We start from the raw sequence: 72,089 nt of genomic DNA, 5'->3' as shown, positions 1-72,089 counted from the left end.
GCAGGACATTCTCGCAGCGCGCCTCCTGACCATCCTGAGACTCAGCCTGGACAACCACGGAACGGCCAGTGTGTCCAAGTGCCAGAACTTTCCTCTGTTCTAAGAGTCGAGATCGGAGGTTGACAGAGAGTAACCAAAGGATCCACCCGAGGTTAGCATCAGCAGCAAGCCTCGTGAACAGGTCGGAACTGTGGACAGCTGAATCACTATTCAGAACTAGCGCTTCATGACTTGCTGGGACCCACAGTCATCTCTTCTCCTGTGCACAAACTTTGCTAGTTAAGGCCAACACTAACTAGCCGGTCAGTGAGCATCAGCAGCGCACCGTCGCAAGCAGCACAGCACAGCCTGGCACGGAGCCAGAGAGCCCGCAGGAGATCTGAATCCCCAAAGATTGGATGAGTATTCAACTTCAATGCATTACAGCTCAAGAATTCAATTGTTATCCCAACCAGTTGATATGAATTTAATTCCTAAGAGTTATGTACTTGTTTTGAGTATCTAATGTAGAAGTTGTAACCAAGTTCAATTACGAAACGGTCTAAATGAATGATATACTGAACGTATGTCCTCTTGATATATGTAACTCTTTGTAACTGAATGAATATATATCTTTTGTATTCTGAAAACCATCACGATAAGATCTGTTAGGTTTACATGCATATTTTATGTATTAATAAATGTATCCTCGTGTATTAGTACCTGTGTGTGTGCGTTGTTTGAGTTATATCGCATGGTTGGATTCTGCCATTAAAAGAATCAATTTCGTGATTTACGGCTACAATTAATAATTGTCCCCTTAAATGCCCAAATTCTACATTAGTATAGTGGCAAGTATCCCTGCCTGTCACGCGGGAGACTGGGGTTTGATTCCCCGCCTCTCTCGGCTCCTCGGTTGTCATTTCTGCTCTGTAAAGGAATCACAGCACGCGTTGGCTTCCAGCACGGTGGGTCGGGACACAATGCAGGGGGTCGGAGAGAGCGATGTCTTCCTCGTTAGTATAGTGGTGAGTATCCCCACCTGTCACGCGGGAGACCGGGGTACATCAGGACGCGCAATGAGATGAAAGCAGGAAGCGCTGCGACATGCATTGTGCAGATCCCGCCACACTAAGAGGTGAGTGGGTCTGTTCGATCACAGCGCTAGGCGAATCCCCAAACAGTGTGCGTGGAGACAAAAGGCGCTGGTCTGTTTTCTCCCGGTTTCGAACCGGGGACCTTTCATGTGTGAGGCGAATGTGATAATCACTACACTATGGAAACGGTGGGAAATCATGCCCAGCGGCCCAGTGCTGAGCTTCGCCAATGCGATTCAGCTGCTTCCAGTGCCTTTATGGGAGTGCGCTGATGGACCGTGATCTCTCTCCAGAGACCAGCACGCCTGTCATGGACGGAGCAGGAAAGGCGGCGCCACATTCTACAGCCCTCTCCACGCAATTGACGAAATCGGGCTACTGAAGTGGAGAAAATCTCCTCTCCAGAAAGTGCAAATATCATCTTGGAGAGTATAAATCCTATTGCCGAAGGTCAGCCCTCCCACCTCCTGCAGCTTTCCGAGATGCAGCAATGATCAGTTCGTCTCACACGCGAGAAGTCTTCGGTTGGAAACAAGCGCCCCCTCTTCTCGCACGTTTTGCACATTCGAGTGGTTTTAATGCGGCTCCTTCGTACACGTGCTGATCTTTTGGAAAGCAGAAGGCAAAACTGACACGCTCCCATACCGGGAATCGAACCAGGGCCGCCGGGGTGAAAACCAGGAATCCTGCTTTTCAGGGCATCATGCAAGCAAACTACATAAATATGAGAAAACACGCAAGAGAGTTGTCACTCAGTGTCGAAGGGTCGATGTATACTGGGGCTCAGTTGAAATGCAACGTCAGGACTTTTCCGAATTATGTCACACGAAGAGAGCAGAGCCTTTTCCGCCCTGCCACGTGTGTCTCGGTAACTCGCCGTGATCGTATAGTGGTCAGTACTTTGCGTTGTGGCCGCAACCGGGTCACGGCAGAATAGGGGCATCTGCTTTTACTACTTGCACGAATGAAGGCAAAAAAAAGCTAATCGATGTGAACGAACGGCACTTTACAGAGGAGTACTGCCTGACTGGATCGTTGATGAACGACAGAGGCCACTCCGACCTCTTCTCGGTTTTCTTCAATGACTTACTAAGGATCTTCTTCACATTCGCCCATGCAGGGGAAGCCAGTTACACCAAAGCAAACGCAGGAAAGTGCATTTCAAGCAGAGACCAGGAGGGACTTGTTTACACCGAGAGTGGTCGGAGAATGGAACAATGCGCCCAGCCCTGTTGCTGGAGCCGATTCTTGATGAGATTTTCGGCTCACTAAGAGGCCCCCGCTGGATGCTAATCTTTCTGTTGTTCTCGCAGGTGCTGCGCTGCTTTTGAGCCGACAGAGCTTGTCTTGGTCTGTCGGCACAGCCCAATTGCAAATGATCGGCTCCGCGTACAGAAGGAACGCGCGTTTGGTACAAGAGTGCATGAAGGCACTGGAAATACATTGACCAGTGGCTCAAAACCTCTGTGAAGTACAGAAGCGTGCAAGAAGAGGCAAACGTGATAACCGCTACACTACGGAAACCTGCACGGTCTGCTGCTGGTGTCTCGCTTGTGTTTTGGGCTGAGAAAGGGAAGCGTCACTTTAGGCAGGGGACGCTGGAGAGAGGAACAAAGGGCGCGATGAAACAAAATGCCGAAACCCGAGATCTCCTCCCTCCTTTGCAGTGAGCACTATTTTTTTCATTTTCTTCCCTTGTATTTTCCTTGCTCTTTTACTGTCCCTTTCTCCCACGCAGAGACGGAAAACATGCCGAAACCCTGTTTCACCCTGTGTTTGTGCAATGTCAGTTTGTGCAGGCAAAGTCAATCGTGCAGCTTCAGTGGCGCAATCAGTCAGCGTGTGGTATATATACAGCAGCGCACAGTGGAGTCATGCTGAGGTTGTGAGTTTGAGTTTTACCTGGAGCAGTGTAGCCTGTTTCTTTAGCTACTGAAAGCAACTTTTTAGTTTAGGTGCTCTTAGGTATTTGCTGGAGATCAGGTCTAAATTAACATGAATGAAACAAGTAAAGGTTTACTCTGTACCACACCCAAAGAAGACTCCACTGCCAAAACGTTGTTCAGCATGGAATAAACCTTTACTCGTTCCTTTGCAGCCCATGCATGCTGACACAGCTACTTACTTAAATTACCATCAGCTGTGGACCCCCAGCTGGCCTGTACACAGATAGATGAGAGATATCTTCTTAGACGGGAGGAGCACGATGGAGTACCGAAAACGTGAAAAGGCTCTCGCAGTTAGATTCTGTGTTTTTGTTGTTCCCCAGATATGCTTTTAATGTTCTTTTACTTTTTGTTTTGCAGTGAGCACTGTTTTTTCATTTTCTTCCCTTGTGTTTTCCTTGCTATTTTACTGTCCCTTCCCTCCCAGGGGGAGACAGAAAACATGCCGAAACCCTGTTTCACCCTGTGTTTGTGCAACGTCAGCCTGCGCTGGTCTTTAGCTTCTGAAAGCAACCAGTTTAGATGCTGCTATGTATAGGTTGTCCTTAACACCTTATGCAGTGGGATTGTAGTCTGAGGTATTTGCTGGAGATCTGGTCTAAATTAACATCAAAGGAACAAGTAAAGGGTTTATTCCATGTCACACTTGAAGAAGAGTCCACATCATGTTTCTTTCTCTTTTCAGCATGGAATAAACTTTTCTATACTTCCTGTACTTTTTCCTTTGCAGCTCATGCATGCTGACGCAGGTCACTACTTAATTTCCCAACAGCTGTGGACCCCCTGCTGATCTGTACACAGATAGATGAGAGATATCTTCTTATACGAGAGGTCTACTGGAACTAAGGGAGCACGATGGGGTACCTGGGGTACCGAAGACGTGAAAAAGTTCTCGCATAAGATTCTGTGTTTATGTTCAAATCAAATCAAAGTTTATTAATCAAATGCACAACAATACAGCGTGTAGCAGTGGTTTCTGGCAATAAAATGTCTTTTTCTGCGAGCTCACAAAAATCACAAGAATCACAAGAATCACAAAAACACAAAAATCACAAAATTGAGGTTACATTTTTGAAATTGAATAAAACTCAATATGAGTAGAGCTGTTATGTGTCCATGGTGTATGCAATATATACATGTATTGCAGTTATGCTGAATACAGTGAAAACTGTGTGTCCATGTAGCCATTACAGGTGATTTGCTGAAGGAGCTGCAGGTTGGCTATTTAGCAGTCTTACAGATGCAGCCATTCAAAGTGCGCGGCACAGAGACGTACCGGAGGTAATTGGCTACGGCCTCGCGCTTTGTGACGCGCGATGACGCAAAATACCGCGGTACGTGATTGGTTGACCGACAGGGGCACTCGTGGTGTGTTGGTCGGTCGTAGAAAGATTAAAATGTCTTTACTGTGCACGTTTTAGTATTGAATATTTATATGGAATTTTACCACTGAAGGGAAATCTTAGTAGCTTAGCATATAAAGAATGGAAGCATACTTTAACGCGTGTGAAGGCCATAAACGATATTAATTTTGGAACATAAACATACAGTATATGGCTGGTCTCGGTACTTTAAAGAAAACATACACACCAGTATTCCATTTCTCCCTAAACATTTTAAGCATTGAAGTCTTTAACTAATGTGATACCGGAGTCAACAAGCATACTTTTAGAATTTGATTAAAAGGGAATATAGTATGGAATCGCGTATCTAAAGAAATTAATAACGATATAATTATATTCATGTACCGCAACACAAGAATTGTACACGCTGTATGATGTCTGTTGATATTGTTTGTAGGGCTTTTGCAACACTCCTTACGTGGCACTGTGGTTTAGACTCCTGACTCCCACCTCACACGTTGGGTGTTTGAATCTAGCTGGAGCCATGACTTTTTTTTAAACAAACATTTCTTTGAAAAAATAAAAAGTTTCCCTGGGTCAGAGATTAAATAAAACTTCACTCGCACCAAACAAATTTATATTTCTAAATATCACAACATGATCGAATTTAAGTCATTTTAATAACAATGAATAGTCACCTATGCATTACAATATAAACATTTATATTGATTTAAATCGCGTTTAAATCGCCTTTATTTAAAACACATAAATAAAGCTGATACTGTTTAGACTTTTAAGTATTTAAAACTGTATTACAGCAGCACAATGCACAATGCAACGTAAATCGCTATCTTTGTCTTCTGCGTAATAATGTTCACCTCTCTGTCCAGCAAATTAACAATAGTAATAATAATGAACTTTATTGTATATGGCGCCTTTAAAGGTGGCTCCTCAAAGTGCTTTACAGGATAAAAACAATAACAACAATACTGTTAGGCTGGGCAAACGATTTTTTTTTTTTAAAGAAATACAAAATGAGATATAATGATGTGTTCCGGCTTAGACATTAACAAAGAGCATAACACGGGGGCGGCGTAGCGGTCGGCTCTGGCTTTCCCATCTATACCGATGCACTGCAAATACAACCTCCCCTCTCTGCGGGAGTGCTGGCTATGACGAATTAAACCGGTTTCACAGGTATTTTCAGAGTAGAAGGGGGCAAGATTTCCAGTGAAAGACACCTCCCCCCTCCAAAACCCAGTAAGTACAGTACTTACTACTTAAGAAAGCTAGGCTCCTCAATGAAATCGCTTTAACATGCTAATGCTTGGTGTAACAGCAAGCTTCTAATGTCTCCCGACTACGGCGAAAGGAACCCTTCTTTCATTGGAAGACAATGAACATATTCTAGCCCTAAATGAATTAATAGCAAACATGGTTTACATAAAATACATTTTTCCAAGAAAGTTTAGCCTTTGTCACTAATGAAACCACTAAATAAATACATACATTTTTTTTTCTTATAAAATATACTTTAATCAGAAAAAAACATCTCAAAAGAAAACATCTCACACATTAACACTCCATGTAATAAAAACAACGGCGGAACGGCGGTGATTGTCCGTTATCAATCATTGCAAGTGTGGGAGGATTTGCGCTATTATGAGAGTCCCTCCAAACCCTATCACTTGCTGTTGTCCATTAATCCCTGTACAGGGTCCATAGTCATTTCCAGCGCTCCTTTGCCGTGGGGAAACTCCATTTGGCAACGTCGCGCTTCATCCTCCTTCTGAGGTCCGCCAGGATCCTCTCCTCCAGCTCCCTCGCTCCCCACTCGATGTTGTGCCGGATGAGATTGTTCCTCGCGTCCCACAGGCCTTTCTTTGTGAGGGACAGCAGCAGCCACATCAGGAACTGCGTCCCCTTGTCCAATCCGGTAGGTGCCAGCCCCAGCAGGATGTACTGGTAACTGTGCACCGCACCTGTCTCCAGGAGTTGCATGGTGTTGTCCATTCTGCCCCACACCGCCTTGGCGAAGGGGCAGCTCCAGAACACGTGCTCCTGAGTCTCCTCGATGAAACACGTGTCCCGGGGGCAATGCGGGTTCCTGGTGAGCGAGTGTCTGTAGAGGACCTCTCTGGTGGCCAGTCTCTTGTGTACGGCCATCCAGTTGAGGTCCTTCAGTTGATTGTCCAGTTCTTTAGGCTGCGTCCTTTCCCAGACTTGTCTGGGAACTTGCAGCCTTTCGTCGGCGACCAGATGCCCCCTCACCTCTTCGTACAGAGCTCTGTGGTTGGTGCAGAGCTCTGGCTGTCTCGTGGCCTCGTACCTCCTGCTCCACTTGACAGCGTGGGTGTAGAACTTCGGTTGTCTCTCTGCCTTGGGCCCAGTGTTTGACCACTGGACCAAGTGCCTCATCGGGACGGAGAGCCACAGCCTGACAAAGTACTGGTACTTGTGGCCGATGGGCTCCCGCAGCGCCCGACAGAGGTTGCAGAAAAAGATGCAGTTGAGTTTCAGGGGGAAATGTGGGACATCTCGACCCCCTTCCTCGACCGGCTGACACATCCGGTTTCTCGTGATGTACTCGTACTTGCCGCCCCAGACGAAGCCGAAGATCATCCCTTGCAGCGCTCGTCTGAGTCTGGCCGGCAGCGGGTACACCACCGCCAGGTAAACCAAAGCCGGCAGGACGTCTGCTTTCAACACCATCACTTTCCCTGTGTAGGACAGCGACCGCATTTTCCACAGACCCAGCTTCGCGTTCACCTTGGCGATCCTCTCGGTCCAGTTGTTGGTCTCGTTGTCCTGGCTCTGGAAGGAAACCCCCAGTATTCTGAGGGGCTCCGTGCAGAGCTCGAGACCCTCCGGCGCCGTCGTCCTGTGCTTCCAGGGCCCGAAGAACTTCAGTTTGCTCTTTCGGTGGTTGAGCTTTGACCCCGAGACTCTGGAGTATTGCTCCATGACCTGCAGGGCCCTCCTCAACCCCCTGTCCGACCTCAGGAACAGCGTCGTGTCGTCGGCGTACTGGGAGATCTTCAGGGTTTCCCCCGCGCCTCCCGGTATCTCCAGGCCGTCGATGACAGTTTCCCGTCTCACCGCCTCTGCTAAGGGCTCTGTGAAGAGAACATAGAGAAGGGGTGAAAGGGGGCAGCCCTGTCGTACTCCGGATTCCTGGGGAATGAAATCCCCCAGGTTTCCGTTCACGTTCACTCTGCTGCCCACGTCAGAGTACAGAATCTGAATCCAGCGGCTGAAACTCTCTCCGAAACCGAAGCGTTCCAGCACCCTGAACAGATAGCTGTGGTTCACTCTGTCGAAGGCTTTCTCCTGGTCCAGGCTGACCACCATCATGGACATGTTCCGGTCCTCGGCCCAGGCGATGGCGTCTCTGGTCAGCTGGAGGTTCCAGCTGACGGATCGCCCCTCCACCCCGCACGTCTGGTCGCTGTGGATGATGTGGGGGAGGGCGGTTCTCAGTCTGCCGGTCAGGAGCTTGGACAGGATCTTTACATCCACGCAGAGCATCGTGATCGGCCTCCAGTTTTTGAGGTCGGCGGCGTCTCCTCCCTTGAAGAGCAGGGAGATGACGCCCTCCCTCATGGTGTCTCCGAGTTTCCCCCGGCGGAAGATCTCCTGCGCCACTTCCACCAGATCTGCCGCCAGAGTGTCCCAGAAGCAGGTGTAGAATTCCTTGGGGAGTCCGTCCGGCCCCGGCACCTTGCCATTCTCCATGGACAAGAGCGCCGCCTTCAGCTCCTCGGCCGTGATCGGACCCTCCAAGTCCTCCCTCACCTCCTCCGGTACTCGTGCCTTCAGCCCCTCCAGAAAAGCATCGCCTGCCTCCACCTCCGTCTGCTTTTCTGAAAAGAGCTCTGTGTAGAAAGCTGTGGCCTCTTCTACTTTGTCGCTCTCGTCCAGCACTTCCTCTCCGTCTCCCCGTCTCATGCTGTGGATCACCCTCTTTTTCTGGGCTCCTCGGACCTGATTGAAGAAATAGGAGGAACAGGTTTCATTATTTTTATAATGCTCCCTTTGTGCCTTGACCAGGAAAGCCTTGGCTTTCTCGGTGTGCAGTTTGCGGAGCCTCTCCTTCAGGTCCCGTGCCCGGGCTTAATTGAAGGCTCCTCCCCCGTTAGCCGAGCTGTACTCCTCCTCGAGTTGCCTCTGGAGTCGTGCAGCTTCCTTCCTCTCAATGGCCGCCTTCCGTCTGCAGTAGGTCTGCGCCAGGGTTCGGGTCCTGTCCTTCACCGACTCCCACCATTCCACCACGGAGCTGTAGCCGTGCAGATCGACCCAGCTCACGTAGTCTTTCCGGAACAGTGCCCTGAAGTCGTCTTCCTCCAGTATCTCCCGGTTCAGCTTCCAGTACCCACGACCGAATGCCGGCAGGCTGGTGTTAGCCACCACCGTCAAACGCTCGTGGTCGGAATACCACGCCGGGGACACCGTCGCCGACTCCAGGGAGCAGGTCGTGTGCAGGAAGATGTAGTCCAGGCGGGAGTTTTTCCAAGTCGTTCCGGCGTCGTTAGGGCGGCACCGTCTGAAGCCATCTACCAGGGAGAACTGCTTGAGTAGCGACTCCAGCTCTGCCGAGCTAGCGTCGCTCCCCTTCTCCCGGTCGACGTTGAAGTCCCCGCCGAGCACCACCTGTCTGTTCGTGGTGCAGCAGCTGGCCAGGTCAGCAAACACTTCATTCCGGATAGAGGGTTCGGTAGGAGCATAGACCTTAATTGCTCTCAACTTCTGCCCCCTCCAGTCGATGTCTGCGACCAGGACCCGGCCCTGTACCACCGAAAAGGAGGAAACCAGCGTCATCTCTGGGTTTCCGAGGAGGATTCCCACTCCGGAAGAGTGGACCCCTCCTACGCTCCAGCATGATTCTCCCTTCGTCCATTCCCTGGTGAATGTCAGCTTGTCGCTTTCATCCTTCAGGTGGACCTCCTGTAAGAAACAAACTGAGAAAGACTTTGAGGCCAGATCATGAAAGACTCCCCGTCTTTTCACCGGGTCTCTCAGCCCTCTCACGTTAGTTGTTAGGAAGGTTAGTTTCACAGTCATGATTAAACTAGTGAAAGTTAAACCTCCTCTCTGTGCTTACAGTTGGAACTTGGGAGTCTACATCTGGGCACTGTTTAGCCTAGATGTAACTCCTCTCGTTCGGGTCCTGGGGGGAATATGCTGGGCTCCCTCCAGGTCTCGCTGGGGACTGAAAAGTAAACATGCTGGACAGGTCCAGCCCTTCCATCAGTCCGGGCTCCAGGGCGGCTTCGAAGTAATCCTCGTCTTCCTCGAGGATACTCTCCGCCACCGCTTCGGGAAGACTCCTTTCTTCCCTTTCTCCGGGAGTTTCGGGGACCTCCAGTTGCTCCTGGGCCTCGGGGGAGGGGGGCTCCAATTCCTGGGCTGCCTCTTCCTGTTGTTCCTGGGCCTCGGGGGAGGGGGTTCCGACTTCCTGTGCTGCCTCTTCCTGTTGCCCCTGGGCCTCGGGGGAGGGGGTTACCTCTTCCTGGGCTGCCTCCTCCTGTTGTCCGTGGGACTCGGGGGAGGGAGGTTCCGTTTCCTGGGTTGTTACTTCCTGTCGTCCTTGGGCCTCGGGGGGGAGGGTTTCCATTTCCTGGGCCGCCTCCTCCGGTTGTTCCTGGGCCTCGAGGGAAGAAAGTTCCGTTTCCTCTAGGACGAGGAAACGGTTCTCCCTTACCACTCTTTTTTTTCTGTCCTTCCGAAGGTGGATCCGCCCTGGCTCTCTTCTCCCGCTTTCGCTTCCCCTTCTTGCTGGGAGTTATCCAGGGCTCTTCCTCTGGACGGTCATTTTGTCCTTCTTCCTGGCGGCCATCTTGTGGCACCGGTGCGGCTGGGGGTGTGGCCTCGGCAGTTTTGGGTCTCTGCGGGGGAGGTGCGGGTTCTTTGTTCTCACCTCTCTCCCTTTGTCTGGAGACCGGTTTCTGCTGGCCGGCTTCCACCACCTGCGCAAACGAAGGTTTGTTTACCTTGCATTGGCGAAGGAGGTGTCCCTCGGCGCCGCATCCGTCGCACTTTTTGGCTGCCCGGCAGGTTTTTGCCAGGTGCCCGTCTTCGTTGCAGTTGTGACATCTGACGATGTCACACGTGTTTGCTTTGTGGCCGGACTGTCTGCACTTGTTGCAGAAATCCGGCATCCTGGGGTAGAAAAGGTACCCCCTGTCGGCTCCGATGTTGAAGCGAGCCGGGGGTGCTGGAAACCGTCAACGCCCTCTGGGTCCTCTTTCAGGAGGACTCGGTACTGGCGTTTGCTGTACCAGACGCTGTCGTCCCTGATCTCTGTCGGTTTTCCCACCACAGTTACATACCTCCCTAGGTACGCTGTTACCCATTCCGTTGGTACGTAGGGGTTGTATGTGTGAACTGTGATGGTCCTCTGATTCGTCTTCCTCATAGGCTCCGGCCCGAAATCAGAGAAACCGAGGTGCTTACCTTTTTCCCTGATCAGTCTTGTTGCCTTTTCATACGAGGCGTCCGTGGCCATGTAGGCCTCCATGTATCTCTCTGTCTTGTTGTCCTGGAGGCAGTAGAGATCTCCGGCCACCAACTGCAAGATCCCTTGCAGGAAGGTCATGAAAAAGGATTTTGCAGTCGGCATCGTCTCTGTTTTCTTGGTCCAGTGGAACCGGATCAGTGTCCTCTTGTCTGCCATCTGTAGAGGAGAAAAGGGGAAAAACGGAGGGAAAGAGAGAGAGCAAAGGAGCAGCGAGGGAGCCCTGGCCTTTGTCCTTGTGGGCTGAGCTCAGCTAGGTGCAGGCGCAGGAGGAGAGAGAGAGAGAAGGAGCGGATAGCACTTCCGAGTCTCGATGTGGAAAGCAATCACCGTGGGCAGGCCACGTGTACCTGCTCCCAGCCAAGAGGCCAAGGAGGCAGAGAGAGAGAGAGAAGGAGCGGATAGCGCTTCCGAGTCTCGAGGTGGAAAGCAAGCACCGCGGGCAGGCCACGTGTACCTGCTCCCAGCCAAGAGGCCAAGGAGGCAGAGAGAGAGCGAGAGAGAGAGAGAGAGAGGGAGCGGATAGTGCTTCCGAGTCTCGAGGTGGAAAGCAAGCACCGCGGGCAGGCCACGTGTACCTACTCCCAGCCAAGAGGCCAAGGAGGCAGAGAGAGAGGGAGAGAGAGAGAGAGAGCGAGAGAGAGAGGGAGCGGATAGCGCTTCCGAGTCTCGAGGAAGAAAGCAGGCACCGCGGGCAGGCCACGTATACCTATTCCCAGCCAAGAGGCCAAGGAGGCAGAGCAAGAGAAAGGGGGAGGGGAGAGGAGAGGAGAGAGCAGAGAGAGAGAACGTTGCTGCCGGATCCCACCCAGCTCAGCTGCTGCTTGGCCTTAACCCCCTAGGCTCAACCTAGAGCGATACCAGCTCAAGCACTCTTCAGGATCTTCGATCGCCTTCTAGACCTTTGGAAAGACAAGAACTGCGGGCATGCCACTTGAACTTGATCTTAGCCAAAAGGCCGAGAAGCGAATAAATACATAAATATAGAAATCTTAAGATTTTAAAAATACATGACTTTACTAAAATTTATTTAAAAATAAAAACTATTACAAACGCCAACGGAGACAGAGGGCTATGGAAATGAGGTCTATTTGGGAATGTGGAGTTACATGTTCTGGCTGTTTGTGAATTATCGTTGTTGAGTATGGAGTGTTGAGGTATTGATTTTGTGTAATGCTTTATGTTGAAAATTGAGATGGATTTTGTTTATGATAAAGAGGATAAACTGGGATGGGAGGAGGGTTTGGTTTTGCATAAGGGGTGGGATTATGATAATTGGAAGAATTTGAGAGAGTTTGCGGGCTGTTTTTGGTTTGTATTTCGAATAATTTGTACAAGATATTGAGATTTGTTGATAATTGGAGGACGGTTTTGCTTTAATGGTTTGATATATTTGATTTTGTATTGTGGTTGTTATCTATGTTTTTGGTTGGTATTATGTTTATATGGTTGTTTTTGTTGGTTGGTCATCATTATGGTTATTATGTTTATTGTGTCATTTTTTATTATTGGATGTAATAATCAAAAGAGAGAGAGAGAGAGAACGAGCAAGCGCCTTCTTTTTACTTTTGTATCCAAAGGGCCTTGCAGATCAGATTCCCTTCCCCCTACGGAAAGACAGACACATGTTTTCACAGTTTAGAAGTCGCTATTCAGACGCAGGCGAGCAGCCCCTAGATAAAACATCAACTTTATTTAAACTCCAACGAAAGTATTAATGGTTTTTAATTACCATACTCTTATGGAACATGCCACCAGCCATCTGCATTGAATGATTAAAAATAAAAACGATTACTGAGGTTCCAGCAATATTTTTTCTCCCATCTTTAAAATGTTTCCCAGGTGAAAATGTGAAAAGTCCTCACCCCACCGTTTTTTGTCTGTACAAACACAAGGGGATTGTATTTTAATTCTGTAGCTCCTGTAGCTCCTGTAGCTTTTTCACGAAACCTCCTTTTTCACGAAACTTCCAACAGAGCTGTTCAACCGGTTTTTATCGGGCACCTCTTATGTCAGGCGTAAGCGATAAATATACAGTATTTAGCTGAAAAGCTGTACAACGCAAGACATTTCGTTACTCTCGGAGGTTTCGTGGAAAAGCACATTGTGCTGCTGTAATAGTTTAAAAAAAAGTCTAAACAGTATCAGCTTATTTATGGGTTGTAATTTTAAAAAAAAAGTCCAGAACCGCACTCAAAATGCAATTTAGTGCTTTCTGGCAAGAGGAGACCCCCAAATTAATAATGTAACATGCTACTGTTTGTGCATGAACATAGTTACTGTATACTGTTATTTCTTTAGATACGCGATTCCATGTTATTTTTTAATCCCTGGCGGGACCGGGAGTCCATAAGAATCGAGTAATAGGTTTCATTGCGCTTTGACAGATCGTCTTTAAATCAATTGTTGATTTAAAGGTTGACAGTAAATGTTTATATTGTAACGCATACTGTACAGCCTCTATTTCTCTATAAAAATCTAAAAGATCGTTTGCGCAGCCTAAGAGGGGGGCGAATGCACTACAATAGATTAGCATACTGTAGAGGAAAACAGTATAGGCATCGTTGATATGAGGACTTTTGAAACCAAATTTCCCAAATTTAATATGTGCTTTTCTATATTTATTGTCAATTGATTGTCCATAATATTGCTATTCTAAGCGAGGAGTGCTTCACCCTGCCTGCTGTGGGAAGAGTTGGCTTATTCCTTCCCTGCCTCACCGAGGGCAGACCCTGCCAGGCCCTCGTCGACACCGATTCGACCATCACCCTGCTGTGGCCTGGTGTCCTGCCGGGCACCGAGGCAGCCGGACCCCCAGGGCGCTCACCGTGCACTTTGGAGCTGCGAGGGTGAAACACCGCTTCTACCTTGCTCCAGTCCGTGAGGACTGTATCCTGGGGTTGCAGCAGGTGGGTGGTTGCCTTGACTTGGGCGTGAGGGACAGGGTGCTGCGCCGGGGGTGGCGGGTGCCCTCCAGCGGCGAGGTCAGGTGGCAGTTTGTGATGTCGCGGTCGCTCCGTGGGGCAGTTCTCCATGCAGTGCACGGCCGGCCGGAGGCCGCCAAGCAGTGACCTCGCTGTTGGAGGGCACCTGCCACCCCCAGCGCAGCACCCCATCCCTCACCTCCAAGGCCTCCCACAGTGGACAGAGTGCCTTACAGACCGGGTAGGGGCAAGCTTATCTCACCGTACTGGGAGTCAGCTCTGGCACGCTCGCCCCGACACCCACAGCTCCGACAAGCCAAAGCGACGCCCGCTGCTGCCACCTCTGCTTCCCACTCCGGTCAACCCACACACCCCGGACACCTCCCGCCCCGCCCACCGCGAGACTGATTCATTCCCCCTGCCCCACCAGCTCTCGCCGGCCCAAGTCAAGGCAACCACCCACCTGCTGCAACCAGTCCAACCCCAGGATACAGTCCTCGCGGACTGGGGCAAGGTAGAAGGGGTGTTTCACCCTCGCAGCCCCAAAGTGCACAGTGAGCTCCCTGGGGGTCTGGCTGCCTTGGTGCCCGGCAGGATACCAGGCCGCAGCAGTTTGATGGTCAAACTGGTGTCAACGAGGGTCTGGCAGGGCCTGCCCTTGATGAGGCAGGGAAGAAATAAGCCCCGGCTGTGGCCAACCCTTCCCACAGCAGGCGGGGTGAAGCGCTCCTTCTGGCTTTCCGGTTGCTCAAGGGCGGCCTTCCCCCCTTTAGGCCGTCCCGCTCCCGTTTCCCGACGGCCTTCAGAGTCCCCAGGGCTCCGGCGCCTGGCACTCCCGGGCGATGTGCCCCCTCTCCCCACAGCGGTGGCAGATGACCCACCGTCGTCGCTCCCCCGGAGTCGCCGCGCTGACGGTCTCCTCCTCCCCATCTGATTCCCCGTGTGCCCCTCTGTTGGTGCCCACCAGTCTCCTCGAATACAGCGTCAGCCTGCTCAGACAGAACCAGGGCCTGCTCCAAGAGGACCGACGCGGCCAGCATCATGTGGCGCTGCACCTCAGTCGGCGCCAGGGCCCAGAGGAACTCCTGGAGCGCTATCTCCTGGTGGGCCTCCTCCGGGAGAGTAGGGTAATCCTGGCGGGCTAAGTAGGCCACATCTGCGGCGCCTGGACCCAGCGGCTCTCCCGCTAGGCAGCAGCGTTGGGCCAACCTTGCCCACAGCAGTCCCAGTGCCTCCCCTCTCCTGCCAAAACGCCTCCGGATGGCCGACGCCAACGCCGCGTAGTTGTACCGCTGGTCACCGGGTACATCCAGCAACGCCTAGCAGGCCTTCCAGTCCAGGACGGCGGCGAGGTGGCCCACCATCTTCACCTGAGACCAGCCGTTTGCCCAGTCTGCCATCTGGAACTGGGCCTCAAACATCAGCCATGGGATCTCCCCATTATAACGGTTCGGTCTCACTGGCGCAGGCTGGAGCAGGGGTGGCGGGCTGGACCCCGCTGGTCTGGCGTCTCCTTCCTGTCACAGGAATTGCCTGAGGTGACCCGTGAAAGGGCCCCCCTTCCGCTGAGTAGGTCACCGTGGGGTAGCCCTGATAAGGGCTGTGGCCACTGGCGGTGCTGAGGGGTCGTCCCGGCCCCTGGCGGCTGCTGCTCACCCCCAAAAGGCGCTTTAGGGGGTCACTTGGCTGCTGGGGGAACCGGCGCTTCTCTGAGTCCGACATCATCAGCCGTTCACTGTCCATCCTCCTGCTTCTGACACCAATGTAATGAATTTGAGTTCGTTGAGGACGAACACAGAGACTCAAACCTGTGGAGTTAAAAACTGCGCTTTATTTCTTCTCCGTCACCACCTGCCAGCAGCACTCCTGCACCCAGATGAGAGAGAGACACAAGACAAGCCTGCCAAGAGCGCGGGCCCGAGAGAGAGACAGAGAGAGGGACAGAGAGAGAGACACCAAGGGGTGCGGAACCAGGGAACTATTTACATGGAAAACGGGCAATCTCCCCAGACTGTACGCCCGTTTCACTGTTACCTGGATACCTCTTGGGGGATATCCTCTATATCCTCTTGGGGGGAATATCCTCTTGGGGGATATTCTAACAACAAGTGATTATAAGACGATCTGTCAAAGTGCAATGAAATACAATATGCTGGACAGTATGCTTCTCAAAGTGCTTTACGGGATAACAACAATAACAACAACAATTTTACAAGTCCTGGGAGGAAGAATATCATCAATATTAATAATAATAAACTTTATTTTATATAGTGCCTTTAAAGGTGGCTTTTTAAAAAAAACGTTTTTTAAATGCATTTGCATTTGCACGCAGAGCAGTGTTTACTTGAACATGGAGATGCCATACTGAATAATTCCTGCACACAACCATTGCAGTGGAATTTGCATCGTTTGGCAGGGCTATGATTCATACAAGTGGTGGTGGATTTGGAGACAAAATGTATTTACATTGGGTTGCTGTAAGTGGAGCACTAACAAGCCCAAAGCTCTACTTATTATTTTACAAGAGAATGCACCTGACAAGCTGGACAGTATGCTTCTCAAAGCGCTTTACAGGATAACAACAATAATAACAACAACAATTTACAAGTTCTGGCAGGAAAAATATGATCAATATTAATAATAATAATAAACTTTATTTTATATAGCGCCTTTAAAGGTGGCTCCTCAAAGTGCTTTACAGGATAACAACCAATGAAACAACAGTGGCTGGGGGTTGAAAATACCTGGGAAACTGGTTTGTTTACAATGTACTGTAGACACAGAGTGTTACACCAACGTATTAGCATGTTAAAGCGATTCCATTGAGGAGCTGGGCGCGATAAGTGTTTTGTTCCTTGATATCTGATCTGCAAGGCCATTTTGCTGCAGCGAATGTGAATTCTGTCTGAAAAAATAAAAGTATTTTAATCAAGATTCCTTTATAAAATTAACGTGAAACAAAACAAAAACTAAAAATAAGATACAATCTACAGACATTCACAACAAACATATCTTAAAACATTTACATATATTGTTAAATTATTACTTTAAATATATACTTTAAGTTACTGAAACAGCCAGTTAATAAAATCGTTGCAATTTTGTTCTTGTTTGGAGGTGGGGATATTCTGACAACAATTGATTTAAAGACAATCTGTCAAAGTGCAATGAAATACAATATTACGGGGGTACCTTTAAAGCGGAGACGACGAAAATAAAGTTTATTATTAATTTGCTGGACAGAGAGGTGAACATTATTATGCAGAAGACAAAGATAACGATTTACGTTGCATCACCAGATTGTGAATCAATAAAAATATTTAATTAAACACGGGTTTGCGATTTAAATGGAAATGGGGGTGACGGGAACTCTTAATCTAAATAAAAATAAAATAAATAAAACAGATTTCGATAGTTAATAACCACTTTGTATGCGCGAAACATTTTTCTTCCTCCTGATCAGCTTAGAAATCTGTGTACGCTGTAAGGTTTTTACTTCCTAATTAAACTTTTAAAATACGCATTTCGAATAGAAGCAGCATATGCTCACGTCTTCCTGTTATGTAGAACAGATCAGCAAGTTTTTTTTCCCCCAGTCAGAGGGGTGTCAGATGGTGTCAGCCAATCACCATTCTGAAGCCTACCGTAATCTCTGGTATAGGGACACCCCAGAATTCTGTCGCATTTTCATTTTAATGAAAAGGCCCGTCCGTGCCTTCTTAATTCATCCCCACCTTCCTTTATCTGGGTCTACATGGAAACCTACATGTCTACATGTCTTCTTGTTACTCTTTCTGTGAAAGCGCACAGTTGTCTGTTAAAGCCTAAATGGATTGCGGAAATTTAATATATGGAATTTGTTAAGAACTTAATTGTCTTTTCACAAATAAATACAGAATGATACAAAGAAGACATTTTATAGTCATAAACTGGAACCAGTAACAGTATCTACGCAAACATTCAGAAGAGATTACAATGCCAATAGAAAAAGGCATTTGCTCCGTTAAATTAGATCACTTATCATTTTAAACCATTTTTTAACGCAACATTTGCTGGTGCTAGTTTCCGCGATGAACTCAAACACATTTTTTTCTCTTACAGGATTTCTCGTTTACTTATCAACGAGTATAGAAAGAATGGGGAATAAAGAAGTTTCGCAAATAACCCAAAGGTCTGTCACCCTTTGGGAGATGTCAAGCACATTGAGCTCCTTGGACATAAAAAGTGCCATAAAAAAGCCGAAACACGACTGTGGAACTGACTTAAGGACGTGCAGAAACTCCCTGCACACAAGCTATCCACCACAATCAAAGAACGCCCGCAGTTCCTCACTCTTGCGATTTCTTTACTACAGAGTTAATTCGTGGGAATGAAGAAATAAGGATTGTGTTTCTGCACCATTTCGTGCACAGTACACAATTTTTATCTAACAATAAAACAACAGACACAGCAAGGGCTTTACACGCAGTATGGGTAATTTCCCCCTTTTATATTTCTGCCACTTTATATCGAACCTGTTATACTCCTAAAAGTGCGCAGTAGCTTGCACTTAACAAAACTGATAAGTTCACCGCTGGTATAAACATACAGTATGTGTGGCTTGTTTGCCTTTGTAAGCATTTGTTTAAAAAATAAGTTCACAATACGTTAAAACACAAAAAGCACAAACTTAATAATACATCGATACAAAATCAAAACCAAATCCAAAAGCCAATTAAGTACCTGTCCTTTGAAAACAGAGAACACCTTTATATCTACAATAAAAACGTGACATTTGTATCTACGTTTGAATTACTGTACAAAGCAGACAGAGCAGTCCCTGAATTCAAAGATCAGATATTGGCGAAAACAAGACAATCAGACGTGAGCTAAATTCGGAACAAGAGCCTCTGCTTCGTCGTTTATTGAACTCTTTGATCAAAATACACAAAAAGCCCCTTCCTTCAAGCTGGAGTCGAACCAGCAACCTAAGGATTCCCCACTGTTTCCACTACAGTCCGCAGCGCTACCCACTGAGCTATCGAAGGGAGATCGGCTGTTGCTTTCTGGCACATACTGCCCAATGTAGTGAAATGTTCCGGGTGATTTAAATTCCAGTTCGACATCAAGTTTCCAACTCGTTTCCTTAGTCTTGTTTACCTTGAACTTAAGCCACGAACCAGTATTCTACTGTATAAACTTCCAGGGATATTACAAAATGTTTGATGGGGCATCAATCATTCCAGGCGGAAATTGACTTTTTTTCTCGAGGGATCATATTAAACATTTCATTAGGATGGAGAGGAGGATCACCATGAGACACAAAACAAACAGCTTCTTTCTGTCTTTATTAGAAAGTAGCATTTGTGCTACATTAATAATATTTTTGTAGAAATATTGATTGTTGTAAATTTTAAAATTTATATTTGAATCGAAGTGTGGGTTTGAGTTAAATATTAGCGTGTTCATGAAATTAGTTTGTGTTTGTCATTACTATATATATATATTGCCATGTTACTAGAATTTGTAACTGAAGTTTACTAGTTGTGTTTTTTATGATGATTAAATTTGTTTATTACAATATTGTATATAATGTATAATTTGAACTACATATTTTTAAGGTGTGAATAATTGTATATTTTCAGAATAAATTTATAAAACAAATCAATGGTTTGATTCTTTCGTTTCTACACCTATAACATCTATCTTTGATGTATAATAGAGCTTTAACCATATATGTATAATAGTCCTCTAAAGTTATCCGTATAAAAGAACTCCAACCATATATGTATAATGAACATATAATCATAGATCTAATTGACGTATAATGATATACGCATATTAGAATTTCATTCTAGACGAATTACGGACCACATTTATATGTCTAATATATGAGTTTAATAGACGTATATTCTACATCTTTTGCCCACTGGGATGTCCCGATTTTAATTGAACAAAGCTAGATACACATTTTCTAATGCAGCCTTAATTACAAGACAGTTTATTTCTCGAAAGCTTGCTATGTAAAAAAGAGAAAAACGAAAATATATTAATGACAATCCTTCAAAGCTGAAGATTTTAATTTTGAAAAATTGACATTTTATGTATGCAGTGGCATTCACTGGTTTTAGACCTTTGCTGTGCTTTCTGAATCATTTTCAGTGTTATAAACTGGGTGTAGAAGGAGCGATCTCTTCGTAAAGCAGTTGATAGGCTGGAGCTGTTCAGACTACTCTTGTTATTTCTTAAATGCTTCCATCATTTTTCTGTCATGCTACGATGCGAGTGTGTACATGTGTTTGGTTTTCATTTCACTGATTCTCATTGAAGATTTGGGAATTAATGACGAAAGAATCAGTTGCCTCGGAAAGCAGAAGCTTTGGTTCACAATGATCTTGAAGACACGCCCATGTAGAGCAGCATGTGATATTTGTACTATAAAAAACCAAGTGCTCAAAGTTACGTCTGCGGTTACCGTTGAGACTTTTCATCTCGGGCGCACTTTTTTGCTGAATCACTCCACATCATCTGTTAGCATCTGTTAGCAGAGTGGCACAGCGGAAGCGTGCTGGGCCCATAACCCAAAGGTTGATGGAGCGAAACCATCCTTTGCTATGCACGTTTTACACACGATTGTTCAGCACACCATCAGTTTAATGAAGTGAATTAAAACTGATTTTTTCTCTTGTGTGTGTGCAAGCTTCACACTTACTGTATTCGTTAATCTTTACCAATAGCAGATGCCCAAATGTATCTTTGGTTGTTCTGAGATCCTTGATAGTTTCCTCAAATCCTTCAAATGAACATCCATATCAAAGCAATTATGTTTATATTTATTACAATTAAGGTACATATACAAAATATCAACACACATTTGTATAATGCTCATTTAATAATGATTGTCAAGGATTGTCAAGTTCTCCAACAAATCTGTGTTCTAATTTTAAAATATTTTTGCCAAGGATACAACGAGTGTATAAATGAATTCTCCCGACAGCCAGTTGAAGATAAAATTCCACACGTGAAAATGGTTTTCTTGGACATTGACTTAGGTACTTAATTGTTTACTTGTAGTTCCACACGAGTAAAATGCAAATTTCCTGCAAAGTTCAAGAGGAAATCTCATCAAGTTTTAGCAGAGATTATGGTTACAGCGGAACAATCTGAAGCTCATCCCTGAGTGGGTTTGAACCACCAGCCCTATGTTTAACAGCTGCACAGAGACACACTCCCGTTGCTTTTCACCATTCACACGTTTGTAGTTGAAGAAAATAAAATACTGACATTTTCCTGCCAGCCGGCAGTATTTCTCCTGCACTAACCATGAATATCCAATAACTTTATTTAATCTTTCGCAGGCTGTAATCTACAGAAAAGGGAGTGAATACATGTATTAAGCTAAATCAAGCCGATGGAAATGCACTGCCGTTGTTTTTCTCAGCTTTTCGTTAAAAGGAGAAAAATCACTGGCATTTTCTTGCGGTATTTCTTCTGTCCTGATAAGCAAGATTTGTATTTTATCTTTCAGAAGTTGTATGAATTTCTTGAAGTTCAGAAACAACTTGTTCAAGAAAGGAAATTAACACTTGCTTCAAAGTAAATCAAGACGTATATCTCTCTCGCTGCGTGTGCTCTAATCTGTCCATCTCTCTCTCCTCTTCTCTCTAGCAGTCTGTGCAGAGTATCTGAAGGGGATGTAACACCACTTGGCAAAGAAGAAAAATTTTGAGGCAGAATAAAAAAAAAACATTATTCTCTTCTCAGTCAGATTCACAGCTCAGACTCACACTCAGACAGAAGCTCAACGCCGTACTGCTCTCTATCCTCACAATCCAGAACCAGAAGATATTCAAACAATCAGTGCTGCTACATGAACAATATCAGACAGAACAGCCTGGACTCAAGTCACATTTCCCCCTTTTATCCTTTCTCCCAGCCCTCTTAGAGACATAAAAGAGCTCCTGGTTCTCCTCTCTGTGAACTGGGCTCAGGGGTCTCTGATCTGGCAGCTGTGGGCTTTGTTCCAGTTTGGAAGCAAGAAGGTTCTATTAACCCTTTCCAGGACTTCCAGCCCTTCAGTATTACTTTCTTTACTGTATATCAGGCTCAAACATGTTTTGTAAGTGTTTTATAACACAAGTGAGTGTGGAATTATCTTTGTATTTATGTAATAAACACCAGTATTGACACTCTGATCAGTATATTGATTATTAGTAGCCAAAGGCCGATGGTCGTGACTACAATAGTGACCAGTTGACCAGTCTGTAGCTCTGAGCAGTGGGACTCAGATCACACAGAAGAAGACCTGTCTGTGTGTGATTCTACACCAGCCCTGGGATTCAGCTGCTCTCAGAAGTGTCTCACAGGCAGTCTTATAAATGTACAATTAGATAAAGTCTTGTAACAGTTATACAGTTAATTTAAATCATCAGACTACCTATAGAGCTGAGAGCTGGGTGGAAATAAAACCAGGATACACGTTTTAACCTCCAGGAACATGAGTCTGATCCTCCTGGCTTCTATACTCTGATGATTCGTGTAAAACCCTTGAAAGTGCTTATTTCAGGGACTCATGCTCGTTCTCTACTGCTCCACACGGGTACACTTTGTAACACATTAATCTGTGAAGTAAACGCTTTTCTTTTTGCAACATTTCGAATACCTCTGGCATTCATGAAAAAGACACTCAAAAGCAGCAGAGACGCGCTCTGCTCTGTCAGAATAAGCGCTGTGACGTCACAGACACCAGCCAGAGCGCCGGGATCAGAGAGAGAGAGAGACCGCGGGAGGCGCACGGAGCGCACGGAGAAGAGTTATTGATCACTTATCTATCGACAACCAATTATTTCAACTGAAGAACCGTAGAAAAATCGATTAACTTCACCGATTGGTGAGTACTGATTCATTTCTTGACCCTGTTTAAGTATCTAGAAAACAGTTAATTAAGACTGTATCGACCAATTACCATAGTGCGTTTAGGGTTAATAATGTTCAATCCGAAATTAAACAATGATTATTCATATTATTATTTAGGTAACTGTATCCTAGAGCTAGAAAATGATATTTCAAGTTCATAAATGTATGTAAGTAACAGTTTAAATGCATTTTTCCAGTGTTTATAAATCATAAGAATGGTAATCACGGCAACAGGCGCCCCGTCACTTCGCGTATAAGTGTCTCGCATTTGTCACAGAGAGCGGTGTGACGTCACGGGTAGCAACTAATACTAATATCAGTGTCTTTATGTTAATATTAGTGAGATTACAACTGGTAGTTTTAATGCTAGTGTTCATGTGAGTATTAATGACAGTGGCACTACTGATTGTTTTAGTTTTAATGTTCATATTCATGTTAATATTAATTATAATTATAGTGTTACTGTTGAAGTATTAGTAGTATTTATATTTGTGTTAGTTATCGTGTATCTGTAGATAAGTGTGTTTGTGGTATCTGTGCGTGTGTGGGTGCGTGTCTGGAAGTGTGTGGTGTCTGTGTGTGTGTGGGGTGTGTGTCTGTGAGTGTGTGGGTATGTGTCTGTTAGTATGTGAGCGTGTGGGGTCTCTGAGTGTTTGGTGTCTATGAGTATGCGTAGTGTCTCTTTGTTTCTGTGAATGCATGACTGAGAATGTGTGTGTATGGTTTGTGTCCGTGAGTGTGTGGTGTCTGTCAGTGTGTAGTTTTATATTTGTAAGTGTATGTGTGGGCATGTCTGTCAGTGTGTGTAGTGTCTATGTGAATATTAATGATGATAGCATTATTGATAGTTTTAGTTTTAATGCTAGTATTTATGTAATATTAGTGATACTTATAGTGTTAGTGTCAGAGTATTAACACTCATCATCATCATGTTAGTTTTCATGAGAGTATTACTGTTATTATAAGTATTATTAGTCTAGTAGTAGTTTTTGTCAGTGTTAGTAACAATGATAGTGTAAGTTTTGGTGATAGTGTTACTGTTGTAATATTAGCAGTATCTGCATTAGTGTTAGTTATAGTGTATCTGTACCTAAGAGTGTATGCGGTGTCTATGTGCGTATATAGTGTCTATTTGTGTATTTGTGAGTCTGTGAGTGTATATATGTGAGTGTGTGAGTGTCTTATTGTGTGTATAATTGTGTGATGTGTCTGTGAGTGTAAATGTGTGTGAGAGTGTAGGTGTACAGTATATCTATCAGTGTGTGTGAATGTGTGTGTAGGTGGGCTTGGGTTCCACTGATGTGTCTGACAGAAGTGACCCATCAACAGGTGTTGAGTTCCAGAGCCGCTTGCAAATAAAAAGACATTCTAGAGTCCAGGCCAATGTCCAGAGAGCTGTGAGGTCTCTGTTTTTATCAGTATTAGTAATAATGACAGAAGTAATTCCCACGCAAATGATTATTAACCAAAACAGACATCAGAAAATATCGCCTTTGCAATGATGTCACTCCTCTTCTTAATGAATTTTCTTTAATGACATTTCTCTGTCTGAGTGCCTGCTGCGAATAGTGTGACAAGCCATTTCTTTCCAATATTTTCTAGTTCAGTTATTTATCGCATACAAAATATTATTTTACCTGCAAAGTCACAGTGAAACTACTACGGCGAATGAACTTTTTATGGGTGGAAAATGTTCAAAAGACTTAATGCTCCAGGGAAGGCTTGAACACACAACCTCATTATAACTTCACTGTGCACAGCTACATGCATACCACACACTGACCAACTGTGCCACTGGACCTCTGTAAGGCAGGCTCCTACACCAACCGTAAAACTGGCACAAACGTAGGGCGAAACACGGGGTTTTGGCTGTGGATACATCTCCACATGGGGGAAAGGGACAGTCAAATAGTAAGGAAAATAAAAGAGAAGGAACTGAAATATACAGTATGTGCTCACTGTAATGTAGGAAGAGGTGGTCAACAAGCAAAACAGCTTTGCGGATAATGTGAAGCGACATTGTTTTGTGTCAATTAGCCCATGGATTTCGCTTCATGTGCCTTAAGCTGTGCAATTTGTATGATTGTTGAATGAGATTGGTTTCTTTACAAGCCCGGTCAATTGCCAGTGGAGAGCTTGACGACGCACACCTTCATGAAGACTCTCTTTAAGATTTCATTGTCACGTCGCCTCCTTTGCATACAATAGTAGCACCAACACTAAGAGAAAGGATGAGAAATGGCTTTTATCAAGTGATTGCAGTGTTTGTTTGACTGAGGATCCTTGTGTGCTGAACTGTGTAGTGCAGTAAAAGAGAAGGTTTGTGTCACTCAAGACTGTAACGGAACAGAACAATACAATTACAATACTTTTATGAAAGTAAATAATACTGGTGCATCACAGTTCTTATAATGGTGAAAATAGGAGCACCTTCTCTACATTTTTGACTGACGTATTTAAACGGCAAGAAATACTATCACTATGCAATTAATTAATGCAGTTGAGCTCCTCTAAATGTTCTAGTCTGATGAAACAATGTATAGAATTAGGTGACAATATCGGAATTCATTCAAATGCACAAGATTAATTTTCAGCAGCAAAAATACGCTCGAAAATATTTTACAAGAAAGAAACCTTACATTCACCCTCTACATTAGCAGAGAACAGTAGGACAGTTAGTGTCACTGGACACTGCATCACAGAGGCTGATCTTTGCGGACTTCAGTGAGTCTTCCGACTTGTCGTAGCTGTTGAAGAAGCACCTGTTGAATCTCAACCGAGATTTCCTGAGAGATCGTTCAGCGAGCGAGTCCTCCCTCTGGACTCCGCACTGAGCTGAAAGCTGCGCGAATTCCTCACTGTATGTCCTGTACTGTTACATCCGTTCTTGTGTACGTGTTATCTTGTGTTATCTACGTGTAGAAATGTGACAAGAACACATCGAACTTTTTCCATGTGTGAAGGAAAATGCTAAAGAGCCTGAAAACTTTGAACATTTAAGTTTGCGTGCTTTATATACTGTATATTTTTTACTTTACTTTATATGCTTGGGGTGGCTAAGGATCTGTGCCTGTGGCTGGAAGGTTGCTTGTTCAAATCCCTCTGCCGGCAGAGGAATCCTACTCTGTTGGGCTCCTGAGCAAGGCCCTTAACCCCAACTGCTCCAGGGCACCATACAATGGCAGACCCTGTGCTCTGACCCCAGGCTCTCTCCTTATCTGTGTGTCTCATGGAGAGCAAGCTGGGGTATGCAAAAAGATAATTCCTAATGCAATAAATTGTAAAGGGTTAATAAAGTGATGTTATTATTATTCCTTACAGCAGAGCAAGCAAATTGTTACAAAAAACACCAGCTAATGTCCACCAGCGGAATTAACATTAATATACTGTAAGGTGCTGTTACTTGGGAGTGTTAATCTACAGATAAATTAAACAAATGGCATTTATAGCTCTAAAGAGGTTAACATAGATGTCTGTAACAGATCTTTTCAGTTCATTGCTGTTCCTCTGACTTGGTGAGCCTTTGGAATTTTAAAAGCGTTTTGCTTGCCTCTCGTGTGGTCTGTGTACCAGTCCATTAAGAGCCCCACTATCACTGTGTCGTGTGTGGTCCTACACAACTATCTACTGGAGTCGTCTTCTGTCCGTTGGTAGTTGAGAACAGATTTAATACGGAGCTGCGCAGAAATTTCTGTGGCAAATATTGCTGCAGAGCTAGCCCGTGCACAACAACGAAGAGAAAAAGAAAATCCACAGGGTTGCCCATAAGAGGGAAAAATAGAAATCAATTGTTCAAACAATTACAACACTCTTCCTCTTACAGTGGTCTCATGTTATTTTTCTTGCCATAAGAACAGTGGGATTGTTCAATTGTATTGTTCCCCAAATGGTTGAATAATAATAATAATGATAATAATAGTGGTGGTAGCTGATCGTTCTTGTCCGTGGCAGAGTGACCTGTGCGAATAAAGTATGTTGATTTATTCTCCACAAGGCATCACTTTAGCGTGGGTTTTAACCCATTCAGTGCTTATTTCAACTAACGCCACGTTCCTTTTTCTAGGTCTTCAAATAGTTTACAATGTAGAGGTATCTTTAGTAATAAGAAAAAAGCTGCACCTCGGAGATCCATCTCACAAAAGCAAAGACTTCTTAAAGTGCACTTATGAGCTGTAGAACCTGAAGGAGTTCTCTCTCCTAGATATTAAATGTACAGATAATGAAATCAGTGATTTACGATTTCCGCAACCTTCCAATAAGTACATCTAAGACATGTAACAAACACATTGTGCAGCTGCAGTGGTGCATTTGGTCAGCGTGCAGTACATAGTGGAGGTTGTGAGTTCAAGCCTCACCAGTGGCAGTTTTGCCTGTGATTTTAGCTGCAGAAACTTGCTGTTGGATTTAGGTTGGTTCTTCTGTTACTTTTTCTGCTCGATGGAGCTTTATTAATGCAGGCACACCTGCTTCCTCGGCATTTTATTTTATCGCTGCTCACAAACCAACATACTGCAGACACCTCTGATACTGTTAATGCTTGTGGGCCACGTGTTCCTGCTGTCAGCCTATTATACCATGTTCATGCGCGTCTAGAAACATTACTGCTCTAGTACAGGAACGAAAGACTAAACGAAATCACACCCACTTTGAAAAAATCACGTTTGACAAACCATAGGATGACGAGAATGGGATTCTTTGGTTGTTTGAGTACATAAATCAAAGACACTGCGTTCAGCATATTCACATCAGGCTCTTGGACAGAGATAAACCCAGAGAAACTCTTCTCATGTTTTAATCTGTAACTGCAGGAATCAACAAATTGTTAATTATCTCAACTTCACTTACAATTTTTAAACAATTTACAAAGCCCACAGTTGATGACATTTGGCTCCGGCACACATCAGTTGCTTGGAATATCATTGTAATATTTAATTTGCTTTCCTGTCACACCACTTTTATTAATAATGAAGTTTATCAATAAACGTTTATTTAAAACATGTCATTTATTATTGATACAGTTTCATTCTGTCTTTATTAGGAGCTGTATCACAGCTAATGCATGTAAAGCCTTCAGAATGCGATGGTGAGAGTTCAGTTATCCCAGGGAGTGAAGAGAACTGAAATTTAGTAAATACATATTTTAATAGAGTGAAAATCTTCAAAGTGTTCTGTCACTTCAAAAGCAAATTACAGGAGCAGGGATTGAACCCACATAGACATTTGCTCAGTGGGCTGTAAATTCGACACCTTAACCACTCAGCCATCCTGATCAACAGTTACAGCTGCTCAATTGCTCAGCCATCCTGATTTCACCTTTCCCGCTCTGTGTTACACAGTTCATTGAATATATAAATTTAATAAATTTGTTATATTTTTGAATGGAATGAGACGGTACACTGGTGGTTCCCAGGGGAAAACAGGGTTATTGAGCCATTTGGTATTCTGAGAATAAATTGGGTGGGTGAATGTAACCGTGCGGTAAAGTAAAACAGTCCTCTTAGATGAAGCGCTACAGATGCAGCCCCTGAAAGTGTATAAGACTTACATTTATAGTACTGCTGACACAAATGGAGCCTCTACATCAGACCGAAATAGCTATGTGTTCGCTTAATTGTGCTTAGGATCTCCTCATGAATCTGTCTCATTCATCAGTGGAAATAGAAGCCATTACAATACGATACATGTTCACCTTCAACCCCGCAGCTGTTGGACGTGCTTGTTTCTGGAATATTTGCAATGAGTACCGAATTAAGAGTTACAGGTAGGTGTCTTTACTGTTATCTTTTAAACTGTGAGGGACATTCGGTTATATACAAACGGGACAGAGACACAGTAATAATCCTATATTAATGTGTCCTGCATTTTAATTTACTGATCAGATAAATTGAAATGTTCTGATTCAGAGCCCGTGCAGTTTGTGCTAATTATAACCACAACAATACCCCTGTGTCCTGAGCACCACACTGAGCACACGTTAAGCTGGGCTCTGACTTTGCTCAGCACGACTGCTTGTTGCAGTTGAGCTCAGAGCTGGAGGTGATCTCCATATTCTACTGCACTAACTAGTCCGAAACTTAGTACACAGTACACACTTTCTAAATGAAGTCAGGTTGTTAAAAAATTTAACCAGCGCCCTGTCACAGAAACGTAACCCGGTCTCTCGCCCGACAAGCGAGGTTACTCAGCACTGTACTAACGAGGAGCGCTTGTCCGCAGCTAAGGGTGAGCTCAGTTTACTGTCAGCAGACATTTCCTCTTTTCCAAAGACGTTTTCGACTTCTCTCAGCTTTTTAAAGACGGTCATAAACGTTCATGAAGTAATTAATGTCAGTTTGAAGTCTGTCTCTGTTGCCTCGGCTCTTGATGAAGAAAAGCCGTGCGTGGGAGACTCCCTCTCTAAAGAAGTTTGCCGTCACCCTGCAAGAGAGAAGAGCCATCAATCACCGAGGCAACCACTGAGACAATTAACATTAAACACGTGAAATGCGAGATGTTGTGATTTTTTCCCACTTAAGGCTTCTATCGTTTCTACTCTAACGAGAAAAAGAGTACTTATTAGAAGTACGATTTGAACAAACGTCTCCAGAGGAAACTGCGACCTGAACGCCTTAGACCACCAGCCATCTTGCCTTTAGTTCTTATAATGAATTATGTATTTTATTTCTTTCTCCTCGTTGATCATGGAATCATGTAATTAGAGAATTTTTTCATGAGGAAAACCAGCACAAGCAAATGTAAAGTTTAGAGCAGCGCTCAATAAAAACGATCAGAAACGAAAGCGCTTATTTTGCGGATCAGTATATTCCGATACCGCTGGTTCTGCAGAAGAAATAAGAAAAGCCGGACTCCTAACACTGTGTTGCCATTAAGGCTACTTAGTTAAAATAAAAATGTATCGTCACCTTTTTGAACGTGATTATTAGAGACCTGTTGAATCTCCACCGGGGTTTCTTGAGAGATCGTTCAGCGAGCCAGTAATAAAAAACTACTTCTCTCAATCTCTGCTGTCACTGTAAACTCGGACGTGATGTTCCGCAGATGTGCAGTGTGTGTTGTACTCTTGTTGTATTCTTGTTGTATTCAAGAGTACTCGCTGTGTGAGCTCCTCACTGCGTTTCCTTTACTTTTCCTGTGATTATCTACGTGGAGTGCGGTGACAAAATAGTCTTGAACATTTTCGGTTTGTGAAAGGAAACACTAAAGAAAATACAAGTGATGAACTTTTAAAATATCAACAGTAGAGATAGAAGAGTGGAAGACAAAATACGATTTATAATGAAATCCACAATACACTTAAGGAAAACACAAACGCCCGAACAGGGACTTGAACCCTGGACCCTCAGATTAAAAGTCTGATGCTCTACCGACTGAGCTATCCGGGCTCTGGAAAACAAACGACCCTGTCGGGATCCTCGTAAGTCACATGTCTCTTCTTGTGCCGAAGCGCAGTCATACCTGACCCGTCTGGAATGACCACTGACAGACTTTATCCAGAAGCGACGGCACCTCACCCAGTAGAATGAGTGAGAAATACAGCATGACATGGGGAGGTAATGGGCTCCCACAATTAATCTTTCCTCACATTACTGATTTTTTCAATAGCATTTTGACCTTTTTTCACATTCAGATTTTTTCGCATTTAATAAGATCTTTTAATCAACAACATTAAGAACGAAAACAAATGGAAAATTTTTTGGAACAACAATTAAAAAAAAACTTTCAATGCCTTGGTTCTATAAGTGTGCACACCCTTTATAAAGGGAGTTGTAACCTGCCTTTTAGAGATTCTATCTCTAAACACTTTGCGCAGCCTCTCGAGAGACTAACAAATATTGTTTTGAGAAATTGGCTCACACACCGGAAGGCACTAACGTTTCTCTTCGTTAGAGTATGTGAATAACTGTTTAACCCAAGATGTTTGTAATTGTGATTTTGTTCAAATTCAATAAATCGTCTATCAGCAGCAAGAAATTACTATGAAAGTAAGATTTTTTTTATATCATAAACTGTAAGACATGAAGAGAGTTTACAGGTCGTATCCTTCGCTTTGTCTTTTAAATTAAGCGTTCAGGATTCAAACCTGTGTTCGGACTGTTGTGTTTCTTGAATTTCTTATAATCATCAAATGTCGTTGTTTAGTCCATCAGTTTTTTTCTCAGTTGTACAATGGAATTCGCGCAGCTTTCAGCTCAGTGCGGAGTCCAGAGGGAGGACTCGCTCGCTGAATGATCTCTCAAGAAATCCTGGGTGAGATTTAAAAGGTGTCTTCTTCAACAGCCACGACACGTCTGAAGACCTCTGGATTTCCTGAATATAACATAAAATTAGTTCAAATAATTTGGTAGTTAACAGAGCTAAATGCTTTAGAGGTACATTTAAAACAGCAGAGCAACACCATAGCACTTCGAGTGTGCCTGAATTTAATTGTGTAAATCTGGCTCTCTATGAACACGAGCAAAGAGTTCACATTCAACAGAAGATTGCGATGTGAGCACAGTAATATAAAGCACCTAAAGATACCGGGACCTCATACATGCAAAGCATGCCTTCTATCACTGAGCTAAATCCCCAACAGACCTATCAATGGAACTGACTTAGAGATGTGCTGATGCTCTCTGAACACAATCCACCACTCACGAAGAATGCCTACAGTTTCCCGCTTTCGCGTTTCCTTTACTACAGAGTAAATTCATAGGAATGAAGAAATAAGGAAGGAAAAATAATCGCATCGAAACTTCCAGAGACTGGGTAAAAATGAATCAGTTATTTTTATATCCAGTCACACGGGCGACGATGATTGATTTATCGACGGGGGAGTGCTTTTTTACCTCCTCACTCGACTACCTTGATTAAACTACGCATAGAACAACAGCAGTACTGATGATTTTCATGGACCGACTTGTTTTGTACAACTCGAGTGATAAAGCCCTGTCTGCAAATATTGTAGAAGAACGAAAAAGGGCGAAACAACGCTCCAACCACAGGAATGGTAACAGGAAGGATCATGTTATTTAATATGTCCTTTGGAGATGCCTTGTCAACGCACACAGGTGTTAGAGCTGGACAAATAATTGATAGTGGTGTTTGTAAACAATCATGGAACATTATTTCTAAACCAGGAAGAAAGGAGCAGACTTAAACTTTAAGAGACAGAAACGACACCTTATCACAGCTAACATTAATTAAAATGACATCACAATAAAAGAGCGGAGCCTTGAGTGAATCAAATTAGTTTTCATTGGACGTCTGTCTCTTCATAACTTTGTAGGTGAGAGGGAGGATTGCGGAAATGTGGCGGTGTTTCTCAGAAGTGCGTTGGTGCTATAGGTGCCTTCTAAATAATTGAGCCGGGTTTGAATCCCGGTAAGTGCATCCCCAAATCATTTCAAGAAAATCTGTGATCTGGTAACATATCTTTTGAAACTAACATTCAAGGTAGGATACGTGTTCTTAAACACCAAAACACTCAATAAGGAAAAAGCAGATCTCTGTACACAAGACGGCAGTGCGATCTTAGAATTCCTGTGTTGTTGACGGATTCAGACTCCTTCTCAGGGGTCTTTGCTAGCCAAATAACTTTGCAGCTGAGGAAGAGCACCACGGAAAATACCAAACACAACCAGCGAGCGTGCTCTTAATGCAAGGAGCTGTTTTTTTTTCCTCGCAATAATCATTATTAACCAAAAACAGCAGCACAGGTAGGTCGCATTTGTGATTATGTCACTTCTCTGCTTCAGGAGGTCAATAAAAGACTCTGAAAGTAGTAAAGCAAAACTGAACTCAAAATCATATTAGGAATTCTGAGCGATATATCCATACAGGTAATCCAATAAGAATGTTGAAATATTTGAATATCATCTCTCTATATATTTCGCTGCTTTTTACCCGGAGTAAAACTATTGGATTGAAGGAATGCTAACCGCTGGGTTAAAATGTATAGTTGTTATTTGGAGAAATCTGTAAACTCGTGATCTTATATGTTTTAAAAGACAGCACAGGAAAAAACGACAGTGCTGATTATTTTCCGGAGACGGAGCACTGATGACCTATCCGAGCTGATTGATAAAGCCCACCCAGTGGATACTCTAGTAGAACGTCAAAGAACATTCACCTTTGTATCCAAAGAAACCACAGGAACAACATCAGGAAGCACAATCAATTCCCCTTTTAAATCTTTCCTGTAAGGTATGCTATGTAAATTTATGAAGTTAATCCTCTGATCTCTTTTGACCACGAACAAAGTATTTCTGATGGAGCGCTATGTTCGAAGATTTAATAAGCTTTACCCCTGCCAATGATTCGGCGTGAAGAATTAAAAGTTTCACAGACAAAAGCAGCTCACCACCACAGCCAATATTAAATGTACTTGCCGGTACACTATCATGTGCACTGCCTCAAAAGTGATCTCGGCAGATGTTGTTCCCTACATAAAGCTGAACATGCCAAAGAGAATTTATGTTGAGAAAACAAAATATTTTTTCTGCCTTGATGTTAAGCCTGTATTTTAGAAAGTCTATCTCTAAACACCTCCCGCAGCCTGACAAAAAGCGCTTTTACTGATCGTATTGCAGGTCTTAAAACACTAACATTTGGCAGCGGTGGGATTCGAACCCACGCCCCCAGGGAGACTAGAGCCTAAATCCAGCGCCTTAGACCGCTCGGTCACGCTACCTTCCTCCATGCCCATCTTCCTCACATTCCTGGCTTTGAAAATGCCGAGGGCTTCAGCTCTTGTCGTCGGATCTAATGATATCATGACATGTGGAAGTGACTGCACCTTTATCTTCCGAGATGCTTTCAATACCACAAACACTACTTTCACCGGCACAAACAGCAATAATGAAGGAGGTGGGATTCATCCTTTGTGCTGTTTGTAGGGGCGCAACTCTACGGTGATCTACTGAGTTAAAAAGCAAAATTCAAAATCCTCTGCTACTACTGTTGCTTTTTTCATAGTTTCTTCAGATCCTTCATTTGAACGTCGATTTTGAAGGATATTGATGATAATACCACATAAATTGTGGTTTTCTTGTGATCGCCAATTTTATTCAAATACCAGCCTTTTTTACAGTTCCTTGCGTGTTTCACAAGGTATAATAGCCCCCTCGCATCCTCAGCTAACATATTTTAAAATTACAATAGATTATACAGCATGCATGTTTACATTTATATTAAAATTAAAGTAAATATACCAGAATACATACAGTGCTAACCCAATAATTATTGTCAGGTTCTCCAACAAATCTGCGTTGTTCTTTTAACATGTTTCAGCTGAGGGTGCAACAGGAGTATAAATGAATTTTCCCGCAAGCCATTCAAAGACCAAATTCCATGAGTGAACATTATTTTCTCAGACGTTGCCGGCATTGGACTTTGCCGGTGGTATTGAATTATGTCCACAACTATTGTAGTAGTTCCTTCTTGAAGTTCGACACGTGCAAAGCACTCGTAATATCATAGGTGTTAAAGTTCGCTGAGTCTATTCGAGTCATGGTGTGTATCCCTGCCTATCATTGGGAGACGGGTAGCTTTTTTACACTCAGATTCCAATCTTCAATGCTTTGTGTGAGAGCTTACATAACTTTCATTTTCTCACATTTTCTGACGACTGTTCCAAAGGGGCACCCTGTCAATTCTGAATACTTTTCAAAAATCTGCCTGCATGTTTGATTATTGTCACTTCATTTCGAAAAAGTTCAATATTGATCATAACTAAAGAAAATAATGATCACGAACAAAAAAGGGATAAAGATGCCAGTCGATCTTGAATCACTGCTGGGTGACACAGGCTTTTGTTCTGATATGGTTGTACGAGAAACAGGAGGAATCGCCAATCTCCTATAGAACATGAGTTGAATCAGGAGTGAGACATTTCGTATACTCGTGCATATGTCAACGCCTGACCTACATCGTAAAACTAACATTAAGTTGTCAGAGACATTCATTTATATACAAACAAGAGACAGACCAAGTAATAATTCTACATTAGTTCAGGTGGGTAAACCTGAACTAACTAACTAACAAACCTATTAATAATTCTACATTAACGTGTCCTACACTGATCAGACTAATTGACATGGTCTGATTCAGAGCCTGTGCAGTTTGTGCTAATTACAACAACGACAGTTCTGAACCCTCATCACCGAACTGAGCACAAGTTCAGCTGTTCTCCAATTTTGTTAGGCATGGTTTTTCATTGCAGTTCAGAGCTGGAGCTGATCTCCAGACAGTACAGTGTTTTGGGTAAGTTGTCGAAATTCGCATGAGGCTGCAGACAACTTACCCAAAGTGTTTTCTATAGCTTTCAGGTGCAGTTCATTTATATAAAAGAATGTAAGTGGTATAAACGCAACAAGCCAGACGGCAGTCGAACCTATAATTTTCTGACGCGAGGCCTGACGCGCTAGTCATTACGCCACTGACCCTGCTACTGTAGTGCTAAAAAAACACGTTTTCTACATTTATGTCTGTTTAAAAATCACTCTCTAAAAAAGACAGAGGGTTTGTGTGTCGCGCTAAAATTCCGCTTCATTTCGAATGCAAATAAAAACCGTTTTGTTCCAAGAAATCACAAATTTGTCACATCCTTCATACTATACTTCTCTCTTGTATTAGTAAAGCATTTTGATTTAAACTGAACAATATATGAAAGGTTTCATCTATACACTTACACATAATAAGTATACGAATAAATACTCGGAAGAAGCCGCAGCTCAGGTATTAGAGAGATTTAAATCGGATCGGAGGATTTAGAGTCCAGACTGCAAACCGACAGCTGACACAGGTCTTTTATAGAACCGTTTTGATTTTCTCTCCTTTGTCCCCGTGGCATCATTGTCCTGCTCGCAGCCGAGCCCTACACATGTCTGGTTTTTGTCGCTGGGCGCACACCCTGCGGTCCATGTGGGTCCTAATACCCCAGTACAATGACGGAACACTAAACTGTAAACAGGTGCCGTCCTTCGGCTGAGACGTAAAACCGAGGTCCTGACTCTCTGTGATCATTCAGAAGAATGGTGGTGGTGGAGGGGAGTCCCCATTACCTGTAAAGCGCATTGAGTGGAGTATCCAGAACAGCGCTATAAAAGTGTAAGCAATAATGATTATTATTATTATAATGTAAAATGCAATAAAAAAAAAATATCAAACTTTGATTCAAAACAGATTCATGTAAAAACTGATAAAGCTAATGCTTTTTTCAGGGCTATATCCACTTTTGTTTTAAAAAGCGAAGTCTGTCGCGATTGTGAAAGTTAGAGAATGTGTACCAGCGGGTGCCTTCATAGCGCGAGCGTCAGTCTCGCCCGTAGCTGCGAGAAGGTTAAAAGCGCCCAAGTGATCTGTCTTTCGTCAGAGTAATTGCCGGAGCAGTAAGACGCAGAGCACCATCCAGGAGCTGTAGACGATATTCGGGGAAGAGCTAATTCTGTTTTCAACACAGGGAGTGAGAATGAGCTCAGTCCGGCTCCCAGCAGAATCCATCCTGGTTTGGTTACAGTGCGTCTGAGGCTCTTTGGATCGTAACGTAAAAAAACAATTGCTCACATCGTGTGACTTCCACGACAGGAAGAGAAGATATCACTTTAAAAAATCAGAACTGAAGATTTGGATCCGGGGTCTCATACTTATAAAATTATTAAAATAATAATTATCAAAATATCAGATTGTGGTTCTGCAACATTTCGTGCACAGTACGCCATTTTTATCTAAAACAGTCACAACGAGGGCTTTACACGCAGTCTGGGGTATTTTCCCCTTTTATATTTTTGCCACTTTATATCGAACCTGTTATACTCCCAGAAGTGCACAGTAGCTTGTACTTAATAAAAATGTACAATTCACCACTGGTATAAACAGATGTGTGCCGTGTTTGCCTTTGTAAGCATTTGTTTAAAAAATAAGTTCACAATACGATAAAAACACAGAAAGCATAAACTTTATAATACAACGATACAAAATCAATACCAAATCATTATGCCAATTAAGTACCTATCCTTTGAAAACAGAGAACACCTTTATATCTACAAAAAACTTGACATTTGTATGTATTTTTGAATTACAAAGCAGACAGTGTAGTCCCTTAATTCAAAGATCAGATCTTGGCCAAAACAAGACAATCAGACGTGGGCTGAATTCGGAACAGGAGCCTCTGCTTCGTCGTTTATTGAGCTTTTGATCAATGTCTGAATGAAACAGATTCGCTTTTTTAACTCTTTGATTAAAGTACACAAAAAGCACCTTCCTTCGAGCCAGCGACCTAAGGATTCCCTGCTGATTCCACTACACTCATACGCTCTACCAACTGAGCTATAAAAGGGATGTCAGTATGCTCTTTGGCACATACAGATGCAGCCATTCAAAGTGCGCGTTACAGACACGTACCGCAGGTGACGTCGCTCAGTATGACGCAAGATGACGCGGGGCACCGCAGTACGTGATTGGTTGACCGACAGGGGCACTCGTGGTCCGTTGGTCTGTCGTAGAAAGACAGTAAACGTCTTTGCTGTGCCCGTTGTAGGTATTGAATTTTACCACTGAAGGGAAATCTTAGTAGCTGAGCATAAAAAGAATAGGAGCATACTGTAACGCGTGTGAAGGTCATAAACGATATTAATTTTGGAACATAAACATACAGTGTATAGCTGGTCTTGGTACTTTAAAGAAAAAAATACACACCAGTATTCCATTTCTCCCTAAACATTTTAAGCTTCGAAGTCTTTAACTAACGCGATACCGGAGTCAACAAGCATACTTTTAGAATTTGATTAAAAGGGAATATAATATGGAATCGCGTATCTAAAGAATTTAATAATGGTATTCGTGTGCTGCGACAGGGCTGTGTAGGGTTGTTTCGCCTGCCTGTTCATGTGAGCTGTCTTGTAGACGTGACTACCAGCTGACAGGTTGTGTTTTCGAATCCAGCTGGTGCTGGTCTTTTCTTTTAACAAACATTTCTTCGAAAAAATAGAATAGCGATATTATGGACAATCAATTGACTTTTATATTTCAAAATATCGCAACATGATCGATATTTGCGATATTTTGAACATATCTTCCCTTCTGACAGCGGTGCCTGCTTCTATTGTGTGTGTGTGTGCAACAGAGTAAATTTTTAATAGCGTTTTAAGCGAATAGGTAATTAGATTGCTCGTAAACCTAATCGCTTTTTCTACATAAACACAGCATGATTACTCTCTGAAAATGCTTTTCCTTTATTTTTAAAGTAGGCTCAGATTTCAACTATAGATCGTATTATTATAAACTTTCTTGGAAAAATGTATTTTATGTAAACCATGTTTGCTATTAATTCATTTAGGGCTAAAATACGTTCATTGTCTTCCAATCGAGTCGAGTTGACATTGGAAGCCTGCCACACCCGGACTGTTAAACCAACGCATTAGCACGTCAAAGCCCATTGAGGGTATTGAGCCAGTATTGGCTTTAGTATTCCCCCCCTCTCCCCTCAATTCAATTCAATTCAAGGTGTTTTATTTGCATGACAGATGGGTACAAGCAGTGTTGGGTATGTATATTGTAACGCTTACGGCAGACAGGCACTGTGTAACAGCCGGCGCACCAGAGCAGCGCACCGAGGGAGCGTCTGCATTTATAACTTGGTTTTTAAAATTAGTCAAGCAATATGAAGCATCTTCTTTTACTTTTGAGTCCCTTAAATACATTGAACACAGCTTTCTCACCACTTAAGATTGCTCTTGATACCATCCTTACACAAAGCAGAAGGGAGATTTTAGTGCCTGAGCATAAAAAGAATAGGAGCATACTGCAACGCGTGTGAAGTCCATAAACGATATTAATTTTGGAACTTAAACGTTCAGTATATGGCTGGTCTCGGTACTTTAAAGAAAACATACACACCAGTATTCCATTTCTCCCTAAACATTTTAAGCATCGAAGTCTTTAAGTAACGCGATACCGGAGTCAACAAGCATACTTTTAGAATTTGATTAAAAGGGAATATAATATGGAATCGCGTATCTCAAGAAATTAATATGCAATAACTGAGTCAAGGGACTCAGAGGATCCAAGGCTAGACTGAGTATAATAGGCTTCGGGCTTCTATTGTGACATCTACTGTAAATTACAGAAATGTTAAAAGTAAACAAAATAAAGTAACTAAAATGTGGTCTAAAATCACCCCTTTAGACACCCCTTTTACTTCACTGGTGTCAGATATGAAAGGCAATAGTCTCCCGTTCTGTCTGCTGTGTGTTGCAGCAGAGGGACTCCCTGCCGCTGAAAGGGGCAGAGTAACTTGCATGCCCTCTAGTACAGTTTACACATGCACGACTTTAAAAGCTAGCAAGACAGGTTTCGATTCACATTAGCTGGCGAGCCTTGTTAAAAAAACGAATGATAATGTAACATGCCACTGTTCATGAACAAAGTTATACTGAGATTTCCTAAGATACGCGATTAAAAAATAAATAAATAAAAATTTGAATCTCCCGCGGAACACATTCCATAAGAATCAGTGGTTTTACAGTATATATCGCCTTTAAAGGTGGCTTCTCAAAACGCTTTACGGGATAAAAACAACCAGAACAGCAGCAACAACAATATTGTATTTCGTTGCACTTTGAAAACCAAGTAATAACTTAACTATACAGTACGTGCAAACGTTTCGTATGTTGCTGTCGTGAATGTCTGCGTACCCATAAGTATCTTATTTGCCTTGAGTCTGTCTACAGTATCTCTGTCCCACTACCCCCATCTCTCCCTCAATTCAATTCAAGGTGTTTTATTTGCATGACAGATGGGTACAATTCTTGTTGGGAATGTATACTTTGATATTTACACCCGGCGCGGCACCGAGGGAGCGTCTGCATTTATAACTTGGTTTTTAAAATTAGTCAAGCAATATGAAGCATCTTCTTTTACTTTTGAGTCCCTTAAATACATTGAACACAGCTTTCTCACCACTTAAGATTGCTCTTGATACCATCCTTACACAAAGCAGAAGGGAGATTTTAGTGCCTGAGCATAAAAAGAATAGGAGCATACTGCAACGCGTGTGAAGTCCATAAACGATATTAATTTTGGAACTTAAACGTTCAGTATATGGCTGGTCTCGGTACTTTAAAGAAAACATACACACCAGTATTCCATTTCTCCCTAAACATTTTAAGCATCGAAGTCTTTAAGTAACGCGATACCGGAGTCAACAAGCATACTTTTAGAATTTGATTAAAAGGGAATATAATATGGAATCGCGTATCTCAAGAAATTAATATGCAATAACTGAGTCAAGGGACTCAGAGGATCCAAGGCTAGACTGAGTATAATAGGCTTCGGGCTTCTATTGTGACATCTACTGTAAATTACAGAAATGTTAAAAGTAAACAAAATAAAGTAACTAAAATGTGGTCTAAAATCACCCCTTTAGACACCCCTTTTACTTCACTGGTGTCAGATATGAAAGGCAATAGTCTCCCGTTCTGTCTGCTGTGTGTTGCAGCAGAGGGACTCCCTGCCGCTGAAAGGGGCAGAGTAACTTGCATGCCCTCTAGTACAGTTTACACATGCACGACTTTAAAAGCTAGCAAGACAGGTTTCGATTCACATTAGCTGGCGAGCCTTGTTAAAAAAACGAATGATAATGTAACATGCCACTGTTCATGAACAAAGTTATACTGAGATTTCCTAAGATACGCGATTAAAAAATAAATAAATAAAAATTTGAATCTCCTGCGGAGCACATTCCATAAGAATCAGTGGTTTTACAGTATATATCGCCTTTAAAGGTGGCTTCTCAAAACGCTTTACGGGATAAAAACAACCAGAACAGCAGCAACAACAATATTGTATTTCGTTGCACTTTGAAAACCAAGTAATAACTTAACTATACAGTACGTGCAAACGTTTCGTATGTTGCTGTCGTGAATGCCTGCGTACCCATAAGTATCTTATTTGCCTTGAGTCTGTCTACAGTATCTCTGTCCCACTACCCCCATCTCTCCCTCAATTCAATTCAAGGTGTTTTATTTGTTTGACAGATGGGTACAATTCTTGTTGGGAATGTATACTTTGATATTTACACCCGGCGCGGCACCGAGGGAGCGTCTGCATTTATAACTTGGTTTTTAAAATTAGTCACGCAATATGAAGCATCTTCTTTTACTTCTGAGTCCCTTAAATACATTGAACACAGCTTTCTCACCATCCTTACACAAAGCAGAAACTGTCCGATGACTCACAGTACAAGTGGAAAGATTACAGATTTTAATCGTCTTTAATTTTGTCTTTAATTTTGCCTGTGGAGTGTATCTTATTAAGCTCTAAATTGCATTTTGAGCGCGGTTTTTTACTTTTTTTTAATTGCATTTTGGGCGCGGACAGCACATACAAGGGTTAATGAACTGCGCCAAGAAATTTAAAATAGTATTCTTTAGGTGTGAGGGTAGGAGTGGACCGCAGCAGGCATAATCAGCAAACCAGGAAAACAAAGAACAGGACAGGTGAGATGTGTATCCAGAAAGCGAGTGATCAGAAAAAGGAAATGGAAAACGCAGAAAAAGAAAACGCTTTACAGGATAAAAACAATAACAACAGTAGTGGCTGGGCAAACGATTTTTTTTATCGAAATACAAATTGAGATACTGTACTGTATAATGATGTGCATGAACAAAGGTATACTGCAATTTTCCTTAGATACGCGATTAATGCTTCGTAGGAGGAGGCGGTCTTTTCCTCTTGTAAACAGTTTGTCCACAAACAAAACATTCCTGTTAGACAAAAGGAATTGAAAAAAAACAATTTTGTCAATGAAAACCGGTGTGTGTGTCTCTCCCTGCTGGATGTTCCTCTCACAAACTGCTGAATGAATAAAATAATTTTATTGAAAATGCGTTTGCGATTGTCTGGTATTTAATCTGGTCCCTTTTAACTGTTTTTCGATCTACTGTATTGCTTTGAGATGCCACTTTTAAAGGCGATATGTAAAATAAAGTTTTTTTTATTATTGTTATAGAGAAACATGATCAGATTTTCCCTGGTTCAGAAAAAAGATCTAAAGTGCTACACATAACTTTCTTAATTCGATGTATTTAAAGCAGTGAACTACTGTAGGTGTCACATAACATTCAGAAATACAATCACGTATTTGACAAATAAAAACGATTATAATCTAATCCTTCCACGTTTGATCCCAAAATCCCAAGAAATATAAATCTTGACGGGTAGAAAGCTATGCTGAAAGTTTATTAAGATGCTTAGAAGACAAAGATACTGTATCAATTTATGTTGCATTAGCCTGATTATGATTAAAAAACACATATAATTAAACACGCGTTTGCGATTTAAATCAGAACACGATTTAAATCAATATCGATTCCATATTATATTAGCAGAAAAGCTTAAAACTACCACTTTTTCACACGCTATTTCACATGCTAGTTAAATACTTCGATGCTTAAAATCGTTAGGGAGAAATGGAATACCGGTGTGTATTTTTCCTTTAAAGTGCCGAATCCTGGAATCTGACTGGCTGACACCCCTCTGAAGTGGTTCCATAAAATCTGGTATACGGAAAAGAAAGCGTTGATAAATACAAGTGTCTTTTAATACACTCTTTGCTGTGCTCTTGAGGATCCTTGTGATATTTTAAGCTCTAGTTGAATGATAAGTGTCGCATTTTAAATCATTTTCGTAGTTAGAAATTATGAAACGCCCTGTTAAAAGCAAGGAAGTTTTTATGCCCGTTGAAGTAAAACAAAATGCCTGACAAAGTATGGCTTGGACAGATTCCAAGTGCTTGTACAAATGTGCTAAAGAAATTATACTTTGAGTATACAGCTTGTCTAAAGTCATCCATTATTAATACTATTAGTAATATCTTCAGTAAAGGCTTTGATGCATAAATATTTATGATAAAGGTAGGCTGTGTACTTTTGTCCAACTGAGCAATCTTGCTTTCATAAAATATACCAACATTTTAATGACTGATGATTAACATGCTGTAATACACAGTTCAAAATTAAAGGCTCAAATGCTGTACATGAGAGGTTAAGCTCCCCCTGGCGGTTTTACAAGGCGACGCCGGATAGTTAACCACGTGACACCACGTTAACTGCGTCATACCGCGTGATACTGTGACACGCCCACCGGGGTATGCCGCGAAATACCTCACGCATTTTGAATGGCTGCATCTGTACTGCCCAATGTAGTGAAATGTTTCCAACTCGTTTCCTTAGTCTTGTTTACCTTGAATTTAAGCCACGAACCAGGGTTCTACTGTATAATCTTCCAGGGATATTATAAAATGTTTGATGGGGCATCAATCATTCCAGGCGGAAATTGACTCCTTTTTTTTCTCGAGGGATCATATTAAACATTTCATTAGTATCGAGAGGAGGATCACCATGAGACACAAAACAAAGAGTTTCTTTCTGTCTTTATTATAAAGTAGCGTTTGTGCTACATTAATAATATTTTCGTGGAAATAAAGAAGTTGTAAATTTTAAAATTTATATTTGAATCGAAATGTGGTTTTGAGTTAAATATTAGCGTGTTCATGTAATTAGTTTGTGTTTGTCATTACTATATATATATATTGCCATGTTACTAGAATTTGTAACTGAAGTTTACTAGTTGTGTTTTTTTATGATGATTAGACATTTGTTGATTACAATATTGTATAAACCTATAATTTGAACTACATATTTTTCAGGTGTGAATAATTGTATATTTTAAGAATACATTTCTAAAATAAATCATTGGCTTTATTTACTAGTTTCTACACCTATAAAAATCTTTCTTTGATGTATAATAGACCTTTAACTATATATGTATTATAGTCTTCTAAATTTATCCGTATAATAGAACTCCAACCATTTATGTATAATAAACATATAATCATAGATGTCTAATTGACGTATAACGATATACGTATATTAGAATTTCATTCAAGACCAGTTACGGAGCACATTTACACGTCTAAGGTATGCGTTTAATAGTCGTATATTCTACATCTTTTGCCCACTGGGATGTGCCGATTTTAACTTAGCAAACCAAGATACACATTTTCTAATGAAGCCTTAATTAAAAGACAGTTTGTTTCTCGAAAGCATGTTATGTAAAAAAAGAGAAAAACGAAAATATATGGATGACAATCTTTCAAAGCTGAAGATTTTACTTTTGAAAAATTGACATTTTATGTATGCAGATGCATTCGCTGATTTTAGAACTTTGCTGTACTTCCTGAATCATTTTCAGTATTATAAAGTGGGTGTAGATTTTTCTTTCAGGTTAGGACGCGAGTGTGTACATGTGTTTGATTTTCGTTTCACTGATTCTCATTGAAGATTTGGGAATTAACGACGAAAGAATCAGTTGCCTCGGAAAGCAGAAGGTTTGGTTCTCAACGATATTGAAGACACGCCCATGTAGAGCAGCGGGTGATGTTTTGTACTATAAAAGACCAAGTGCTCAAAGTGACGTCTGCGTTTACCGTTTAGACTTTTCATCTCGGGCGCACTTTTAGAAAGCAAAGATAGAGCAGTTGTGTTGAATCATCCCATGACGAGTGGCGCAGCAGAAGCGTGCTGGGCCCATAACCCAGAGGTCGATGGATCGAAACCATCCTCTGCTATGTACACTTTATGCACGATTGATAAGCACACCATCAGTTTAATGAAGTGCATTAAAACTGTTTTTTTCTCTCGTGTGTATGCAAGGTTTACACTTAAGGTACTCTTTCATCTTTACCAATAGCAGATGCCCAAGTGTATCTTTGGTTGTTCTGCGATCCTTCATAGTTTCCCCAATTCCTTCAAATGAACATCCATATCAAAGCAATTATGTATATATATATTACAATTAAGGTACATATTAAAAATATCAACGCACATTTGTATAATGCTCATTTAATAATGATTGTCAAGGATTGTCAAGTTCTCCAACAAATCTGTGTTCTAATTTTAAAATATTTTTGCTAAGGATACAACGGGTGTATAAATGAATTCTCCCAACAGCCAGTTAAAGAAAAATTCCACACGTGAAGATGGTTTTCTTGGACATTGACTTAGGTACTTAATTGTTTACTTGTTGTAGTTGCACACGAGTAAAACACGAAGATTTCCTGCAACATTCAAGAGGGTTTGCGAAGAAATCCCTTCAATTTTAAGCGGAGATTATGTTTACATCATCACAATCTGAAGCGCATCCCTGAGTGCGTTTGACCCACCAGCCCTTTGTTTAACAGCTGCACAAGGACACATTCCCGTTGCTTTTCACAAATCACTGGCATTTTTTTGCAGCATTTCTTCTGTCCTGAGAAGCAAGATTTGTATTTTATCTTTCAGAAGTTGTATGAATTTCTTGAAGTTCAGAAACAACTTGTTCCAGAAAAGAAATGAACACTTGCTTCAAAGTAAATCAAGACGTATGTGTCTCTTGCTGTATGTGCTCTTATCTGTCCATCTCTCTCTCCTCTTCTCTCACTCTGGCAGTCTGTGCAGAGTATCTGAAGGAGATGTAACACCACTTGGAAAAGAGGAAAAATTCTCAGGAAAATTCTCAGGCAGAATAAAAAATCATTATTCTCTTCTCAGTCAGATTCACAGCTCAGACTCACACTCAGACAGGATCTCAACTCCGTACTGCTCTCTATCCTCACAATCCAGAACCAGAAGATATTCAGACAATCAGTGCTGCTACATGAACAATATCAGACAGAACAGCCTGGACATGTCACATTTCCCCCTTTTATCCTTCCTCCCAGCCCTCTTAGAGACATAAAAGAGCTCCTGGTTCTCCTCTCTGTGAACTGGGCTCAGGGGTCACTGAGCTGGCAGTTGTGGGCTCTGATCCAGGTCGAAAGCAAGAAGGTTTTATTAACGCATTCCAGGACTTCCAGCCCTTCAGTATTACTTTCTTTACTGTATGTCAGCCTCCCAAAATGTTTATAAATGTTTTATAACACATATGAGTGTGGAATTATCTTATTATTTATATATAGTATTTATGTAATAAACACCAATAGTGACACTATGATCAGTATATTGATTATTTGTAGCCGATGGTCCGATGGTTGTGTCTACAATAGTGACCATTTGACCAGTCTGTAGCTCTGAGCAGTGAGACTCAGATCACACAGAAGACCTGTCTGTGTGTGATTCCATACCAGCCCTGGGATTCAGCTACTCTCACAAATGTCTCATAGACCGTCTTATAAATTTACAATTAGATAAAGTCATGTAACAGTTTTACAGATAATTTAAATAATCAGACAGCAGTTTTGGCAGTGGATACATCTCCACATGGGGGAAAGAAACTGAAATATATGTGCTCACTGTAAAGTAGGAAGAGGTGGTCAGACAAGCAAAACAACTTTGCAGATAATGTGAAGTGACATTGTTTTGTGTCAATCAGCTCACAGATTTCACTTCATGTGCCTTAAGCTGTGCAATTTGTATGGTTGTTGAATGAGATTGATTTCTTCACAAGCCCAGTCAATTGCCAGTGGAGAGCTTGCCGACGCACACCTTCATGAAGACTCTCTTTAAGATTTCATTGTCACGTCGCCACCGTTGCATACAATAGTAGCTCCGACACTAAGAGAAAGGATGAGAAATGGCGTTTATCAAGCGATTGCAGTGTTTGGTTGACTGAGGATCCTTGTGTGCTGAACTGGCCTCTGAAGAAAGTGTAGTGCAGTAAAACAGAAGGTTTGTGTCACTCAAGATTGTTACAGAACAATACAATTACAATACTTTTATGAGAGTAAATATTACTGGTGCATCACAGTTCTTATAATGGTGAAAACAGGAGCACCTTCTCTACATTTTTGACTGAAGTATTTAAACGGAAAGAAATACTATCACTATGCAATTCATAAATGCAATTGAGTTCCTCTAAATGTTCTAGTCTGATGAAACAATGTATAGAATTAGGTGACAATATCGGAATTCATTCAAATGCACAAGATTAATTTTCAGCAACAAAAAAAGTGCTTGGAAATATTTTACAAGAATGAAACCTTACATTCACCTAAATAAACATTCACCCTCTACATTAGCAGAAAACAGTAGGACAGAAGGTTAGTGTCACTGGACACTGCGTCAGAGAGGCCGATCTCTTCTCCCTCATTATGCAGGCTTACCCACTCATGATGAACTGTCCTCCAGCGATACTCAGCTGCCATCATCGACGTTCATGTACATATCATACCTTAATATGGCACTGCGTTACAATAATTTGATCAAAACAACTGGTGAAAAAAAATAATCAAATATTTCTTTCCTTCTTTTAGTAGATAAAGACTTTGTCCAAAAAAGAAGCATTTATACCTTTACTCTCCTACCAGCCCTTACAAGTCACCCAGTTTTTAATTTAGAGCTGGATTAAAGCTCTAGTCTCTTTGGGGGTGTGAGTTGGAATCCCACTGCTGCCAAATATCTCCAACTATCTCAGTGTTAAGAAGCAAAAAACACACATTTGCTGCAGAAGTAGCAGGATAATTTGTGCCATTCAGCCTTATAGCGTGATGTCATTTTCTCATGCTCATTTTTAGATGCTTGTGATCGAATCTATGATTATTATGAGTGTGCCCTCCATAAAGGTAGCACAGATATAACGTGCCAAGTTTTCAGAGAATCATATTAAATACAGGTCAGAAGAAGGCGACAAAGTGTCTGCTAGGCAGTTCAGCGATTTCAACGGTGTTCTCTGTTGTTTAGGTCCAGAATGACACCCGTTACAACCAGGAAACACACAGTGTCAGGCATCAAAAAGACTTCCCAAAACCCTGATCCTCTCCTTGATCCGGTAATGGCATCCAGACATTTCCTGCAACAAAGCCAGCATACAGTCTTCAACAACACGAGTGAAAGGCTAATTCCCAACCTTTGCAATCCTTTGCAAAGAAGTACCGCATGTGCTCAGTGTTAAATACACTGTTCATTATTATTAATAATAATAATAATAATCTTTACATTATATAGTGCCTTTAAAGGTGGCATTTCAAAGTGCTTTACAGAATGAAACCAATAAAGTTAAAAAAATACACAAGATAAGCAGGATGAGAATACACAGTTAGAGGAGACAATAGATGGTGGTATTAAATACAGTAGGAACAGAGGGGTAAAGAATAGTTCAATAAAGGCTCTTCTAAAGAAGAGGGTTTTGAGTCTGGATTTGAAGGAGTTTAGAGAAGGTGACACTCTGATATCCTTGGGGATAAAGATCCAGAGCTTTGGGGCAAAACAGGAGAAGGCCCTGTCACCCATAGAGTGTAGATGGACTGGGGGACAGATAGGAGACCAGAATTAGAAGAGCAAAGGTTGTGAGGTGGGGAGTAGGGCGATAACCCAGACAGGTACTGAGGTGCCAACCCATGGAGAGCCTTATAGGTGAGCATGAGGATTTTGAAGTTGACAGGAAGCCAGTGCAAGGAGTCCAGGACAGGAGTAATGTGATCACAGTCCAGTGCTAATTTCTTTCTTGTGGCTGCTGGTTCATTTTCAACTGTGGACTCTTAAGAAGTCCTTTATTAGACTTGATCAACACCAATCCCTAGAGGATTTCGAAAGGTTGAATCAAAATGATACATGACTCTGGTGGGACTCGAACCCACAACCTTTTAATGACTTCATTCTATCAAGCCCTAGAAGTCCAATGCACTCTCAGCGCCAAACCTGCTAAATGTTATCCACAACTTCAAACACCTGTTAGAAACGGGCAACTGCAGTGTTACGCCTGCTGGCTCAACAGATAATCCTTTTCGAAGTTTAAGGAGAGGATTTCTTTGTTAATTCAATTAAACGTTTCAGAAATGCTGAACGATTGATGTGTTTCGCGCGCAGCACTGGCTCTCCTTTGCTTACAAATATTTTTTTTTACACCAATTTACTCAACTACGATTTTTGCTGAGCATTTTGTTTGATTGCTTCCTATTGTATACTGCACTGATTTCTGTATTGTTCAATTTCCCTGTTGATTTTAATTTCTTGTTTTCTAAGACAATCAGACCAGATGTTCTGACCTTACCTTGCACTGGAGCCACTCTTTTCTTTCCAAAGGCGTGGAGAGAGATGCTACTGCAGGCAACACCCCATGAGAAACATCATGAGCATCTTTAAAAGCTCTCTACCTGCTCGCTCCCCACACCGACGTGTGTGAGCAGGGATTTAAAGGGACATTCTGAAGTGTAGAAACATTTTATCGTTACGTACTTTTTCTGTGCAGTTAGTTCTCCTTCAACTCCGCCCAACAACAGAGGTCGTTTTTAATACAGGAGTAAAGGCACATTGCACATCAGCAAAACATCACGTACGGGTTTAGGGAGAGCGACATCAGTGATTGGAAGGTTGGAAGTTTTGGGTCACTTTTTTATTATAGATTCAAGCAGCCCTGAATACCTTTTCAAGAAACATTTCAGAATCCCAGTCACATCCAGTATGATTTCTACACAGGTCTACAGTATACAATCAGAATACTGTTTGTGCGTTAGATAAAACACACCGCCCAAAGCATTTCTAAAATAGGAGTTACACGTTTCTGAATGCGCCCTCCTTTATAAATCAAATAAAAGGTCTGAAGCCTGCTCCAAAAAAGAACTATATTCAGAGCTGACAAAGAAGTGATAGGAAACATCTCGGAAAATGAAGGTGCAGTCATTTCCACGCGTCTCACAAGAGCTGAACCCACCCGGCGTTCTCTGAAAAAGTAAGGTGTTGGGAGTGTGGCTGGGTGGTCTAAGGTGCTAGTTTTGTGCTCCAATTTCTTTGCTGGGTTAGGTTTGAATCTCGCCTGTGCTAAGTATTTGTGGGTTAAGACCTTCCTTCTATTGCGAGTTCAATGGGTAAAAGCTTTGCTTGACAGTCTGTCGAGAGACTGAACTAGGTGTTTCAAGATAGTCTTTGTCAGCTTAACATCAAGGCATAAAAAAGCCTAATTTTGTCTTCCCAACAGCAAAGCTCTTTGGTCCCTTCAGCGTTATGCAGGGAGCAACATCTGCCGTGATCACTTTTGAGTCAGTGTGAATCGTAGTGTGCCGCAGTTGTTTTTAAAATTGGTTTTGTAGGCATGGTACATTTGTCTGTGAAACTTGAATGCTGTGCTTTTTCACGCCTAATCATCGGCAGGAGCAAAGCTTATTCAATCTTTGCGCACAGCGCTCCATCAGAAATACTTTGTCCAAGTTTTGAAGAGATTGTGGGATTCTCTGCACGCGTTCACATCGCGTACCTCAGACAACACCACCATTCGATGAGAAATTGATTCTGCTTCTTGCAGTTGTTCCTGTGGTTGTGATAGTTACAAAGTTGCACTTTCCTCCACGTTCTGCTATAGTATTCACTGGTTGAGCTTCATCATTTGGCTCAGAAAGGTCAACTGTGCTTCGGAAAAAATCAGCAATCAGTCTTTATTTTGTCGGTGAGTATTGCTGTCTTGTAAAGCACATGAAAATCACGAGTTTGTGGATTTCTCCAAATAGCAACGAATTCAGTTTTGCAGTGCTTTACTGCTTTCAGAGGGTCTTTTATCGCCGCTGCTGTAGTAGAGAAGTGACATAACCACAAACGCAATCACTTGTGCTGGCTGTTTCACTAAGTATTAAGCTTTTTTAACTATCACATGATTTTAACTAATTTAACATAATCTCCAGGAGAGCACCTCGCACTGCTCACTGAGCTGATGTATGTGCCCATTTCTCAAAAAATTAAATATCATCTGAACTGATTTTTTTCTACTTTAAATGCTTTCCTACTCTTTTAATATTTCAGTTAAATCTTTTATTTTGAAGTACTTTCCATTGATATTAATCCTAGTCCTGATGAATGAATCTGGGACATGGTGCGTCTTGAATAATGTTCTTATAGGTTTAAGTTTGGAAAAGTGCGCTCTTCAGAAGCTACCGAAACCTGTAATGGTCGCACAAAGCTTAATGCAATAGCAACGTTTGGGGTTGAAAAAGAATATAACTTGCTATGAATACGAACACTGTTACAGGAGGCGTGTTAGGACTATTTTAGCTCAGATCATCAATTTATCTTACGTTTCTACTCCATTAATATCGCTATTGAGTGCTAAAGGTAGGTCCTGGCAATACTTCTTGAGATCTTCTTTAGAAAACTTAAAAAAATATATTTCCAGTACTAAACAAAAAGTAAAAAATACCGATTACGTGCAACTGATAAAATCTCTCTTCCAGGGACGTTGTAGCTACATGCAAATTACAATGGAAAACTTTTATCAGCTTTAAAAGTTTCTTTTGCATTTATAAGACGATCAGCATGACACTCAAAACATACTTGTATTCAGTAAGCGCTGAGTCTGCTGGCTGAGCAAGTTGCCTCCTCTACACACAATAGCAGCCCCGACGCTAAGATAAATGAAGCTTTTATTGCTTTTATTGGGCACTTTTCATATCCGATGAGCTTGACATCTCCCAAGGGCGATGGAGTTTTTTTGCGACACTGCTTTTCCCTTTTTTCTTCTTTCTGTACTCTGATGGAAAAAAAAACTAGAAATCATGTTAGGGAAAAATGTATTTTTTTTCGTGGAGAAAACGTGCACCAGGAAATGTTTTGTTTTGAAGAAGTGATTTAACATGATACATGACCTAATTTACTGGAGTAAATGCTCACACTGCAAGGTCTGCTTTACTACAAGAGAGAAGTAGAGTGAAAGATGTCATAATTTCACTGCGTTGTTGAAGAAAACCTTTTTCTTTGAATTCTAAATCAATCAGAATTTCAAAGTGACACACAAACCCTTTGTCTGTATGAAAGAGATGATATTTTAAAACTGATAAAAATGTAGAAAACACGTTTCTCACTTAGAAATTTTAGATGGGATGGTGTATTACAAGTTGCAGCGCTGAACTCACCATGGTGCAATTCAGTTACATGATTGGCCAGTGGTTTAATGAATAACGCGTCTGATTTTGCATCATGAGATTGTAGGTTCGACTTCTACCGGGTTCGTGTGTTTTTAAATCAGGCTACTCAGAAATAGATGTCCATTATGTGAATGAACCACACCTGAAAGCAAACGTTGGTCGGGTTTCCTTCTTTCCAGCATGAAATAGCAAATCGTTACAAAAAGCACCAGCTAATGTCCAATAGCGTTAGTCGTTTTAATTAACATGAATATACTGTAAGGTCTTGGTACATGGGATTGGATTTCATCCACAATTTAAAAGGGCAAATTATATTTACAGGCTTCAGACACTTTTTAATACAAAAGTGACCTAAAACTCTGTAACTTTCAGGTTAGTTTGAACCTGTAATGAAAAAGGGGCCTGAAACTTCCATTCTGTGATGTACAGATGCAGCCATTCAAAATGCGCGGGCGATACCACATTATTTTCCAGTACACTGTACGCAGTCTACCGCGAGTTACCGGTAAATACCGCTAGCAAAATAATAGTATCCGGAATTTCCGCAAGGTGGAGCTAATAAAGCTCAACCTCTCATGTTTGAGCCGTAGCTATCAAAGTCTTTAACGAAGATATTACTAATAGTATTAATAATAAATGACCTTGAACAAGCTGTAAACTCAAAGTATTGCCCTGGTCCACATTATTTTTTTCATTGACCGTCTTTGTAAAAGTAACACCACAGCATTTCGCAATCACGCATTTTTTTCCAATCATGCAAAGTACAGTAATTTTTGAGAATCGATTCACCATGCCTTTCACATGCTCATAAAAGAGATTGATTTAAGAACATAAACATATTACCGTATGCAAACTGTACTGTATACAGTATGTATATGTATATTTAATGTCTTAACTGTGCCCGTGTAAGTATTGAATATTTATATGGAATTTTACCACTGAAGGGAAATCTTAGTGCCTGAGCATAAAAAGAATAGGAGCATACTGCAATGCATGTGAAGGCCATAAACGATATTAATTTTGGAACATAAACATACAGTATATGGCTGGTCTCGGTACTTTAAAGAAAACATGCACGAAACATGGTTTCATAATGACCAGAATCGGTCTTGAGATATTTTTAACTTGATTTACAGTATTTGAGAGGTATGTCTTGACACCGATACTACGTAAATACTGCTCACGTATATGTTTCTAGGTTTATATTATGCATTTCATACGGTCAAATTACTTTTGAGCAACTGATAAGAAGCGCGAAACGGTAGGCCCAGGGCGTTTTAGTTTCGTTTTGTGCGGGGACTGCTTTAACTATATCGCCGTGGATTGATTAGAGATATCAAGTACATACAAGTCATTTTTTAAATGTTGTAGTTCGTCTTGTAAAAATGTTACAAGTACATCATCTGTCAACAATTACACAGGTTCTGTTTCCATATTGCGGATTTTGGTTACGTAATATTATTTTCTAATTTCACATTGTGAATATATGATTTGGGCAAACAGAGCCGCAAAGAAGTACATTATGGGTTGTTGTTTTTTTTTGCAGTTTTATCTAGAACAAGCGATGCTTAAACCTTTGTCTGATTCTTGTGAAACTATCCACACGACAGTTACCTAGGAGTTGACTTCAGTGATGTCACTAATGGGATGTTTCTAAAAATCCATCCACTGTAAAACTTCTTCTCCAGTTATCCTGCATATGTATTCGCTAATGAAGCTGTGTGTTCTGAGCCTGGTTCTCTACATTTCTGTATGAACCAGCTTAGAGGGCTAAAGACAGCTTGTGTTTAAATTGAGTGTAAGGTAATTTATGCTTCTAAAGTCATGGTCAGCATTTATTATTGTACTGTGCTGTAAACTTGTTCTGTGCCTAATTACATTATTTTATAGCTTTATCAAATCTGTACATTGTCTGTCGATAATGTTTCTGTAGTGCTTTTTCAGCTTTCAGCATGTGACCGTGCTGGTGGCGCTGTGGGTTAGTTTTCTGACTCCCATGTCACATGGTCTGTGATTGAATCCCATGGAACTATGACTTTATTTTTTAACAAACATTTCTTTGAAAAAATGAAACGTTTCCCTTGGTCAGAGATTAAATAAAACCTCACTCGCACCAAACAAATTTATATTTCTAAATATCACAACATGATCAAATTTAAGTCTTTTTAATAACAATGAATAGTCACCTATGCGTTACAAAATAAACATTTATATTGATTTGAATCGCGTTTTGATTTAAATCGTAAACGCGTGTTTAAATATATGTGTTTAAAGGCGATATACTGTATAAAAGCGCTGATTCTTATGGAATGTGTTCCGCCGGGGATTCAAAAAATGTATTTTTTTTAATCGCGTATCTAAGGAAAATTGCAGTATAACTTTGTTCATGCACAAACAGTGGCATGTTACATTATAATTTGGGTGTCTCCTCTTGCCAGAAAGCTCTAAATTGCATTTTGAGTGCGGTTTTTGACTTTTTCTAAATTGCAACCCATAAATAAAGCTGATACAGTTTAGACTTGTATTAGAACTGTATTCTAAACTGTATTACAACAGCACATTGGACAATGCAACGTAAATTGCAAAAATGCAGTTGGAATCTGTCCAAGCCCTACTACGAAAATTATTTAAACTGCGACACTTATCATTCACCTTTAATAAACTTTATTTTATATAGCGTTTTAAGCGAATAGGTAATTAGATTGCTCATAAACCTAATCGCTTTTTCTACATAAACACAGCGTGATTGCTCTCTGAAAATGCTTTTCCTTTATATTTAGGCTCAGATTTCAACTATAGATCGTATTATTATAAACTTTCTTGGAAAAATGTCTTTTATGTAAACCATGTTTGCTATTAATTCATTTAGGGCTAAAATACGTTCATTGTCTTCCAATCGAGTCGAGTTGACATTGGAAGCTTGCCACGCCCGGACTGTTACACCAACGCATGTTAAAGCGATTTCATTGAGGAGCCTAGCTACTAGTTAACACTGTACTTCCTACTTTGAAAATACCTGTGAAACCGGTTTAATTCGTCACAGCCAGCACTCCTGCAGAGAGGGGGGGTTGTACTTGTTAATGTCCGATGACATACAAGTGGAAAGATTACAGATTTTAATCGTCTTTTTTCTGAACCAGGGAAAATCTGATCATGTTTCTCTATAACAATAATAAAAAACTTTATTTTACATATCACCTATAAAAATGGCATCTCAAAACAATACATTAGATGTAAACCACAGATTACAAGGTAAATACCCAGACAAACGCAAACGCGTTTTTAATAAAATGCTTTTATTCATTCAACAGAGAGAGAGCGTAAAACCTGGGTGTAACAGCTGTTCCTTTTTCTGATCACTCGCTCTCTGAGATACATGGGAATCCAGGGTTTTTTATCAACGCTTTCTTTTCCGTATACCAGATCTTATGGAACCACTTCAGAAGGGTGTCAGCCAGTCAGATTCCAGGAATCGGTACTTTAAAGGAAAAATACACACCGGTATTCCATTTCTCCCTAAACATTTTAAGCATCGAAGTATTTAACTAACATGTGAAATAGCGTGTGAAAAAGTGGTAGTTTTAAGCTTTTCTGCTAATATAATATGGAATCGCGTATCTAAAGAATTTAATAACGATATGATTATATTCGTGTACTGCGACAGGGCTGTGTAGGGCTGTTTCACCTCTCTCTTCATGCGACTGTACCAGGAAGAGGATTTCTTTCTATTCGAAACGTGTATTTTAAAAGTTTAAGAAGTAAAAACCTTACAGCGTACACAGATTTCTAAACTGATCAGGATCGTTATCTTTGTCTTATGCATAATAATGTTCACCGCTCTGTCCAGCAAATTAATAATAAACTTTATTTTATATAGCGTTTTAAACGAATAAGTAATTAGATTGCTCATAAACCTAATCACTTGCTTTTTCTTTTTATTTAGGCTCAGATTTCAACTATAGATCGTATTATTAATAACCATAATAACAAACAACCAACAAAAACAACCATATAAACATAATACCAACCAAAAACATAGATAACAACCACAATACAAAATCAAATATATCAAACCATTATACTCTCGCAAATTCCTCCAATTATCATAATCCCGCCCCTTATGCAAAACCAAACCCTCCTCCCATCCCAGTTTATCCTCTTTATCATAAACAAAATCCACCTCAATTTTCAACATAAAGCATTACACAAAATCAATACCTCAACACTCCATACTCAACAACGATAATTCACAAACAGACAGAACATGTAACTCCACATTCCCAAACAGACCTCATTTCCATAGTCCCGCCCCTTATGCAAAACCAACATCCCTCCCCTGTTCTCTCTCTCCCCTGGCGTTTGTAATAGTTTTTATTTTCAAATAAATTTTAGCAAAGTCATGTATTTTAAAAATCTTAAGATTTTTATATTTATGTCTTTATTTAGTGGTTTCATTAGTGACAATGGCTAAACTTTCTTGGAAAAATGTCTTTTATGTAAACCATGTTTGCTATTAATTCATTCAGGGCTAAAATATGTTCATTGTCTTCAAATGAAAGAAGGGTTCCTTTCGCCTTGGTCGGGTTGAAATTAGAAGCTTGCCACGCCCGGACTGTTACACCAACGTATTAGCATGTTAAAGCGATTTCATTGAGGAGCCTAGCCTTTCTTAACTTGCACTGTACTTACTGGGTTTTTGAGGGGGGGGGGAGGTGTCTTTCGCTGTGAAACCAGTTCAGAAAAAAGACGATTAAATTTAATAAACGATTAAGGGTATTTACCTTGTAATCTGTGGTTTACATCTACTGTATTGTTTTGAGATGCCACTTTTAAAGGTGATATGTAAAATAAAGTTTTTTATTATTGTTATAGAGAAACATGATCAGATTTTCCCTGGTTCAGAAAAAAGACGATTAAAATCTGTAATCTTTGCACTTGTACAGTATGTCATCGGAAAATACAATCAGTTTCTGCTTTGTGTAAGGATGGTTTCAAAAAGTAATCTAAGTGGTGAGAAAGTTGTGCTCCTCAAAGCGCTTTACAGGATAAAAACAATAACAACAATATTGGCTTGGGAAAACAATTTTTTTTATAGAAATACAAAATGAGATACTGTATAATGATGTGCATGAACAAAGTTATACTGCTATTTTCCTTAGATACGCGATTAAAAAAAATTTTTTTTGAATCCCCAGCGGAACACATTCCATAAGAATCAGCGCTTTTATATATCGCCTTTAAACACATATATTTAAACACGCGTTTACGATTTAAATAAAAATGCGATTCAAATCAATATAAATGTTTATTTTGTAACGCATAGGTGACTATTCATTGTTATTAAAAAGACTTAAATCCGATCATGTTGTGATATGTAGAAATATAAATTTGTTTGGTGCGAGTGAGGTTTTATTTAATCTCTGACCAAGGGAAACGTTTCATTTTTTCAAAGAAATGTTTGTTAAAAAATAAAGTCATAGTTCCATGGGATTCGATCACAGACCGTGTGACATGGGAGTCAGGAACCTAACCCAGTCACATGCAGAGTGCTGAAAAAGCACTACAGAAACATTATCGACAGACAATGTACAGCGTGTACTATTCTTGTGTTGCGGTACATGAATATAATTATATCGTTATTAATTTCGTTAGATACGCGATTCCATATTATATTCCCTTTTAATCAAATTCTAAAAGTATGCTTGTTGACTCCGGTATCTCTTTAGTTAAAGACTATGATGCTTAAAATGTTTTGGGAGAAATGGAATACTGGTGTGTATTTTTTCTTTAAAGTACCAAGACCAGCCATATACTGTATGTTTATGTTCCAAAATTAATATCGTTTATGGCCTTCACACGCGTTACAGTATGCTCCTATTCTTTTTATGCTCAGCTACTAAGATTTCCCTTCAGTGGTAAAATTCAATATCTACAACGGGCACAGCAAAGACGTTTACTGTAAGTCTTTCTACGACAGACCAACGGACCACGAGTGCCCCTGTCGGTCAACCAATCACATACCGCGGTACCGCGCGTCATCTTGCGTCACAATGCGCGACGCCACCTGCGGTACGTGTCTGTAACGCGCACTTTGAATGGCTGCATCTGTAACTGTCTCTAAAGTCGGACGTGATGTTTCACGGATGTGCAGTGTGCCTTTTCTCTTGTCATGTTCAAAATGACTTGCTGTGTAATTTCCTGAATACGTGTCCTGTACTGCTCTGTTATTTCATTTAGATTATCTATGTGGTGTACAGATAAAACCAAACTGCATGGTCTAATTTCTGGGTTCGGCACCAGTTGAACCTGAACATGCATCAGCCGATATCGACATGACTTGAACACACAACCTTTTGATGTGTTTTCAGATGCACTACCGTTGCACCACGAGATCACTCCCTATAAGTGCTTTTAATTCCCCCAAGGAGAAAAATCAGCGTCCCTGAAAAAGATTTTTTTTCATTCTCTCCTGTGAGAAGCGCCGCTCTTCCAACGAGGGTCTCTTCTTCCCAGTCCACAGATTATTCTTCCTGTCCGGCTCTCACACAGAGAGCAGACACACTGTCTCCACTAATGTGTTTACTACATCTACAGATCTGACCCCCTTACAGCCCTGATATTCCTGGACAGGATCCCATATTGAGCAGTATTTCTCGCGTTCTGAACTTACAGTGTGTACCAATGTACTTTATACACAAAGTAAGTGTTTTCGTAACTCTTGGACGTTTTGTGAAAATGTTACTAGCATGCCAAAATCGCCCCCTCAACTGAACAGTCCCACCCCCCTCAGTTTTGGATAAAAGGTTTGGATAAAAAGTTTTTGAACACTTTCACTTACTTAACTTGAGCCGTAAAAAATAGTTGTACTTTGTCAATGGTCAGATAACTACACTAACCCCGAATTCACAGTTACTACATCAGACTGTTTGATGTGCAGGAGGGCTATCCGTCCAGGAACAGCACGTTACATAGTGTCTATGTTTTGGGGTGTCAACATTATTATGACCTTATTTGCTCAGGTGGACCAATGCCTTGCAGTAGTTTATCCGCATACTTACAATCGTTATATAACTAGGACTGTAGTTATAGAAGTTTGTACTTTCTGTTGGTTTTACAATGATTTCTTAAAGATTCAGAACCTCGTTACCGTTGATGTTGTTGCAAAAATGAACACATATGGTTGATGCCCCAGGCAAAAATAATCACGTAAGTTCTGATGAACGTGGAACTGTTCTTCATCACTAAATACCAGATTGCTTGTCGTTATCTTCTAACATGAAATACTAATCAGTGGCATGCTTGCGAGAATTCACTTGGATGGTTGCAATGGCTCCGTTTAAACCGAAATATCACTGCCCCCCTCAGGATTTCAGACCCCCCCCCTACAGATCATTCCCCTGGCGCCAGTCCTGGGTATAATGATGAACATAGCTGCCTTGCAAGCAGTGAATCCGGGTGTGATTCCCACCTGACCCATCGACAAACCTTTTCCAATGAATCTTTGATCGATTTAAAAAAGTCTTGAAGCTGGTAGGCTAGGGAAGAAGCACTGTTTGAGTGCACTGAGGAAAATGTGCTACTTTGCTGTGCTGCTCCAGTAGCGCAATTGGTCAGGTTGTGGTGCTTTTATAGTGGAGTTATACCGAGGTTGTGAGCTCAATCATCACGTGGAGTAGGTTCCGTTTTCAGCTGCAGAAACGTGCTGTTGAATTTAAGTCGATTCTTGTGTTACTTTTTCCTCTCGATGGAGCTGTATTAATGCAGGCACACCTGCTTCCATGTCAAGTTATTTTATCGTTGCTCACAAAGCAACACACTGCAGACACCTCTGATATTGTCACTGCTTGTGGGCCACATGTTCCTGCTGTCAGCCTACCATGATCATACACCTATAGAAATATTACTGCTGTAGTACAGGAGTGAAGAAACGAAACGAAAGCACACCAAGTTTAAAAAGGTGTCAAAGCCCTTCCTTGAGGAGAATGGGGTTCGAACCTACTTGTGCAGAGTATAATGTATTAAGAGATTATTGCCTTAACCACTAGGCCACCTCCGTACACACTTTAACCCCCTCCGGACATGAGTTGGCTTCTTTCCCCATACTCAAGGGTAATTTTCCTCTTCCACCTACAATTTCAACATTTACCTTGGGAGATGTCAAACCACAGAGCCTGTGCTGCGCTTCAGTGTTAGCTGTAGTGGACACCCCATTGAACATAAAAAGCATATTGAGCTCCTTGGACATAAGCCATTTCTCGTCACTTGCCCAGCGAGCAGGCTCACTGAATGCAGGTGTCTCAGAGCAATTGAGATGTGTCCAAGTGGCTGTAAAAGGGATATTTGATGCCAGTGCCATGGCTTAGTTCTCCGACGGCAGGCGTAGCGGCGCGCCAGTTGGAGTATTCTCGGTTGCATTTAATGGCAACGTCATGGTAACGTCAGCTCAAACCACCAAATGGAGACGGGCGTACCGACAAGCTGACCCTGCTGATGTGGGATTAACATTAGGATGAGAGAATGCTGTGGCTTGGTGGGTTAAAGTGCTTACCTAGTAAACAGGAGATCCTGGGGTTGAATCCCTGTAGTGTCTGTCTTGCCACACTTTATCATTATGGACAGCAACATGCTTCTACATTAAATTTAATGGAAGTGTTCATTTAATTTTTGGAACAACTTGTTTTTTAAAAAATCCATACAAATTGCGAAAGATAAAATACTCATCTTTTTTGTCAGTGCAGAGGAATTACTGCCAGCTGGCAAGGAAAAGAAAACTTTTTTTTGTCTTTAGCCAAAAACCTGTGAATGTAGAAAAAAGGTGATGTGCGTTAGTTTCTATGGCACAATCAGTCAGTGTATCCTTCAGTTAAACATAACGTTGGTAAATCAAAAGTCCCCAGAGACGCATTTCAAATTAATCCGATCTCAACACCGTCTCCCCTAAATGTGATGGGGTTTCTTTGGATGTCCTTAAGCATCCTGATAGTTGCAGGGATTTCAAACTTTTGGCACAAGTCAAACTACAAGAAGTTAATAGTTGAGCGCCTAAGTCAATATCACCGGGAATGTGACTATGTAAACTTAAATAGTATTCAAAATATTGCAATTTTGTTGTAGTTTAAAAATATATTTAAGCTGGGGATCCTCAAATGATGAGGGTAGAAAAGAGAACTATTCGACACCATCAGGAGTGCTTAAGGTGTGATAAAAGTGTTTTTTAATCACAAAGTGAAAATAGTGAATTTGTCTTTCACTTAGGCGTTCATCAAAAGCTCATTAAACGATGAAGGAGAGGCTCGTGTTCCGAATTCTCTTCGTGTCTCATTGTCTTGCTTTGATTTTTAAAATGTACACTGTTGACTATTCACTCTTCCTAACACGATTAAAGAGCCGAGTTTAGTTCAGAGGTAAAGCATCTCATGCATCATATGAAGCTCTGTTTTCTATCACCAGCGTCTCCACTCTGGATTTCTTTTTAAGCGCGATATCTTTTCTGTGATTTCTTTCGTTTGAATTCCCTCATGTGTGAATTTCAGCGCGACACCTGATTACGGATCAGGAGACTGTAGGATCGTAATGCTCTTAAACCCAGTACCATAACCGTAGTGTGTTCAGTCCTACACAACCTTTCTATCGACTGAATAAGCCTCCTGTTCCATCTCCATCTTCTTCCCACACATTCCGGCTATTTCAGCACCGTTATTGTTGGACTACAGTCACAGATACGTAAGGGACACTATTCCGAAGAACCGTCTTAAATAAATAACGTTGCAAAAGGTAACAATAATGCTTTCTTAACGTAACCTTACATTTGGCCGTACAATACAATTTTCTTTACCTTCAAATAAAAAAAAATATTACTGCTTTCTCCTGAGAAACACAAGTGTAGTGTTAAATCACAATAAATAATACATCAAATATACTAAATTAACACCCAGATGTGACAGATGTGACAACACACAGCTATGACAGAACACATTGAAGACTTAAAAGCCCTTTAAATTTTTATTTCCTTAATTTCCATTCTCTTCCCTCCCCAGGATAACTGAAAACTAACTATAATAAAGACTGCATATGCATTACTTGTAATACAGCTACTAATAAAGATATACATGGAACTTAATTATTAATAAATAACACTTTTATTAATAAATACGTGTAATGATAACATTCATTGTGAATATTTGTGGTGTCTGGAAAGCAATTTTAGTTAAATATAATAATAATTTTCAAGCAAGTGGTGCATAAGCTTGTTACTTAATGAGTACATTATTTCCATTACATTCAAGACAGTTCTAATGTGATCAATTGTTCTGCTTAGTCTGCTACCGAGTTGCTTAAAACCTATGAATAGGTGGTTTAAGCTAGACTCCTAATGCAGTAACATCAAATGGGCAGCAGCTGTTATTTTAGGTTTGTTGCAATCGAGAACAGGTTTAGTACAGAGCTGCTGACAAATTTGAGTTTATTGTATATAAGTTTATTGCAATTGACCCATTGTAGCTACCAATCAGCAGCAAGGAAAAACAAACTTCACTTGTGCCTTTTAAAAAAAGGGAAACAGAGTAGTAGTTTATGTGGTAATTTCAGGTACAATGTAAGAACTAAAGTTAACTACTCCCATAGTAATGCGTGGGGTCCTATCAATAGAAAAAAAAATTGTTGTAACCCGAAAACACAACAAACACAAAACAAGACGTCTTCCAGGAACCTAGGTAAATCCCTGTAGTAGTCTAACAACTATGAAAAAAAACCAAACGCAACAACTTCGAAAGAAAAAGAACATTAAAAACAAATCTGGGGAACAACAAAAACACAGAGTCTAATGCGGGAGCTTTTTCAAGTCTTCAGTGCTCCTCTCATCATATTTGTGTACAGGTCAGCTGGAGGTACACAGCTGATGGTAATTTAAGTAGGGAGCTGTGTCAGCATGCATGGGCTTCAAAGGAAAAAGTCAAGATTTATTCCATGCTGAAAAGAGAAGGAAACACAATGTTTTAGCTGTGGAGCCTTATTTGATTATGACTCGAAGTAAACCTTTACTTCTTCGTTTGATGTTAATTTATCTCCATCAGATACCTAAGAGTATCTTAACTCGAAAGTAGCTAAAGACACTGCTCCCGCTGAGGCTCGAACTTACAACTTCAGTATAACTCCGCTCTGCACTGTTGTATAAGTATCGCGCGCTGACCGATTGCGCCACTGGAGGTATGCAAGATAGGCTCCTCATACAGACTGACGCTGCAGAAACACAGGGTGAAACCGGTTTCGGTTGTGGAACCATCTATACATGGGGAACACTAAAATAGCAAGGAAAATACAAGTAAAGAAACTGAAAGAATTGTGCTAACAGCAAAGGGGGACGGACAAGTAAATCAGCCTGGCAGATTATTTGTATCGACATTTTTTGAGTCAATCAGCAAACAGATTTCTCTCCATGTGCCTTAAACTGTGCAGTTTGTACCTTCGTTGTAGATAGGTTTCTTCAGAAGTCCAGTAAACTGACAATAATGGAGAACTAGCTGACGCACCCCGTCGTGAAGACCCTCTGTAAGGTGATTGCACGTTTCATTTTCAAGTCGCCTCCTTTACACGCAATTGCAGCCAGGACACTGAGAGAAAGCATGAGAAATGGCTTCAATTTCAATGTGAAAGCGCAGTACAGGTTCGATGGCTTCACATCTCCCATCAATCAAATAAAATTGCAGTAAAGCGATCTAACTATGACTCTGAAGTACTGGGAAAGATGATTATTTTGAGCGTGCCTCCCAGGGTCTGCTACGAGGCTGAAGTTGGCTTCTTATTCGCCAGCTTCTTATGCGTGTTTTTCGTTCCACCTTAAATGCTGCTGCTGTGATGTTATGTCTCCTTTCGCCTGTAGATGGCTCTCTTCGATCAGTACTAATCCGGCTGGAATACTGTAGACATCTTCACTGAAAGGGAATATCCAAATAAATAGCGACTGTCCAAATTATATTTTTGTATGGAATATATTTCAGAAAATCGCAAACCAATTTTAAAAACTCACCACAACACGGACTTACACTGGGAAAAGGTGAATGCACTTTCTGCTTATTGCTACGGCCTTCCCCCCGATTATGAAAATGTCTCACAGTTCTGACACCGACGTGTGAAAGACAATGTAACAGACTATCAAAATCCTGAAGTACAAGAAATTTTAATGCACCAGTTTTTTAAATATGACCCTCTGATCCTGGCATGTCAGAATACATTTCGAAAAAGTATGGCACGAATTGCACGAATTGCAATGGCACAAATTGTTGAGAATATCACTGACTTTGCCGATATTTGCAGCGGATACGAATGTTTTGCACATGTTGAACTACAACACGTAAAAATTGAGCTTCTTAGTCAATATCACCGGGAATGTCCAATAATGACGAACATCAGTAGCTTCAAGGAAACTTAGACTCGCACATGGAGTTTTATCTTCGAATGGAGGGTGGGAGAATTCATTTGTACTCTCGTTGCTCATTAGCTTAACTATTTTAAAAATATGACACAGATTTGTTCGAGAAACTTGTAATCGCCTTAAAGAGAGTCTTCTTGAAGATGTGCACCAGCTAGCTCTCCACTGTCAATTGACAGGACTTTAGAAGAAACTGTTCTCATACAACCAACATACAAATTACACATCTTAAGGAACAAATCCGTGTACTAAATAACATAAAACTGTCGTTGCAAATTATCACCAAACTGTTTTATGTGTCTGACCACCTCTTTCCTACCTTGCAGTGAGCACAAATCTTTCTGTTTCTTCATCGCTATTTTACTGTCTCTTTCCCCCAAGTGGAGATGGATCCACAGCCGAAACTTAAGGTCAGTTCCTGTTACTCTGTCTGATTGAAAGAGCTGTATTAAAGGCAATCCCATCTCTGCAGGAAAGTTGTTGCTGCTCTCAACACAATATACTGCAGCCAAATATAGCGATACTGTCACTGCCTGTGGGCCACGTGTTCTTGCTGTCAGTCTATTATGTCATGTTCATCCACACCCAGAAACATTACTGCTGTAGCACAAGAGTTATATAGTCGCAATCCATAGAGCAAGAATCTCTTAATCTCAGAACTGTGGGTTCAGCCCCCACATTGGGTCCCTCTGTGTCAGTTTGATCCCCCAATCCTCCTAGCATGACCTGATGGCGTAACAGTGATACCCAATACCCAGCGTAATTCAGTTTTCTTTCCACTTGATTCAGATTTTGATCTGAAATCATCGGCCGAACAAGAGTTTGTCTAAATCGAGGGAGATCTGCTCACAAGCAAGTATTAAACACTTCAGCATTTTCTGTTCGAATACCACACTTTGTCAAAACACTGCCGCTTCTTAAGCTAATAAGTAACGGGTTTTGAGCACGCATTGTATTGTTAATGCTTATATTAAAAAAGCATAAATTCACATAATGGAATTTGGACTGAACAAAGTAGTCCAGCCCCTTTACAACATTACATACCCACCGATTAAAGCTTAAAACTACAGCAGCAGGAGTAATAATAATGGCAACAACATGTTTGGAGTTCGACATTTCATTTATTCTGCGGAAACATCGTATCGGAATGAACTGCCCGAGATAAAAGAGTAATTGCGGCTTCAGATCGTTTTTACAGAGCACTGCGTTGTTCTGTTCATGCTGACTACACGCTTTAAATTTGTCATTTACTGCAAGCGTTGCTTTGCCAGGTTTTTCTGAAATTCCTCGCATTTGAGCCAGCACTAAAATATTTCATTCCCGTCGCTGAATACATCGTGGAAACGGTATTTGCAACGGAATGCTGACACACATGAAACCTTTTTGTTATTCGGTTCTGAAGTTTGAAAATGAAAATAAAACGGGGGTCACTTCATAGGCTTGAAAGAAGTCCAAGCAGCATAAAAACCCGCGAATTCTCACAAAGGCTGCACCTTTCTTCTGCTGCTTTTATAAATCAGCCTTAAACATTTGAATGCATACCTTACTGCTGCTAATCACATTCACGTGCTTACGAAGCTTTTTTCTGTCCGTTATGTTTTTCCTAAGCGGTTTCTCCGTTTTCCTCGTACTGTGATTGTCAGCGAGCACAACAAGACTGAAATAGTGTAAAGGCAAGTAAAAAAGACAGGGTAAAACGCCTGATTGTCGGGAGTGGGATTTGAACCCGTGCCTCTATTTGGAGAGTGAAACAAAAAGCTTAAAAGACACGAAGCTGTGAATTTGTTGTTTTAAACCGCTCGACTATCCTGAAAAAATGGGTGCTGGTTCCACCAGTTGCATCCGATTTTCTGTAACTTTGGGACGATTGATACGACTGGACGAACACAATTTTTGGCGTTTAGCATGACATGGAAAACGGTACCGGAGCATTCATGTCCGGACTACCAGACTCAGAAACAGTTTTTACCCCCACACTATCAAACTATTAAACTCACAGCCTCTCTCACTCTCACCTCACCTCTCACCTATGATCTGAACCTCACAGTGCCTTCTTTCTTACCAAAAACCCAAACACACATTGAATCTACCTCTACCATACATGTCAAAAGCTCACTCCCCATAATTTCTATCCCTTTAATTCATTCTTTTGATGCATGTTTTTGCACATAACCTGTTACCTTTTTGTTGTTTTGCACAATGCCTGTTGATGTTTTTTGCACATCGGCTGTTGTCTGTCTTTCTTTTGTTATACAATTGTATTGTTGTTGTGTTTTTTTCTTTGTACTACTTATGTCCGAGAGCTAGCTAAATAGCATTTCGTTATACCATATACCTGTGTATGAGTATAATGACAATAAACTTGGACTTGAACTTGAACTTGACATAGTCTTGCAGGCAGTATATTATTTTACCGTTTACTTGTTTATAAAAACATGGTTTTCTTGTTCCTAAGTCAGATTTTTAGTGCTTTCGAACGTTACTTCCAACCTGGACTGACAGCTCACCCGATCAGTTTGTGATCAGACCATGGAGTGGGGGGTTGTACCAAGCGCACGTTCCTTCCCAATGCTGAGGCGATCATTCGGAAGATGGGTGTGAAGAGAGACAAGCTTTGTTGACTAAAAAACAAGGCAGGATATGCAAGAATACTAATCACTGGCGACAGTTATGTTCTCTTACTACTGAGACTCCTACATTGCGAGATTTTTGAAGATTTTGAAACTAAAGGAAAGCGGAGACAAATGAAACAGACACGGGTGGGGATTAAACCCACGATCTTCAGTGTACGAGACCGACGCCTTACCACTTGGCCACCACGCCTTCAAGTTAAAATGGGAATAATGTTGTTCAAATTATTTTTTTCTGAATCTGGTTTACATCACCTGGAGGCAGCAACAACAATAAAAGGGATACTTAACAAGGAGATACGCTGTAGCAGTGTGACTCCAACAGATGCTCCTGAAGAGACTGGAGGTTTAAGCCAGCTCCTTAGAGCGCTCGGCCGCGTTACTCTCAACAGTGGCTCTTCAGCTCTTGTTGTTTGACCTAGTGGTTTTATAACGCGTGGAAACGGCCACAACTTCGTTTTCTGAGATGCTTTCTCTCACGTGGTGAAATCTCGACCTCTTTGGCATCTCTGGCTATAGTTCTTCTGTAGAGCAGGCTTTCACACCTCTGCTTATAGTGCCCTTGAAGTTATTTTATTTTTACAGGAAGACGCATTCCCTAACGATCTCTCCTGTTTTCGAAATGCTTCATAAGGCGTGTTTGATTCAGGACAAACAGTATACTAATTGTACAATGCAGATTTATGCGGCATTCGTACTGGATTTGAGTGGGATTCTGAAATACTTCTTGCAAAGGTATTCAGACTTTCTTGAACCTATAATAAAAACACAGACCTGAAACTCCCTAGCTTCCAATCTCTGATGTTGCTGTCCTTAAACTCGGACGTGATGTTCTGCAGACGTGTGCATAATGTCCTGTTTTCTTACAGTGTAGACATCTTGCTGTTCACGCTCCGCATTCATCTGCTTTGTGCATTGTTAGTCCACACCTGTAACATGTAATGTCAGCCGTCCCCTGTTCTTCTATATCTCTAGCATGACTGCGTCCTGCTGCTCGGCTTTTGTTTGTAAAGTTTGAGCGAGCGTCCCGTTCAGTGTCACTTTGTCACTGTGGTCAGAAAGCATTCTTGATTCTGCTTGAGCTGCTTCATGAATTCTAGCAACTGTAAGAGCTCTTTCTAAAGTCAGCCCTTCCTCCTGCAGCAATTTATAGTCTCTTATGTGCACATTTTTCCACAAGTTGATCTCTTAACATGTCAGTTTCCAATACTCCAAAGTCACAAGATTTAGCCAGTCCTCTTAGTGCAGTCACAAAAGCATCAACAGATTCGTCCTGAGACTAAGTTCTCTGCCTAAATTTATGCCGTTCCAAAACCACATTTCTCTGCGGTGTAAAGTAAGCGTCTAAGGCAGCTACAGTCCGTTCATATGTACCTTTTTCAACAGGGAGGTTGGCGAAAATCCGCTGCACGGGCACCCAGATACAGTGCAGTAATGTAGCACGTCTCACGGCATCCGGAGCTTCTGTAGATCCACTGGCAATTTAAAAAAATCTGTACGACACAATCCATATCTTGTATTCCGCATACAAATCCGGAGCTCCGAGTTTCAGTAGAAGCGGTAGAAAAAGCTGGGCATAAGCAAAGCTTCTCGGCGCGGCTGCAATATCTTCCATGGCGCAAGCTAAACGAAAAGTCCGAAAATTCAAAAGTTCGTTTCTACCAGCAAGAGAACTAAAATCTGCAGTGTTCTGCTCGTTTTGAGTCCGTCAAGCACTCATCTCTCGTCGCCATAAATGTCGTGTATCTTAATAAAGAGACGTTTTTTATATTATTTTAACTATTTTGTTAACTACACAGATCACGCCCTTACACCATATATTCCCGCCTTCTACTCTCTCGTTCTGTTGTCTCGCGATGTCTACTCACTATACTACATTTAGCATGACTTCTTGTTGCAGTTGAGCTCAAAGCTGGAGATGATCTCCATATTCTACCGCACTAACTAGTCCGAAACGTAGTACACAGTACACACTTTTTAAGTGAAGTCAGGTTGTTAAAAAATTAAACCAGCGCCCTGTCACAGAAACGTACCCCGGTCTCCCGCGCAACAAGCGGGGGTACTCAGCAGTATACTAACGAGGAGCGCTTGTCTGCAGCTGAGCGTCAGCTCTGTTTACTGTTAGCAGTCATTGCCTCATTTCCAAAGACTTTTTCACCTGCTCTCAGCTTTTAAAGACAGTCATAAACACTCAAGAAGTAATTCATGTCTGTTTGAAGTCTGTTTCTGTTGTCTCAGCTCTTGATAAAGAAAAGCCGTGCGTGGGAGACTCCCTCTCTGAAGAAGTTTGCCGTCACCCTGCGAGGGAGAAGAGCCATCAATCACCGAGGCAACCACTGAGACAGTTAACATTAAACACGTGAAATGCGAGATGTTGTGATTTTTTTTCCTGCTTAAGGCTTCTATCGTTTCTATTCTAACGAGAAAGACCTCTTTATTAGAAGTGAGATTTTAACAAACGTCTCCAGGGTTAACTGCGACCTGAACGCAATGCCTTAGAGCACCAGCCATCTTGCCTGTGGTACTTATAATGAAGTATATATTTTATTTCTTTCTATTCGTTGATAAGAAAAAAAAGTGAAATCATGTAATTAGGGATATGTCTTTTTTTCATGGGGAAAACTAGCCCGAGCAAATGTAAAGTTTAGAGCAGCGCTCAATAAAAATGATCAGAAACCGAAAGCGCTTCTTATGCGGATCAGTATATTCCGATACCACTGGTTCTGCAGAAGAAATAAGAAAAGCCGAACTCAAAGCACTGTGTTGCCATTACGGGTACTCTGTCTGCAGCTGCTTTAAGATCTACTCACACCATGTTGCCATTAAGGCTACCTAGTTAAAAAAAAAACTTATCGTCACCTTTTTGAACGTGATTATTAGACACCCGTTAAATCTCCACCGAGGTTTCTTGAGAGATCGTTCAGCGAGCGAGTAATAAAAAACTACTTCGCTTCCAACCTCTGCTGTCACTGTAAACTCGGACGTGATGTTCTGCAGATGTGCAGTGTGCCTTTCCTCTTGTCGTATTCAAGAGTACTCACTGTGTGAGCTCCTCACTGCGTGTTCTGTACTCTACTGTGATTTAATTTAGATGATTACGTTGAGTAGATTGACAAGATCTACTTGAACATTTTCGGTTTGTGAAATGAAACACTAAATACAGTACTGTAAATACAAGTAATGGACATTTAAAATAACCACAGTACAGCTAGAAGAGTGAAAGATAAAAGACTATTTAGAATGACATTCACAATAGACTTAAGAACAGCACAACCACCCGAACAGGGACTTGAACACTGTCGGGATCATAGCAAGTCGCATGTCTCTTGTGCCGAAGAGCAGTTATATCTGACCCGTCTGGAATGACCACTGACAGACTTTATCCAGAAGCGACGGCACCACTCCCAGTAGAATGAGTGAGAAATACAGCATGACATGAGTAGTTAAGAGGCTCCCACAATCCATCTTCCTCACATTACTGATTTTTTTCAATAGCATTTTGACCTTTTTTCACATTTAATACAATTTTTTAATCAACAACATTAAAAAGAAAACGGAACATTTTTTGGAACAATAATTAAAAAAAAACTTTCAATGCCTTGGTTGTATATGTGTGCACACCCTTTATAAAGGGAGTTGCAACAGTGCTGAAATTTAAAGAGCATTTCTGTAGAGAAAACAGCATTTTTTCTGCCTTGATGTTAAGCTTAGGGAGCCTGTCTTTTAGAAATTCTATTTCTTAACACCTTGCACAGCCTCCTGACAAACTAACAAATATTTTTTGGAGAAATTGGCTCACACACCGGAAGACACTAACGTTTATTTACGTTAGAGTATGTGAATAACAGTTTAACCGAAAAAGTTTGTAATTGTGATTTTGTTAAAATTCAATAAATCGTCTATCAACAGTAAGAAATTATTAAGAAATTGTTTTATTTCATAAACTATAAGACAATTAAGAGAGTTTATAGGTCATATCCGTCGCTTATGTTCTTTTAACTCTTGCGTTCAGGATCCAAACCCAGGTGCAGACGGTTGTGTTTCTTGAATCTCTTGTAATCATCAAAAGTCCATGTGTAGTCCTTCACTACTTTCTCGAGTTGTGCCATGGATATTTTATTCGATCAATACTTGTCATGCTCTTTTGCATTTACCTAAACAAACGGAAAAAGTTCAAAGTGTGTTTATGGCTGTGCTTCACATCTAGACGAGAGCATTTGTAACAGTACAGGACACGCAGTGAGGAGTTCGTGAAGCTTTCAGTTTAGTGCGGAGTTCAGAAGGAGGATTCGCTCGCTGAATGATCTCTCAAGAAATCCCGGGTGAGATTCAACAGGTGTTTTCTGCAACAGTCACGACAAGTGTGAAGCAATCTCTGGATTTCCTGAATTTGAACTAAATTACTAGTTCAAATAATTTAGGATTTAACAGAACTAAATGAGGTACATTCAGAACAGCAGCGCAACTCTGCAGCACGTCGAGTTTAATTGTGTAAACCTGGCTCTCTCTGAACACGAGCAAAGAGTTCTCACTCAACAGAAGATTGCGATGTGAGTACTGTAATATAAAGCACCTGGAGATGCCAGCGATTGAACCCGGGACCTCATACATGCGAAGCATGCGCTCTACCACTGAGCTACATCCCCGATGTAAAAGGTAGTGGAACAGACTTAGGGATGTGCAGATGCTCACTGATCACAATCCACCATTCATGAAGAATGCCTGCAGTTTCCTACTTTCGCGTTTCCTCTACTACAGAGTAAATTAATGGGAATGAAGAGGTAAGGAAGGAAAAATAATCGCATTGAAGCTTCAAGAGACTGGGCAAAAATTAATCTATTATTTTTGTATCCAGTCACACGTGCGACGGTGGTTATTTCCCAGACGGGGGAGTGCTTTTTTTCTACCTCCTTACTCGACTGTCTTTCAATTCTGTTTTATTTGAAAGCTTTTTGCATCTTTTAAGTGCTCTTGATTAAACTATGCATAGAAAAACAGCACTACTGATGATTTTCATGGACCGATGCACACTTGTTGTGTACAACTCGAGTGATAAAGCCCTGTCTGCAAATATTGTAGAAGAACGTAAAAGGGTGAAACAACGCCCCAACCACAGGAATGGTAACAGGAAGGATCGTGTTCTTATTTGATAAGTCCTTTTGAGATGTCTTGTCAATGCACACAGGCGTTAGAGCTGAATAATTTACTTTTAGTGGTGTTTTTAAACAAAGATGGAACATGTTATTTCTATACCAGGAAGAAAGCAGCAGACTTTAACTTTAAGAGGCAAAACCGACACCTTATCAAAGCTAATATTAATTAAAATGACATCACAACAAAAGAGTGGAGCCTTGAGTGAATTAAAATTAGTTTTCATTGGACGTCTGTGTCTCCATAACTTTGTAGGTGAGAGAGAGGATTGTGATTATTTGCAGGTGCTTCTCGGAAGTGTGTTGGTGGTACAGGTGCCTTC

General features: G+C 41.4%; 4 non-coding genes across 4 annotated transcripts; all 4 read right to left on the bottom strand.

Annotated features, from left to right (window-relative positions):
* Window positions 1-30,007: 30,007 nt before the first annotated feature.
* Window positions 30,008-30,080, bottom strand: trnak-uuu (transfer RNA lysine (anticodon UUU)). Its single transcript has one exon. It is a non-coding gene; the product is annotated as a tRNA-Lys (tRNA).
* Window positions 30,081-33,288: 3,208 nt separating this feature from the next.
* trnal-uag (transfer RNA leucine (anticodon UAG)) lies at window positions 33,289-33,370 on the bottom strand. The gene has a single exon. It is a non-coding gene; the product is annotated as a tRNA-Leu (tRNA).
* Window positions 33,371-66,737: 33,367 nt separating this feature from the next.
* On the bottom strand, window positions 66,738-66,809 carry trnat-cgu (transfer RNA threonine (anticodon CGU)). The gene has a single exon. It is a non-coding gene; the product is annotated as a tRNA-Thr (tRNA).
* Window positions 66,810-71,190: 4,381 nt separating this feature from the next.
* On the bottom strand, window positions 71,191-71,262 carry trnaa-cgc (transfer RNA alanine (anticodon CGC)). Its single transcript has one exon. It is a non-coding gene; the product is annotated as a tRNA-Ala (tRNA).
* Window positions 71,263-72,089: the final 827 nt, after the last annotated feature.

The sequence above is a fragment of the Atractosteus spatula genome, chromosome 10, assembly GCF_055471065.1.
Source record: "Atractosteus spatula isolate fAtrSpa1 chromosome 10, fAtrSpa1.hap1, whole genome shotgun sequence".
Classification (NCBI taxonomy): Eukaryota; Metazoa; Chordata; class Actinopteri; order Semionotiformes; family Lepisosteidae; genus Atractosteus; species Atractosteus spatula.
The sequence above is the reverse complement of the archived record's forward strand: the minus strand, read 5'-3'. Positions and strand labels throughout refer to the sequence as shown.